At 38.9% G+C, this 54,134-nt stretch overlaps 2 protein-coding genes and 1 pseudogene across 5 annotated transcripts; 2 read left to right on the top strand and 1 right to left on the bottom strand.

The window, feature by feature from the left end:
- The first annotated feature begins 6,285 nt into the window (after nucleotides 1-6,285).
- LOC137292137 (uncharacterized) lies at nucleotides 6,286-13,247 on the top strand. 2 transcript variants are annotated; one of them, XM_067823688.1, is made up of 9 exons: nucleotides 6,286-6,971; nucleotides 7,390-7,722; nucleotides 8,129-8,218; nucleotides 9,882-9,995; nucleotides 10,179-10,224; nucleotides 10,547-10,593; nucleotides 11,341-11,445; nucleotides 12,198-12,314; nucleotides 12,476-13,247. In XM_067823688.1, the coding sequence occupies exons 1-9, from the start codon at nucleotides 6,920-6,922 to the stop codon at nucleotides 12,484-12,486; spliced, it is 915 nt and encodes a 304-aa protein (XP_067679789.1). In that variant the 5' UTR covers nucleotides 6,286-6,919; the 3' UTR covers nucleotides 12,487-13,247. The 2 variants fall into 2 exon arrangements, with proteins under 2 accessions (XP_067679789.1, XP_067679782.1); XM_067823681.1 differs by having other exon boundaries at nucleotides 6,489-6,967.
- Nucleotides 13,248-26,694: 13,447 nt separating this feature from the next.
- On the bottom strand, nucleotides 26,695-28,838 carry LOC137273063 (uncharacterized protein KIAA1958-like; annotated as a pseudogene).
- Nucleotides 28,839-32,585: 3,747 nt separating this feature from the next.
- LOC137292096 (uncharacterized) lies at nucleotides 32,586-41,572 on the top strand. 3 transcript variants are annotated; one of them, XM_067823649.1, is made up of 12 exons: nucleotides 32,586-33,606; nucleotides 34,092-34,415; nucleotides 34,785-34,880; nucleotides 37,232-37,384; nucleotides 38,352-38,465; nucleotides 38,655-38,700; nucleotides 39,037-39,083; nucleotides 39,338-39,424; nucleotides 39,793-39,873; nucleotides 40,103-40,207; nucleotides 40,480-40,605; nucleotides 40,798-41,452. In XM_067823649.1, exons 1-12 carry the CDS (start codon nucleotides 33,555-33,557, stop codon nucleotides 40,806-40,808), a joined length of 1,242 nt encoding a protein of 413 aa, XP_067679750.1. In that variant the 5' UTR covers nucleotides 32,586-33,554; the 3' UTR covers nucleotides 40,809-41,452. The 3 variants fall into 3 exon arrangements, with proteins under 3 accessions (XP_067679750.1, XP_067679744.1, XP_067679754.1); XM_067823643.1 differs by having other exon boundaries at nucleotides 32,766-33,606; nucleotides 39,793-39,879; nucleotides 40,798-41,572; XM_067823653.1 differs by lacking the exon at nucleotides 39,793-39,873 and having other exon boundaries at nucleotides 33,070-33,606; nucleotides 40,798-41,403.
- The last annotated feature ends 12,562 nt before the right edge of the window (nucleotides 41,573-54,134 follow it).

Raw genomic sequence — 54,134 nt, 5'->3', positions numbered from 1 at the left:
ACCTGCTACCCTGATGCACGCGATGACCCCAGTCTCACCCATTTACCTCTGCGGGTAGAAACTCGGGTTTAAGGCGTCACGACAGAGCACTTTACCCACTTGGCTACCCATCCGACAATCCTTGTCAAATAGTCATCTCTCAAGACAGACAAATACATTGCATGTTGAAATTATTTGTTCAGTCAACTGATATATAACATTTAGATACGTCACACAGAAACAGTTATTCAAACCATATACTTGTGAATCTGCTGCTCTCAACACAGACTTGACATGAGTTCCAGGATCTCTACTTTCGACTCTGTATGATACTGTGTCCATTGTCTAATGAATTTGGGAATTGGTGAAATTGAGCGAGTGAGTGAGTTAATATTTAACGTCACATCGGCAGTATCTTAGCCATATCGTGACGAGAACCATAAATATTATGCATAATAGTGAATGGTAAAAATTTCAAATAAAACAACTAGACTATCACAGATAGACATTTAAAACCAGTAATTAATTCTAAAACAGTTTAATAACAGAGGACGCTACAATATAAAACACGGTCTATAGATCTCCAACAACTGAAGGTAGATCACCATACTGAGGACCATGGGGACTTACGGTACCTTTGCTACCTGTATGGACCCTAGTTGGATTTACATCATCCCCTCAGCGATGGTAGGAACGTTTAGCCAAAGTTTTAAAAGAACAAAAATGCTACGTTTAAAATCAGGTAAGCAAAAATTAAACTGTGAACGTTTTTGGGATTTACATATCCTCTCAGGAGGACAATAATTTTACGATGTTTCAACCCCCTTTGAGGATACAGCCACTAACAATACCAGTTTCTAATTTGTACTACCAGTCGTTAAAATATATCTGCCTACAGCATATAGTAATCAAATTCAGTCATTAAATCAATTTCTTTTTAAAAAAAAAATTAAATGATAACTAACAGCAGTAAAAAGATCCTTAATAGTTTTGACATTGAAATATTTGTCCATTGTGAAGGAGAATTTCACACAGTCAATCACAAGGGACACACAACGGAGGATCTTGAACTTTTAACAGGTACGCACGTGTATATCTTGTGTGGCCAGTACGACATCGTCTCATGATGACCTCTTCAAATCTGGACTGACACCCCAAGTAGGTGTAACCAATATAGAGTTTTATTTCATGTAATTTATTGATAGCAGGTGTCCTACCTCTTTTGCATAAGAGCACGGATGTAAGATCTAATACTAGCTTAGTAATCGGAGTATGAAATAAGAAGTGGTGTCACAGATTTATTGAGTGCTGCCTTGGCAGCAATATCTGCCATTGTGTTACCAGAAATAACCAGCAAAAGACGATGTCGTACTGGTCAGTAGCAAGATCATTATATAATTCAATAATTTCTATTAAAAGTGGATTTTTTCAAGATAGGTTTTTAATAGCCTGAAGGCACGAAAGAGAATCTGCATAAATTATATATTGTTTATGTTTAGGATGTCTTTGAATATATTTGAGAGCCGTTTATATGGCGTTAGCTTCTCCAGTAAAAATAGAGCTGGTATTTGGTATTCTAGGAGATATTGCTCTGAATCCAATGACAGTGGCACAAGCCATAGCGCCACCGTCCTTGGACCCATCTGTAAATAAGGCTTTGTAAGTGTTATATTTACCTTTTAATTGATTATATTCTTGTTTATATTGTAAGTCATTAGTTTCTGATCTTTTAAATGACGTTAATGTTAGGTCAACCTGTGGCTTAACCAGTCGCCAAGGAAGAGAAAAAAGAAGTCGGGAAGGAGATACATTTTCCAGCTCAATGCCAGCAGCAGCAATAAACGGCTTTATTCTGAGCCCAAGAGATGGAACAAGAGAAGACGTTTTGCTATACAAATCCTCATACAGAGGATTGAAGACACAGTTATATGCAGGGTTAAATTCATTAGAGTATAGTTTTGTGATATATTGTAAAGATAATTTTATACGGCGTTGTGCAAGAGATGGTTCATCGGCCTCAACGTATAGACTGTCAACAGGAGATGTTCTAAAGGACCCAAGACAAAGTCTTAGACCTTGGTGGTGGAACAAATCTAATAGTTTCAAGTTGTTTTACAAGCTCCACCATAAACGGTGGAGCCATAATCAAGCTTTGAGCGGACAAGTGATCTATATAGGTGTAGGAGAGTAGCTTGATCTCCTCACCTTGAATTAGACACGACTTTCAATAGTGCCTTCAGGGACTGAGTTTTTAGGGATTTTATATGCGGAAGAAAAGTTAATTGTGAGTCGAAAATCAGACCTAAGAATATGGCCTCTTTGACAACTTTGATGGGAGTGCCATTTAAAAAGAGTTCTGGGTCTTTATGTGGTTTATATTTACGGCAGAAATGGATGCAGTTAGTTTTGGATATAGAAAATCTAAAGCCGTTTTGAAGACACCATTTATTTATCCATTTTGTTTAAGCACAATTGCATTTGCCGTTCAATGGTATGTATATTTTTACCACGACAAGAGATATTAAAATCATCCACAAAAAGTGACCCATCAATTGAGCCACTTAAAACCTTGGATAAACTGTTGATCTTGATGCTAAATAAAGTGACAGACAAAATACTGCCTTGAGGGACACCCTGCTCCTGACTTTAATGATCAGACAGGGTGGAACCAACTCGGACTTGGAATTGTCTGTCTTCTAAAAACTGACATTTGAATTGGGGTAAACGGCCCCTCAAACCAAAGTCATGAAGATCCTTAAGAATTCCATACTTCCAAGTCGTATCAAATGCCTTTTCAAGGTCGAAAAAAATTGACACAGCATGCTGTTTGTTTAACATGGAATTTGTAATAAAAGATTCTAAAGGTACCAAATGATCGATGGTGCTTCGATTTTTGCGGAAACCACATTGAATGTTAGTGATGAGGTTGTTGGTTTGCAGGTACCAAACTAAACGATTATTAATCATACGTTCCATAGTCTTACAAACACAACTATTCAGGAATATTGGATCAGTATGATCCCGACCAGGTTTAGGAACAGGAATGATAATAGCATTTCGCCATGATGAAGGAAAATGACCAGACGTCCATATATTATCACATATATTCAAAAATGTTTCTAAATACGATTCAGGTAAATGTTTAAGGAGCTGATAATTTATGTTATCAGCGCAAGTCGCAGTAACATGAGCTTGCTCAAGGGCAGTATGGAGCTCATGAATGGAAAAGATTTCATTGTAGTCCTCCCCATTGTCCGACTTAAAATTAATTTTCTTTTTTTCTTGTTGATCTTTAAATTTCTTAAAGCCTGGTAAATAATTTGACGAAGAGGAATGTTTTGCAAATGTTTCACCAATTTTATTTGCAATATCAGGTGTTTCAGTGAGAAAACTGTCACCTTCCTTGAGATGGTGAACACTACACTTTGATCCTTTACCTTTGATTTTCTGTACCATATTCCAAACCTTAGAAATTGGCGTTCGTGAGTTGATTTTAGAAACGTAGTTTTGCCATGACTGTCGCTTATGTTGCTTAAATGTGCGATGAGCCTTGGCATTAGAAATTTTAAATTGATTTGAATTGTGGACAGTTGGATGGCGACGGAAATGTTTTTCTGCCTTTTTTCTGTCCCTTCTAGCTTGTTTGCAATCAGTGTTTAACCACGGTTTACGAATGTGTGAAACTGTAGAGGATTTTGGAATGCATTCATCATCATTTAATTCATCAGAAAAGGTTTGAATAGGATCAGGGGCATATAGGAATAAACTAGGTTGCAACCTTTCAGTGCATAATGTTCGAAACAGAGACCAATCAGCTTTGTAAAGTTCCACTTTGAAGTGTCACTTGGATGTATAGTTGATAGAACAGTGGGGAAATGGTCGCTTCCAGAAAGGTCATCATGAACAGACCATACAAATTCATTTAATAAGTTGGAGTCTGTAAGGGAAAGATCTATTGAAGAATAACTTCCCGTTCCAGGATGCAGATAAGTATGTGAATTATCATTGAATATACATAAATCATTGTTGGAGATGAAATCCTCAAGTATCTTTCCTTTTGTATTTATAACTGACCCCCCCCCCCCCCCCCCTCTATTAAAATTGAGCCAGATTTAGCTTTGGTAACATTCTTTACTGTTCCAGCAATACCTTGGATTGCTTTCTCTAATAGAAAAGGCGAACAAGAAGTCAATTTCTTCTCACTAGATTCAGCAATAATGAATCGAGGCCAGGCATCACGGTCAGAATAACACAATCAGGTAATTGTGTCTTCCTCCTCATCAGAGTCATCTATATGAGAACGTTATTCTTTTTTGGGGTTTTGGTTAGCCATTGTTGTGTAGTTGTTTTTTCACCCTCCTGGCTCCCCACCCACCACGGAGTGTCATCAAGGACCATGCCTAATGCCTGTGGGCCTCCAACAGGCGGCACCAAGGATACCAAGAGGGTATACTCAAGCAGTAACATTACAGATAATGTACCACTAGACTGGCCCATGAGCCATCGCCTTCTCGGTATGAGACTCTAGGCAAAAGTCATAAAACATATATTCATGCAAACTTACATCAGAATCAAATGATGTTGTTTGAACAGAGGGCGCCAAGTCCACAATTTCAACAATTCCAAATATTTTTGTGCAGTTATATACAAATCCATGAACAGGGCTTGGCATGACCAGCCGATTGGTTGAACCGGGCCGGGCCGATTCAACCACCCGCCTTGGTGAAGTCAGGGTCAAAGTGATGTATTAGACAACAGGAACACGGTTGCAGGCCCCTGTTGCCCTCAACCACCAGGATCCCCTCCTTCACCGACACAGGGCCGCAACCCACGGCAAACGGGTTGGTGGACCAAATATTCCCCCCCCCCCCACACACACACACACACTACAGGGTTGTTGGCGAGCTCTTGGCGTTATCCAGCACCCACCACGAGGAGGTGGCTCGCCACGGGTGCCTTGTGAAATTGAGATCCCGATATAAAATAACACTCATCATATCAAATCACACAGTTTACACTAGAAAAGGCTCTGTAAATACCCCTTTGTATGTACTTTCATGCTTTCATGAGTGTTCCTTTAGCATAGGGATGTGTACTTTTAGTAATTATCTTTACAAGACATTTAATGTACAGGTGTACATTTATAATATAATTCATTCGACTTTGTAAAGTCGATAACACCTCCATTCCTCAAGGACTTAGACCTGGAGATTGATTAGATGACACCTCATGGCAACACCCATATATGATACAACCTTCCTATTTGGGATTTCTAATATGGGGTGTCCTTTCAACTGCATGCCTGTCTTACTTGACAACTTAATGAATGGGGAAGTCAAACTTGTATCATTTTTCTTACGTTGTGTGTGACAGGACTCTGATATTTGTGACATATTGCTGCAATGATAAATACGCGAGTGATATCCTATGTAAAATATATTTTAGCCTTCAGTAATCCGTGCTTGTCGTAAGACAGCGACTAACGGGATCAAGTGGTCAAACTCCCTGAATTAGTTAGCACGTGTCAATCTATCCCAATTGCTGTTAATCACTGGATTTTCTGGCCAAAGTCGATTATTTACAGACCATCGCCATGGAGTTGGAATATTGCTGTGAGCGTTGTTAAAGAACACAGAAACAAAATCCTACAAGCAAACCAACCATATACGAGCAGTCTTGTCTTGCACCAGTTAGTGATCAAGTCAGAAACACATGTTTCACTGACATTTTTCTGCACCACAGGATTGGTTGTTGTGGAGTATATAGCAGTAGATACAGTTTGCAGACTTTAACAGTAGCAGTAGACTAACTACATATGGCTTACCCGAGGCACTAGTACCACCGAGTAATTCAGAGTTACATTTTACATATTTAAGCGAGTGTAAATAAATGCGTCAGCGCGAATCGGGCCATTTGGTGAAGTACTTTACGTGTTCTTTTTTGTCTATCTGAATGTTGATAAGTCTTAATGTCTCATCATTACAATAGGTTATTGGGTAAGTGGGTGAGTTGAGTTTTACGCCACACTCAGCCATATTCCAGCTACATGGCGTCGGTCTGTAAATAATCGAGTCTAGACCAGACAATCCAGTGATCAACAACATGAGCATCGATCTGTTCAATTGGGAATCGATGACATGTGTCAACCAAGTCAGCGAGTCTGACCACCCGACCCCGTTACTCGCCTCTTACGACAAGCATTGTCGCCTTTTATGGCAAGCATGGGTTACTGAAGGCCTATTCTACCCTTGACCTTCATGGGTCCAATAGGTTATTTACATATGTAAATCATAACTGTTTGAACAGAACTGACAGAGACGATACATATCAGGTTCAAGTGGATTTGTCGGACGTAGGTTACATGTACGGCAAACATATCCTTGTCACTTCAGCTGATGTAATTACAGGTTTGTAAACAGGTATGCAGTGTATGCAGCGATACATGATGTGTATGGCCTTCAGCTGCTCGTGACTCGAGATATACCTGTACACAACAACTTCCTGGTTTGAGATACACTTCGGTTGCATCCCGTTGCGGGTAGGCTGTTACACCAAGCCCGATGTTGATAAGCCAACCGGGTGTTATAAAGGATTCCAAACTACACTGTATTGTGTTATTGCGACATACCCTGGTTTACCTTGTTTCACGGACCGGAATTTGTGATGAAAAGAAAACTGCACACGTAATACGTATGATGGATGAAGTGTGAGAAGAGTAAATTGGGACAGTAAGGAAGGATAAGAATATAAGAATATGGAAGAATAACTTTTCTATGGCTGTGAGAGCGACGCTTCAGTGTAGGTTCTAACACCGTTGTCAAGTAAGTGATAAACAGCACAAGGATAGAGGGGTGAGGACCGGACTTGCTTGGATAGATGGATGGATATAAAGAGACCTGTATTTCCAGTGTAATATTGATAACGCGCGTTGTGTGCAGTCATGATTTTTCCACTTCTGTCTTTGTTTCTCGGCGGCTGCTTAAAACAGGCAAGTGAGTATTCGTGTAATAAGGTAATCTGCTCGCGTCGCCTTAAAAAAACAAATTGCGATTGCATGACGATCATTTTCGTACAAAATGTGTGCAGGAGCTCCACTTTTGATGACAGTCCAGAATGTTCTGTCAGATATCGCCGATACACAATATCTCCTCGCTTCTGGATGTCAGTCTTTTGTATCAAATGGTGTTGATGATGATGTTGGATCCGCATTTTCGGAAAAGCATATTTACTTGTAGTTCTTGTAGGAGCAGGATAACTATCTATGTATCAACTTGTCTCACTGTAGATATATGTCATACCCATCGTTTATAATGGGTAGAGATGCATATCCCTCTACAGTGTGGAAAAGAATGAACAACGTATATGACTGGTGTTTAATTGCGAACGTGTTCGGTTTCTCTGTATTGTCAGGTTCCTTAGTCCTGACAAGTTCCCCCAAGACAGCGACAGAAGGAGAACACTTCACTCTGATCTGTAGCAGTAACACAACTGGTGGACAAGATAGACAGTGGAGCAGAAATGGTACCTCACCACTCCTCATCACAACACAAGGTTCCACAAGTTACACTGTATCCAACCCAGACATCTTCAACGGGTATCTGTCAGGACGTATCAATGTGAGCTGTGATGCCACACAACATAACGTGACTCTCAGGGTCAACTCCACCGTGGACAATGGTTCTGTGTGGCAGTGTGTGGATTATGGGGGCACCAGTAAGAGGAGCAGTAACAGGTTGACAATATGTAAGGCATTGAAAATAGCTGATTTTCAGTCATTTCCCTACAGTAGTCTAGTAGTTGACTAGCTAATGGCAATATGTGAATGTATAAGGTTGTACGAAATAGATTCGAATAGTTCACCGGTATAGTGGTACGGTTCAATAATAGTGGAATCTCTAAAACATACAATTGTAGTCTCAATTGTTGTCTCTATGGCGTTATAACATGTTTGTAATACAATGACAAGCACGGCCTTGATCGTAATTTTGACGTCTGTTGTCATTGTGTATGAATTCCAAATGTCATATTGCCTTTTCATATTCAGATAAAATGCTAGAACGTATTTCGAGTAAAATTATAGGAAAACAACAATATTTGTGATTATATCCAATGTAATTATATTGTCTTTGAAATGGACGTGTTGCTGCAGGTGTTACGGTAGATCAGACAACAGTAAACACAACAACCTGTGCGACTTCGGTCCCACCAACGAGAACCACAGATTCCACTGGACCCATAGGTAATAGACGAGTGTTTACGAAGTGACTAAGAGGTAAACTGTACTGACACCTAACTTCCTCGTAGGGAGCTCCGTCTTTGGTACCCGGTTATCCATGGTCCATTTCGATAATGTACTGATATACGTAGTCATAGTTTAATGTTAGATATCAGTTTTGCACTGTATCTTTCTGTAACCCTGTCCTCTGTCCACCTTTTCTGTATATTTCATTTGTGTATTATTAATGCAATTTTGAAATACTGACGACCAGATCTTTAATCTTAAGACACGCATGTGACACACAATTAAGTGACATGATAGTTCAGTGTACATGGTGATACTTTTGTTTAATTCAATGCGTCAGGTGCGGCTAGAGATGCTAGTAGTTATATAATTCATATTGAATTCTACCATGTAAGCATGTCTCGATAGGACATATTTTCTCTAAAATACATGCCCCTGACTTAAAAGACAAGCGCTACTTTTCAAAGTTCAATTTATCGAAGTTAAAGGTGTGGATAACTTAGATCTACGTTGTATTTCTGCTGCATATCATTATATACACGTATATTACTGTCCAAGTATTTTATGTTAAATGTCCCAATATCTTTTAAAATTTCAATAAAGCGGTCAAGTACGTTTGTACGTATAAGATATAAAGTAATATCATTTCTTTAAACAAACAAAGTCGTCAGTGTAACTAATTCTTCACCAGTAATTGTGACCAGTAGTTACATAAATGATACTTGTTTATGTGATTTCAGTCAGAATGTTAGGTCATTATGTACTTAAAACAAGCGTCAAAGTTACAGAAATATGTATTACAAGTTCTACCAACACGCCAATAAATACTTTTTGTGAATAATGGTGAGTTAAAGTCACTCAGAGGTGTATCATATTCAAGGAATGTTTACTTTTAAGACGGTGAAATATGACTGTTTGATGAGTAGACCAGTTTTTGTGCTTTCCATAAAGCAACATATATATATAGCTACACGTGTATAAAATATATATCGTAGTATTTTCAATACTTCTCTTGATATGTCAAAGATGAAAAACGGCTCAATACAAACTTAAGTCGAGCAAACATCAGGTCGAAAGTAACCTGTTTAACAGCTATAAAGCTGACATTGTATGCTGAATGATCAAACGCACTCGTTGATATTTAAAAGTAGCTAAAACTGGAAGACACCAGATATAGTAACTGTTATATTTGTGATAGGGGTGTGAAAGCTGTGTTCTGTGCTTAAAGTGGTGGGCAACAGGTTCAGCCTCGAAACGTGTTCATAACGTCTGTATTGTTCATAACTGGAGAAAAGGCTGTTTCACAACAGTTCTTTTTCCCATGATTCTTTTAGTCCTGTGAATTTTTTCCATGATTTGTTTTCTATCACCAATACGCTTGATAGCTTTCTACGTCTTCCAGAAGAAAGAACATATGTGCTCTACAGTATCGCCAAATCAAATACCTGCAGTACTAGTCATTTTGAATAATACTGTAAACGCACACAGAATGCTTCTCGTAAGCGAGCTGTTGAAATCCTTAGTGGTACGGATGCTTTGTACAGTTGGGACCTAAAGGTGCTACTGTAGTGGTTGGTGTCATGTCCTCCTTAACATTGGTGCCGTACCAATAAAACAATGGGACCACGAAACGTTATCTTCCTGTCTCTCATACGTCCAGGCCAGTTCGACATCATTGCCATCGCAGCTGGAGCCGCTGGTGGAGGTGTTGCTGTCATCGCTGTTGTCATCGTCGCAGCTGTTTGCATCAGAAAAAAACGTCGCTGTGTTGAAGGTAACACTTATAGTGACTGACTTACAACAACTCATTACGATCGGGACTCAGTTTCAGTGATTCATGATGAAGGTTTATCTAACTGTGTCATCGCTGAAAGGTTGTACTTCTACATGAAGTTGACAAACAGTCACATCTACATTATCGTCACAACTCACACCTACAATTTGCATTTTCTTCCAGATACTGTCAAGGATGAAAGTCGACCTGAAAGAAACCCTTCCAGAAGGTACGTCTGTGTCTGTAGCTCTCACAATAATAACCATTTCCAACCATCATCTCTCTAGCAATCACAGATATGTCCATAATTTGGGGAACGAAAATATTTCCACCGTGAACTTGAGCCACATTTACATATCAGATATATTGATTTGTCTTACACCACAGATGAAGCTAGATGTTTACAGGTGTTGACTAGTGCATGCACATTTCTGGGGTTGTGACCATCAGTGTATTCTCTTGTCTCATGACGAATACTTCCATGTGTATGGCCTACATTATTGCTTCGTATTTCTAATCTGACTATTTTAATGGTATTCTGTTGATATAAGTGCTGAGATGCTGATTGAAAGCCGCGTGACTGGGGAAGACGAAAACGGTAAGTTACGTGCAGCAATGAAATAGTTTCTCAACTAGCTTAATACACATCAACACACTGAAGTCGTATTACCAAACGTGACATTTACAAACCCTCAATATCTATAAATGTGACACATTTTTAATTAAATGTGCACAAACCTGGACACATTTCACGATGTTCGCGAAATGTTTAAATTGCAATTGACATATGCAATAGTCATTGTTCCTCTTAAAAGTAACTGTTTGGCTTGATATCACCTCTGTGTCGAAGTCCCAAATATTTCTCAGTTTTTACTCCGTACACTCCTTGAATTGTTGATTATGGGTGACGGTGGTTGCAGGATGCGAATACTTACAAAATTATTGATCACGTGGATATGTCAGTCATGCAGGACAATATTTTGTATGCCAAATATAGCACCGGCTGATTACAGTACTGAGGTTCCGAATCCTGTTGGTAACAATATATCGCTCCTACGAATCGTTTTTGAAAGAGCATTAGATTTACGTCAAACGAACTCGCACATGCCTGCATGACCTTTCCTAATGGTCTTCACGATTTAAAATTGTGTTTTCAAAGGCACTTTCAGTCTACTTTTTGCAAGATCTAACAGATAGGAAATGTGCATAAGTTGATATATATATCCGTTCTGTACTGGTATATAAATGTGCATAAGCTTCCACGGAACAATTATTATACCATACACAGAGGGATCTCCTCTGTATAGATGACTTTGTTTCAAGTAGATGTTGCTACTATTACCAGATGTCTACACCGAGGTGAAAAAGGTGAAGACGAATGCAGACCAACATGAACTTACTGACATGTATGCAAAACCACTCAAAGGACGAAAGGAAACACCAAATGGAAGTAAGTGTGCCAGAGGCTGTTGGAAGGGAAATTTAATAAAGTGGAGGAATATGACTAAAGCTTTCGTCAACTATTAAGTAAACAGTCAAATGGAAGAGCGTGTGCATGAATGGTTTGTGTAACTGCGTCCTCAACAATATTACAGCTATTTGGCGCCGGGCCGTAGATAATCGAGTCTGGGCAAGAAAGCGGTGTTATCAACCACATGAGCGTCCATGTACACAAGTAGGACACGAAGTCAGCGAGCCATCCCGTTAGTCTCCACTGACGACAAGCACAGTTTGCATAGGATCAGTTCTAACCCGAATCTTCAGGAAGAATCACATACAGATATACATTTGTCTTTTACTATGCAGATCAGACTAAACTCTGCAAATATGCTTGAGAGTGACGGAAGCACAAGTATGCTTCCTTGAATGGCTAACGAGCGGAACTAGTCAAAACCATTAGATTTATCCAGGCGCTGCTCTCAAATATCAGAAACGTGTATCTAAAACGTTACAACGTAATTCTGATCGCTTTGGGTTGATTTAGACATGTATCCAGTGCAGTTTTGTTTTCCTAGATCATACATGTACATGCCCCTGCCCTAATGGGGACGATATCGAATTTCTTTGAACTAATTAGTCCAAAGAATTTCGATCCGTACATCAACAATCGATGCAGTATTGTATCGGCGCAGCCATAATGTAAATAGGACGAAAAGTCATTCATAGTGTGTTAGTTTAATTAGTGTCGTATTTTCTGTTAAGATACGTATGCTCAAGTGAAGAAAGTGAAGAGCAGGGAAGGAACCGGTGAGAACATTGAAGACATGTACTCCAAACCACAGAAAGACAAACGGAATGTTTTACTGTCTAAAGAGAGAAGTGAGTAACATTGTCATAGTATGTTGTTGATATAAGTGTACGGAGACTAGCATTCAACACTCGGACTAAGACGTGAACGCATATTTATACAACAAATCAATCCGCATCATGTATTCTGTGATGACATGCAGCAATAATGCCCGTCAATTTTTTTTTTTCAGGTACTGATTGATATTCCAAGAAATAAGTCTTTTGAGACATGCGAAATTAACATCGGTGCTCATGCTCTCGCCATTGCCACAATGCCCTTAACCATGGCTTACTGATATTTTTTTAAATTGAAAAAAAAACATCCAAAATGATGCCGTGTATTATTGCTTGAACAACCTCATATCCAAGTAACAGCAATATTTTCTGAGACTAAGTTTAAAAAGAAATGCTTGATGCCTCTGTAGTTGCGCTATCAGAATTTGTGATCTTTCTTTTTCACATCGATCGGAATATGCAAGAGATTAACTTGAAACATCTATAATATATGATCCATCAAGATGCGCATGCCGACGGGAATAAAGTGAAGGGCAGGGAAGAAACAAATGAGAATACTGAAGACACGCATGTACGCCAAACTTCAGAAAGATTTGCCTTTGCAAGCGCACTATAAATATATAATGCTTTTTGTACCGAGGGATCGAAAACATACAATGAAAATAGCTATCTACAGGTATTATCACATGTTTCATTTTCACGTATTTGCTGCTCTTCTTTGAAATATAGGCTTTGTAACAAAATAGGCCCGCCCTGTCGATATTGCAGGAATGTTCCCTATCCTTTTATCACCGCTGGTGGTTTCCAATAAAATGTCTGTGTGTATACATCCATGAAGGTTATTCATTATAAGCATTTCTTCATGTGTAATACAGTGTGTTAATAGGGACGGGTTTGTAATACCAGAAGGATTATTTCACATAGTAAAATAAGTTTAAACTGTTACAATGTTTGTTCTGTGTTTAACGAATATCACAAAATTGCTAATCTGTTCAGTACAACATGAGCTTAGAGCGTTGCTCATGATATCAATCACTTCTTCTCTCGTCCAGAGTCTATGACTGACAGTCTGTTTGTAAACTGCTGGGCTATTTCTGAGTTTACAACAAACAAACTGAGATGTATCTACCACTTCATAATGCTTTCTAGGCTTCTAAAGTGCCAGACTAGTTATCCAGCGAACTTGAGGTATCGGGATCGGGACCACCTGTGAATGGGTGTATAAACCTTGGTGTCATCTTTGTGTGCAGACCCTTTCAGTGTTGCCTCAACCCCAGGTTTAAGGTGCACTTAAACGAACCCACGAACCCGTTGATATGACCTGATGGTGGCCTCATGAATACTAGAAAACACCCAGTAGCGTCTACAGCAACGTACAGTAGACTAAGTGTTCCAGTCTACCAACCACCCTAAGTATAGGAAAGCAGCAATAACTCGGTGCCAGCAGGAGTTTTTCATGATCCCCAGGGAGTTGAGAGAGATAATGCGATATGCCGTTTGAGTGAAATGCAGTGATGGAGGATGGAGCATGTGCTAGTTGCCTGGATATGCGGTATATAAATATTCTAGAACATATAATAATAATAAGAAGAAATAATCATCAATACTAGTAATTGTGTTCTGGTTGTCCCTTTCCCACCTGTTCTCTAAACGCACATTACATCATTTGTCATGAAACATGTATCACCATGATGATCTCCGATGTTGGAAAGCAACTCAACTGGCCGTAAAACAAAGAAGCATCAGAAAATACTCAAAAGCAGTAGAACATACCTTGCACTGCAGAAAAGGCTGGTTGATAGAGTCCTCTATACGTTACCATACAACATATCCATATCTAACCTGCCAAAGCTTGTGACATAATCTATTACGAAGGCCTGCTGATAACAATAATGACTTAGCACAGGCGACAAAACGTCTTTGTTATGTTTGTTCAGGTAATGCTAAAGAAATCATGCCCAACTATCAGGTTTTCCACATTACATTTAGCCGCGATGTCAAGCCGGTTGTACACATTTCTTCTTGGTCCATGAAAAGGACTACTTAAATTCACGATCTGCAACAGGATTTACTTCCTAGTCTCACATATTGAGTGAGTGAGTGAGTTAAAATTTATCGTTACAGTATTTCAGCCATATCGTGACGAGCACAATTAAGTACAAAAATAGAGATTAATTAATGGCACATAGTAAAAACCTGTCAAAGAAGGACAGTATAACTAACTAGAATATCACAGAAAAGTGAATCTAGTAATCTAAAACTGTTTAACTATAGACGACAATACAATATAGAAATGGACTATAGATTGCCAGCAACTGAAGGTAGATCACTACACTAGTGACCATGGTGGTCTCATATAGGCTACCGCGGCATCATTATTGGACGCTTGAGTTAATAGTTTGTTTTATCGCCACTTTGGTCAGTATTGTAGATATGGTACGGCGTGCCAGGTCGATATTGGAGGAATCGTGAAGAGGTCCATGTCTTATAGTACTGTCGGAAACAGTTCATACCAGGTGAGATGACTTTTCGTCGCCATACTGGCTGAGCGACCTAATTGCAATTATTAGTCTGATCTATTGTTTTCAACAGCTGTTTTCCAATAAGTAAGTCTTTTTCTAAGCCCGATATTCGAGTAGACACGCTTTTCTGAATATCCTCTTACATATCCCACTGAATGCCCAGTTAAGCCAAAGTTTAGTGATTTCGGGTTGTATGTTATCCCAACAGCGTAGATCGATGCTCATTCTGTCAGTCATTAGCCTTATGATGTCTGTGAAGGGAGTATACATCTGGATAAAAAAGAATGCATACTTTAGGCAGGCTGCCACCACGTAAATTGCAATAAAACTTAAATTGTAGTGCAAAATGACGTAAAGTAGAATAATTTAAGCTGCAGTAAAATGTAATAAATATTTACGTAAATGCTAATAACACTTTTTTATTATTTGGTAATATATCATATAAGCTACTTAGTTGGTTTTTCTTCTTAACTCAAGAAAGAAATGATAAATTTTACAACAAGGTCACACACTATTTGAGTTTAGTAACCTCGAGATAATTTGTAAGGTCACAGCAAATATCTCAGGGTTCTGCCAACATAAAGATACGTAGCGCAATAACTCACGAAATAATTAACAGATTTTGATCCAATGTTATATCAAGGTGTATTGGTGGGATCCTCCCTACACCAGCTGACTGGGGAACGTTTCAGGTTACAGCGAAAATTGTATTGTTTTGCACGTCTAAATATATTCCGCTGAAAAATATGTCGAGAAAATGAGTTGCAAGTATCGTCTAACGTCAGTCGACTTCAGTGATAGTTGAATAATTTTCAAGGTCACAGTGAGTTCGCTTGTGATATCCACCAAACTAAAGGATGGAATTTTTTCGTCTTTTTTGTATCAAGGCATCCGATTTCCATACCGTTGAGATAATTTGTAGGGTCACGGAGAGGATTACTGCGATATTCAGATAGGTGTGTTTCTGGCAATGAACTTTACATTTATTTTACGTATTTTCAAAATTCTGTTAGCTATTGCTTTCTTTAATTCTGTGATGATTCCACAAGTTGTGAAATTATTTGTGACACGTCTTAAAACTACCAAAGATTATATGTGTTTGTTTTGATGATTAAAATTAATTGTTTTTCATTATGGAGTTATTTGCACTGTTGACGCAAGGATATGTTTTACGAGCAATAGCTTTCAAGATTTTAATGTTATTTTCATTTTGAAGCTATTCATGCCTTATCCAAAAATAACATGATAATTCGTTTTTTCATGTTTTGAAATGTACGTTTAGTATTCTGTCTTCTTCATTTGGGAATTCGGTGTTCACATATTGCGTTGTCACAATTAGTTCAACTTGTTTCGTATTATTTTCTGCATCATATTACCACAAATCACAGTATTTAAATGAGAGGAAATTAATGTTAAATTTGCTAAGGATAACACGAATCGCTGGATATTCGTTGCCACAAAACAATCAGCCTGTCTATAGATTCTTTTGGTATTTGACCGATGCTTTTAAAATAATGTGTAGAAATGTAAAAGTCACGTCACATTTTCTGTAAGGTAGTCCATGTTTGTTGACCCTTATTTGTTATGGGTGTACTAAGGGAAACACAGGCAGTTGTGCCGGTAATACGATAAGACAAGGACACTGATATTTATCTTCTGAAAAGTCAGATGCAGTCATGAGAAGTATAGCCAAATAGTGTCTAATAAAAGTTACCAACGTCCCAATAGTGTCCATAGATTTTAGAATCTGATAATAATGCACAATGTCACACCATTTGTTTTATAAAAGACAAAATTTAATTCAACCACACTGAAAGGTTCTCGAACTGGAAGTACTAAGCTCATTAGAAAATCCATCGCCAGCCTTTTAGGGGTAGATAAAATGTTAAAAAAGTGGATCATAAATACACAGTCGCGTTTTAGTAGCTTTTATATTGTATGTTAGATATATCCGTTAGAACCATCACCACCACTTCCACACCCCCTGTGTCTTTAGATATATTAGATATAGCGGTTTGGACATCTAATACATAGTGGGGAGGAGATCGGAAACCCTCCTCAATCTCTACTCAGCAGTTTCACGCTCCAAACTGGACTATGGCTCCACTGTCTATGTTGGTCAATGCAGAAGCAACCTTAAAGTTGTTTATATTATCCACCATTAAGCCCTGAGTTTTGTCTTGGATCTTTCCGTACTTCCTCAATCATCAATCTATATATCAAGGATTGTGAGTCTTAAAATATCAAAATTTATTTTTCTCCGAATCAGTCAAACCTACTTATACCCGTATGTTTAATCCTCTTTATGAGAATACTAGAATTCGAATAAAACCGTTTCTTTCTGCTTGTAACATTTAGCATCTACTTTCAGCCTGTTCTATTCTCCTCCTTGGCAACTGGTGAGGTCACAAGTAGACTAAGAACTGACCACGTTAAAGAAATTTGAAACATGATCCATTAAGAAATAAATTTTAAACTTACAATGCCATTTTTACAGATGGATTCAAGGATGGCGTTGTTCCTTGTGCCACTGTCCAGTGATAAAGAACAATATGTTCTCGATTACCCGATAACAGCCCTTTCTTTACATCTGAAGCAAATATCATATTTACAGCCATAACAATATATTTATAAACACCTGAACATAAACAATACATATAATCTTTCCGACTCTGTTTCATGCGTTCACGCTTTAAAAATGTGTCTTCTTAACATCCACTTTCAATAAATAATATTGAATTAAATAATGATCTTGCTACTGACCAATACGACATCGTTTTCTCTTACTCAGTCATGTTGGAATTTCTGTGTAATATAGGGGTCGCTTTTGCTGCTAAGGCAGCACTTGACACATCTGTGACACCACTTCCAATTCCTTGCTCTGATTATAAACCTATCATCAACTGTTGTATCCATGGCCTGATGAGTTGTGGGACATCCAAATAAATTACGTCAACTAAAACTATCGGTTCCTATCACATGGGCAGTCCGTCCACATTTGAGGAAACATGTCCTTCTTGACTATTGATTTGTCCCTCGCAAGGGATAGGTAGATCAATATGAAAGTTTTTTTTCTTTTTCACTACTGTAAATTTTTATTCAGTTAGTGTCATATTTCAAAGAAATAGAAATGTTTCATAAATTCTGATATGTTTGGTAAATAGATAAGCATATTATAATTATTGTAGACCATAAACCGTGATTGTTCAGGACTGTATCCACAAAGGCAGTTAAAGCGCTATAAAATATTGTCCTCACACCCTACGAAAGTCCCCAAAAGTTCAAGTTAAATTTGAACTTACTACTTACCGTGTGGGCGTCATTTATGATTTATAGCTAGAATGCCCTAATTACTAACATCTGAAGGGATGGTGTAAACACAGCCAACGTCCATGCCGGAGGCAAATGCACTGTAAGTCCCCAGGGGCCCTAGGATGGTGATTTACCTTCGCATGTTGGCAAACTATGGCGTGTTTTTATATTGTATTGTCATTTATAGTTACAACAATTAAGATTTAATTACTAGTGTAAATTCATATCTGTGATAAGCTAGTTGCTTTACTGTTCTATGCAGACAAGTATGTTCTGTAAATTTGTATTTTTTATTCATTTATAAATATACAAATTTCTTAATTAGTCGCAATATGGCTGAAACACTGACGATGTGAAATTAAGTGTTACCTCACTCACTCCCGGTTAGTCCTTCAGGACGGCGAACAGACATTTACTTTAAACATTGTCCCAGTTTATGAAACTGTACGTACGTTTATGTAATCGTAAACGTCAGACATTAGGGGTATAAAACGTGGGTATTGTTTGTGTCGCTTTTCTTGTTGCTCACGAGGCTAAACAGAAATGCAGCGCCACAATAGTTCCGGGTAGAAATGCAGCATATTTTTCCTCGTCATGTCTGATGGCTAGGTTAACATGACACATACCAACACAATCGCTGTCTTATATCAAAAGGTCTCGGCCTACCTCTCAACATTTTATTACTTATGATTTGAGCTCGATTATGGGACTCGAAAACATCAGGTATACAATTTGTACTCGCTATTCTTGTGGTAATGAGGTTGAACGTTAATGGATCACCACAATAGGTCTGCATAGAAATGTAGTCTTTTTATCTGTAATGTCCAGCAGTTATCTAAGTCCAGGTCACTAAGCCCCAGCACTGACACACAGAACAAACTTCGGCCGTAGCCCAAAGTAATAACAGAATCTCTCAGCAGGAGTAAAATGTCACTCACAAAATCAGCATGAGTCCTTCAACCATCCAGAAGATCCTGTCGCCCTGGGACTAGCCACGGAATGTCCAGGTTATTGCCAACAAACAAGGTATGAGGACGTGGGTGACAAGCATCCAGACTGAGATTAGCAGTATAAATTTACTGTAAATAAACAAAGGGGAAGGGTTCAAAGTACGAGTTAGAACCTCGGAAAGTTATAAACATTTTGTTATATATAGTGTAACTGAAATATGACTACACTACAGTCCAAGATAGTAGATATTTATTTCGTTTAGATGAACTATTTTTTTTTAAATATATAGTTGATGTGACAATAAGTGTATGGTCATGTCATCCAGGAAAATGGCGAGTGACTACATGCCCCAGCCATTCCCTCTCAACTCTGATCGTTCATATACTGTAATTAATACATCTTTTCAAAATTTTGGTGGAATGAATACATAACTATGATGCTTAGTGTTTATACCATCGGAAGGGGTTGAAGTAGCGAAATATATTGTCTTCCCAAAATGGTACTTAAGATCACATCATTCAATGTTTGTTGAGCGTTGGCAGAATTGTAATCGTAGAATTTTTGAAGGTTAAATTTATGACGAAATTTTCAGAATTCGCCAACAGCTGAGGGATGATATAACATCCAGTTAAGGACAATGCAGGTAGCTAATGTACCGTGCATCCCTAGCATGGTGATTTACTTTCAATTCCTGACGATCTAAAGCCCGTTTTTCATTGTGTTTTTTTTCAAAATGATTAGCATTTTACACTCAACTCAAACAAATAATATGTGATAAACTAATCGCTATGCTGTCTTTCACTCTTATTTAAAGGTACGTAATAGTCTATAGACTTATATCTAGTACATACCATTTTTGTCGTCACGATATGGTAGTTTTATTGCTGATGTGACTCAAAATTTGAACTCTCCCGCTCACTTCCACATCTTGTTTTCTGAGGTTTGTGATGCATGTATTGCAGATTTTGCGGTTTGGGAGTACCAAAATGAGTGAGTGAGTGAGTTAATATTTATCGTCACATCGGCAATATCTCAGCCATATCGTGACGAGAACATTTAATACTGAAATGAAATATATATATCTATTATAAAACCTGTCAACGAGAGACAGTAAAACAACTAGAATATCACAGATGAGAATATAAAACTAGTAACTATACCTAAAACAATTGATCTATAGAGGACAATACAAGATAAAAATGGGCTATAGATTGCTAACAACTGAAAGTAGATCACCATACTAGGTACCATGGGGACTTACTGTACCTTTGCTACCTGCATGGACCCTAGCTGGATTTACATCATCCCCTCAGCCGTCAGCAATTTGGGAAACCTAGCCATGCAAATAAAAAGACACTTATGCTACGATTAAAAACATGAAAGTTTGAATTTACTTTGAATGTTTGTGGACCTACGTACCCTCTCAGGGGGACAATAGTTTTACAGTACTTCAACCCCCTTTGAGGATACAGCCACTAACAAGCACAGTTCTCAATTTAAACTTCCAATAATAAAATATTTATCTATTTACAATTCAGACAATAAATCTAATTCTTTTAAAAATGCAATGATTAAATGAGAGCTTGTGTTATTAAAAAGATCCTTCAGAGGTCGTGAATGAAAATACTGATCCCTTGTGATGGAATACTCGACACAGTCAAGCAGGATATGCTTGACTGTGATTCTTCCATCACAAGGGATACAAAACGGAGGATCCTCACCTTTAAGCACATATTTATGTGTATATCCTGTGTGGCCAATACGACATCGTCGCATGATGACCTCCTCAAATCTGGACTGACAACCCAAGTAGGTGTAACCAATATACGGTTTTATTTCATGTAATTTATTGATACCTACTTGAGTGTCCCACTTCTTCTGCATCAGATCACGGATATACGTTCTAATGCAAGCTTTGTAATCTGAATATGGAAGAAAAAGTGGTGTCACAGATTTGTTGAGAGCCGCCTTGGCAGCAAGATCGGCCATCACATTTCCAAAATACCTACGTGACTGGGTAACCAACAAAAGACGATGTCGTATTGGCCAGTAGCAAGAGTATTATACAATTCAATAATTTCAATTAAAAGCGGATGTTTACAAGAAATGTTTTTAATAGCCTGAAGACAAGAAAGAGAGTTGGAATATATCATATACTGCTTACGTTTAGGGTGTCTTTGAATATATTTAAGAGCTGTTAATATGGCGTTAGCTTCTGCTATAAAAATAGAACTATTATCTGGTAATCTAGAAGATATTGTTCTGGATCCAATGACAGTAGCACAAGCAACTGCACCACCGTCCTTGGAACCATCTGTAAATAAGGATTTGTAATTGTTATATTTATGTTTCAATTGATTATATTCTTGTTTATACTGTAATTCATTAGTTTCTGTTTTTTTAAATGTAGTTAATGTTAGGTCAACCTGTGGCCTAACCAACTGCCATGGTGGAGAGGAAAGAAGACGGGAAGGAGCTATATTGTTCAGCTCAATACCAGCAGCAGCAATAAACGGCTTTATTCTGAGCCCAAGAGGTGGAACAAAAGAAGACTTTTTGCTATACAAATCCTCATAAAGGGGATTGAAGACACAGTTATATGCAGGGTTAGATTCGTTAGAGTATAGTTTTATGATATATTGTAAAGATAATTTGATACGGCGTTGTGCAAGAGATGGTTCATCGGCCTCAACGTAAAGACTGTCAATAGGTGAAGTTCTGAAGGACCCAAGACAAAGTCTTAGACCTTGGTGATGGACAGGATCAAGAAGTTTAAGATTGCTTTTGCAGGCGCCACCATAGACGATGGAGCCATAATCAAGTTTAGAACGAACGAGTGATCGATATAAATGGAGAAGGGTGGCTTGATCCCCTCCCCATTTTGAATTTGAAACCATTTTCAACAAGTCAAGAGCTTTCAGGCATTTAGTTTTAAGTGATTTAATATGGTAAAAACGTTAAGTGTGAATCAAAGATTAGACCCAACAATTTGGCTTCCTTCACAACTTTAATGGGCGTCCCATCTAGAGACAGTTCAGGGTCTTTATGTGGTTTGTATTTACGACAAAAATGTATGCAGTTAGTTTTCGATTAATCCTGTTTAAACACAACTGCAATTGCCGTTCAATGGTATGCATATTTTTACCACGACAAGAAATATTAAAATCATCCACAAATAACGATCCATCAATTGAATCGTTTAAAACTTTAGATAAACTGTTGATCTTGATGCTAAAAAGAGTGACTGACAAAATACTGCCTTGTGGAACACCCTGATCCTAATTGTAATGATCAGACAGGGTAGAGCCCACGCGGACCTGGAATTGTCTGTTATTTAAAAACTTGGCTATAAATTCAGGCAAACGACCTCGCAACCCGAAGTCATGTAAATCTCGTAAAATGCCATATTTCCAAGTAGTGTCATATGCTTTTTCAAGATCAATAAAGATAGACACAGCGTGTTGTTTGTTAATCAGTGCGTTTTTCACAGATGATTCTAAACGCACTAAGTGATCGACAGTACTTCTGTTTTTCCGGAAACCACATTGTATATCTGTGATAAGGTTATTAGTTTCCAAGTACCAAACAAGTCGATTATTTATCATGCGTTCCATGGTCTTGCAAACACAGCTTGTTAATGAAATCGGACGATAATTAGACGGATCCGTATGATCACGTCCAGGTTTAGGTATTGCTACTACTATGGCGTCACGCCATGACGGAGGAAAGTTACCCGATGTCCAAATATCATCAAAAATATTTAGGAGAGTTTCTAGGCAGGATTCTGGTAAGTGCTTCAGGAGTTGATAATGTATGTTATCAGCTCCAGTAGCAGTGTCATGAGCCTGATCAAGAGCAGTATGGAGTTCATGAATAGAAAACGTTTCATTATAATCTTCCCCATTATCAGAATTGAAATTAATAGTTTTCTTTTCTTGTTATTTTTGATACTGCTGGAATTTAGGTAAATAATTAGAAGAGGAAGAGTGTTTAGCAAGGGTTTCGCCCAGTTTATTTGCGATATCTGATTTATCAGTAAGTAATTGATCTTCATGTTTAAGATGATGGACAGTAGATTTAGTACCTTTACCTTTGATTTTCTGGACCATGTTCCATACCTTGGACATGGGTGTCCAAGAATTTATTTTAGATACATAATTTTGCATACATAAGATTGGCGTTTGTTCTGTTTAAAAGTACGCCGTGCTTTAGCATTTAAAATTTTACATTTATTTAAATTATGCACCATAGGATGGCGACGGAAATAATGTTCTGCTTTTTTCCTTGCCTTCCTAGCTTGTTTGCACTCATCGTTGAACCATGGTTTTCTTATGTGTGGAACTACAGAGGACTTTGGTATACACTCATCAGCTATGGAATTCAGTTCATCCGAAAAGCATTTAATAGCATCGGGAGCGTCAATAAAACGTTCAGGTTTAAGTTTTTCAGCACACAGTGTTTCATATAAAGCCCAGTTAGCCTTTTTAAAATTTCGTCTTGATGATGGAGGAACATCGGATGGAGTAACAGCTTTTAACATAGTAGGAAAATGGTCACTTCCACAGAGGTCATCGTGGACTGACCATTCGAATTCATTTAGTAGTTCGGAAGTTGTCAGTGACAAGTCAAGAGCAGAATAGGTCCCTGTACCAGGATGTAAATATGTGTTGGAACCATCATTATAAATACATAAATCATTATCAGAACAAAAGTCCTCCAACAATTTCCCTTTAGTGTTTGTATTTACACTACCCCAGAGTGGGTTGTGCCCATTTAAATCTCCCATTATAATACAGGGCTTCGGGAGCTGATCATATAGAGCTTGAAGATCAGTTTTAGCAAACGTCGAAGACGGAGAAATATAAAGAGAGCATAGTGTAAACGCTACATGTAACGTAATTCTCACTGCAACAGCCTGTATATTAGTATCAAGTGAAACAGGGCTTTGAATAACGTTTTGTTTCACTAGAATGGATGATCCACCAGTGGCCCTATCACCCGGAGGTGCAAAACAATGATATGTATTAAACTGACGAAAATTAAATGTATCTGTTTGTTTTAAATATGTCTCTTGGAGACATATCGCTGAAGGTATAAAATCTTGGACTAATAGCTGTAATTCATGTAAATTAGTCCTTAATCCTCTGCAGTTCTACTGTACAATATTATTGGAATAAACTATCTTTTAGGGGGATTTATTGGGGATCTACCCCGCACTCTTTTGGAGGGCGACAAGCTATGTGCCCTAGAATGGACGTTTTCAGAAACGTCCATGTCTTCAAGAGACCCGTATTTATTGAACAATTGAATTTTGTTCTGTGACCCTTTTGGAGCTCTGCCACTTTGTTGTTTTGAAGCATCAGGTTTTGGCTTCGGTTTATTTTTCGCAGTTTGTTGACTATCAGCTGTGGATTGAGACTTTGAGTTTGACTGAGATGATGATTTGTGATCAGAAGAAGACTTTGAGGTACTAGGAAGTGATTCCTCAGTCTGTGATGATATAGCAGGGTACAAAAGCTGTGGAGAATCGCAATTTACCCAAGTCAAGGTAGTTTGGCAGCCTGTGGTTGATGTAGTGTTAGATTTAGATCCCGATGATGTTTTTGCTACTGTAGCATAAGTTTGTGGAAGATCAGATGTCTTTACCAGTTTTTTGGCCTCGGAAAAAGAGATATTTTGAGTAAATTTGATTTTATTGATTTCCATTTGCTCTTTCCAAATAGGACATTGCTTAGAAAATGAAGAATGGTCGCCTGAGCAATTGGTGCATTTTTTATAATCACTGTCACAATCTTCTGTTGTGTGTGTCTTCTCACCACAGTGAGCACACACAACAGACAATGTGCAAGTATTCACGCCATGTCCATATTTCTGGCATTTAAAACACCTGAGCGGGTTGGGGATGTAGGTATTAACTTGTATGTTACAATAGCCTGCCTTCACTGATTTAGGAGCATTTGGACATGAAAAAGTAAACAGATAGGTATTAGTTTGGAATGTTTCAGTGTTTTTTTGGGTTTAAAAGCGCTTCACATACAGCACACCTTGATCTTTCATTTCTGATCCTATGTCAATTTCGGACATGTCAGCAAACAATCGATCACGATCTCTGATGATACCTTTACTAGTATTCAAGGTCTAGATCTTGTGAGCAGAGACCGTGACGGGAATGCCCCCGAAAGATTTCATGTTCATCAGGTTCGTTGCTTGTTGCTTTTTCCCGCATTCGACTAGCAGGGCACCCGAACGCAAGCGTCTAATGTTTTTCACCTCTCCTGCAACACCTTGAATACCCTTGGATACAACAAAGGGGTTCAACTTTAACGGTGTCTTCTCAGGAGTCTCAATAACAACGAAACGCGGCCAATATTCAATCGATGCAGACGGTCTATGGTCAGTATCAACAGGGTCAATATCAAGTGGACGTTTTGTTTTTTTGGTTGGGGTTTCATACGCCATAGTTAGTTTAATATGGTTCATCATCCGAGCTCCCCACCCACCACGGAGTATCACAAGGACAATGCTAAAGCAAGCGGGCCTCCAGCTTGCAGCACCAAGGATACCCGGATGATATACTCCAGTAGAAGAATTACAAAGAATTAATCCACCAGATTGGCCCATGAGCCACCGCCTTCTGGGCATAAGACTCTAGGCAAAATTCAGAACTTCAAATACATTCCAAAACCAGAAAAGTCGATGAATAATTCAGCCAAGACCGAAATTAAAAGTCCAAATAAAATTTGTGCAATGACATATATATATAATTCATGCACAGGGCTTGGCATGACCAGCCGATTGGTTGAATCGGGCCAATTCAACCACCCGTCTAGGTGAAGTAAGGGCCAAAGTGGTGTGTTAGGCAAATGGAAAGTAGTTAAAAGCCCAAATGCCATCAACCACCAGGTTCCCGTCCTCCACCGACACGGGACGCAACCCACGGCCAACAGGTTGCCCAATTTAGTCGCCTCTTACGACAAGCAATGGGGTGCTGTGGACACATTCTATCCCGGGTCCACACGGGAGAAGAGCACTTAGCATTACCCAGCACCCACCACGAGGAGGTGGCTCTTCATGGGTGCCGGGAGTACCAAAATAAATAGTCAAGCAAATGGGGATCATGAAGCTGGAACATAGCAAATAAACTTGCTTGAATTTGACAGATATTAAAATATAACATAAAAATCTGCATTTGCGTCATATTCCAGGTGAGTCTGACGCCCCTTTGAACGCCCCTTCGTAGATATACCCGTCAGAACACACACACACCTCTCTCCCCCACCCCTCTTCCCCTCAACTCTGCATGCATTTAAGTGTGTTTTAAAACAAAGTTACGTGAACGTTCTTGATATTTGAATAGATGTAATCATTTTGCTAACTCTACAATAGTTTGAGTATAAATATCAAATCGTCCCATAGTTTTCCTAGAATGGTTACCCTCTCATAGTTCAAGAAGAGCGATGACCCTGCCATAATACAGCAGGATTTGCACAAAATTATGTTGTGACAAATTCCCGGACGACCTTACACCAGGAGATGTGTTTCGTGTTCTCAACTGTCTTAATAAATAACATTGGATTATGTCATGGCCGATATAACGTTTATTCACAACGTCACCACTCTTGTTGGAAGTGGTCAAAACTGGTGCAGCTGCTGTTTATGGTGCCATGGGTCTCAGTAGGCCTGCTGACTGTCGATAGAGCCGCGCATGTACTTTTACTGGATTTCCTCTGAATGACGCTATCTACGCTGGCTCCCATTTGCTGAGGTCCTCTGCAATAAAGGAATGAATTATAGGTTATGGAAATAGGTTCCTTGAGATTTTTCTTATGCGCACACTGAACGATATTCATTCTTTATATTTCGGAAAAGCAAACAATACAAACAACATTCAAATGTATCAGCTAGCCATGCCTTGTAACTTCGGATTGCCAGAGACTTGTGTCCTGTCCTCTCAGCTATCAGCTGCTCGTACAGGCCAGAATCATAGAGACGTGTTTCTGTAGTCGCCCTCAGTGAATGATTTGAATACAATGCACCAAATCCTGCCATTTTACACAGTCGTCCGACAGCGCCTCTCAAAGGGTGCAACCCAACCGGAATATCAGCATACCATGCATCTTCTCGAATAAATTTCAGGGGCCTCAAATAAAATGCGGTGCACTTTCCGTCTTTAGGTCTAAAAATAGGGTCAATTTTCAAATGTAATTACAGTAAACACACGTTTCCAAAGTCTGAAACATAGTATAGTTAAGGTGATTAATGATACTGTTCCTTGCATAGGTTTAATGATCTCATTTTAATTATGCCTTAGTGAGTGAGTCTACTTTTACGTCGCACTTAACAATATTCTAGCTTCAAGGTGGCGGTCTGTAAATAATCTAACAGTTGATCAGTAACATGAGCAATTGGAATTATTATACTATTATGTTATTCAAACAAGTCAGCGAGCCTGAACACTCGACCCGTTAGCCGCTTCTTACTGGTAAACAAGGATAAGATGGACTGGAGCAGAAAGGAGTTTATGAGAAGCAGGCGCTGTATACGGCAATGACTAAACCCATCTGGCTTGTAAAATTTAGAGCAGGAGAAACTGATTCTGCGCGTAGCTCATAAGACCCCGACGTCTATACAAACTATGGAGATATATCAGGAAACATATTTTCCTGCCAAATCCATTGATAGCTCACCTGAGTGTGTTTTTCACAAAGGTATCTCTCAGGACGCTCTAAATTCTGGAAGACGTAGACACATTTTCTTTCACACTTTCGATGTTTTAAACCACCTCTGTAGGTTTTGGATACATCCTCCATGTATCTGAGATGTTTTGACCCATCTACACCTACTGTTATTTCGAACTGTGACTTTGGATCCGTTCTGAGATACCTATGCTCATCGCCTGCTCTAAGAGCACAATTGAAGCCAATGACGTACATTATTGTATCTAATAGCTGTTGTGGACTGCGCTCCCCTAAGATCTCCTTCTCCCACAACACGTCCTCTTGGTCTACACTGATCACTTCAGCCTGTCTTTTCTCTATTCCAATTCCCTGTCTAGCCAGTGACTTCATTCTTGCATCTAACACAGACCTTAATCCCCGAAAGAACGGAGACTTGAAAAGGTTTAAATGCGTGCCATTTCTTCTGATGTAACACTGCAGAGAAGAGACAATTTCGTAAAGCGTATTTCCACGATATTCCTCACCCTTCTGATTTCTGACCTCAGCTATGAAAAACATCAAGGTTTTATTTAGTTCAAATTCCTTCTGAGCCAGTGACATAATGTCATGGTTTAAATCCATATCCTGTCTTCAGCCCCTCTTAGGCCGTTCTCTCATCCACTCTTGATACAAACGAAGTGCCCACTTACTCTTGCTTTCAGTACTAGATGAATATGCTGAGTCGCACAATCTCTTAATGTCAAAATCTGATGCTGGCTGGCCAAACCTTGCTGAAGTAAAATCTACGCTATGTTCTCGAGTTTCAGGTGCCGGAGGTTCTTTTAAAGACGTCACTTGTGGGGGAGGGTTACAGGGCTGGATTCAATTTCTTGGCTTGCTTTGCACAAATAAGTATCAGAACCAGAAGAAAAACCTTCAAGATCAGCCGGCTCACATTTTCCCACTTCAAAGTTTGGAAGTGCATTATAATCTCAATCAGAATTAAATAACATCTCAAAATCTGAATTAACGTCAACCTCAAAAGTGTCTGTGAAACTGTGTTGTGTAACAAACACGTCGATGTCGGAATCACTCATACCGCATAGGCCTACCGTGTCATGATGTACGTGAATATATAACCACCGCCCTCCCATAGTTGATCACGTTTATTTGCGTGTTTTAACGACACGTTTGGTCAAGGCCATGTACAGCTAGAACAGTCCTCCATGGCTCGTGAATATCACAAGAACATTGGTTTGAGTTATACGCTTGATCGAAGTTTACTTTAAGTAGGAGAAAGTCTTCAACCTCGCTATTATTTTCGCACGTGAAGCTTATCTCGGCCTAACGGCCTCGAACAAGCCTCACGTGCGAACATAACAGGGAGGTTTCGGACATTCTCCTATACAGTTTTACCAGTTAGAATCCTCAAACCATCGAGAGATATTTGCCCCAAATACATGATACAGAGGACAGTTTGATATTTTATATCGATTTTATATCTGGACGAATGTTTTTTTGTGATATATGTAGTTAAGATCACCCTTGATGTCAGGGTTATCATATTTTACAAAATGTATGTTTATCAACCTGTAGGTAGCCCAATTCAATTCAGTCCTGCCAACGCACCTGGACACTGGTGAGTGAGATAAAATATACCGTCACATGGACAATACTTTAGCCATACCGTGAAGAGTGCAAACAGTAATAATGTCATAAGTGAGTATAATTAGAGGGTAAAGGCCTGTTTACGAAGAATAGTAATTTTTCTAGTATCACAGATATCCATTTTAAACTAGCAATTCAATCTAAATATTTGAGCTGTATTCGCCAATGCAGCATAAAAACAGGCTACAAATTGCCAACAACCGAAGGTAGATCACCACACTAGGGACAATGTTACTACTTTCAAGCAAAATCTGTCAACTCTTTCTTGAGTTATCTCGGTAACAATTTTAGATTTTTCAGTTTTTATTACAATTTACGTCTTTGTTACTGTTTACATCAGGGGTTATTACTGTTTGCCGCAAGTGATACGATTTACGTTTTATTATTAATGTCATAACACAGGCTCTCTGAAGTCGAACTTGAAGCAATTAGCCGTCAGGTACAAAGGCAAAAGGAACGTTTTTCCCTACGTTTGAAACAAAATGCATTTGACAATGTGAGTTTTACATGGAATTGGCGATTTTCAAATGTTTGTTAAACCGCTGAGTCCATATATAGAAACTCAAACTAGTACACATTTAATGTGACGTGACCAGTATCTAATTACCTATGTCCACCATATGGGTCGTGTGAACTGTCATATAATGATGTTTTGAGCTTCCTCCGACTGGTTTTCCTCATTCTGACGAGCAAGTTACCCTTGAAGATCCGTGTAAGGATTTGTCGTCAGCAGCGTAGCACAAACTACACTCCTTGTTTAACTGAATAAATATTGAAATATTTCACTTCTCAACACTAGATCGGGATATCCTCCCGTGGTTGAGGAAAATATGATGAAGATGTAAACCTGCTACCCTGACGCACGCGATACCCCCCACAATCACCCATTTACCTCTGCGGGGTACAAACTGGGTTTTAAGGCGTGACGACAGAGCACTTTAACCACTTGCCTACTGCTCGACAATACTTGTCAAATATTCATTTCTCAAGACAGATAAATACATTACATGTTGAAATAATTTGTTCAGTCAACTGGTTTATAACGCCTTGGATACGTCACACAGAGAGTTATTCAAACCATATATTTGTGAATCTGCTTGCTCTCAACACAGACTTGACGGGAGTTCCCGGATCTCAACTTTCGACTCTGTATGATACTGTGTCCATTGTCTAATAAATCTGGGAATTGGTGAAATTGAAATTGAGAGCCCGACATCAAATAACACTCATCATATGAAATTACACTATTTACACTAGAATTGGCTCTGTAAGTACCCCTATGTATGTGCGTTCATGCTTTCATGAGTGTTCCTTTAGCACAGGGATGTGTACTTATTAATTATCGTTTCAAGACATGTAATGTACAGGTGTACAGTCATAATATGACAATGCGCATTCATTCATTTGTAAAGTCGATAACACCTCCATTCCTCACGCACTTAGAGCTAGAGGTATTCGTGATTAAGGTGATACCAACAGGCACACAGTGGGTCAGAGCTCACGCTTTGACTCGCCGCTGATAAGATGACCCAACAGAAACACCCATGTATAACACAATGATTCTAGTTAGGATTTCGAATATGGGGTGCCCTATCAACTCACTCCTGTCTTACTTCACAACTTATTGGCTGGGGCAGACAAACTTGCGTCACTGGTTTACTGCCCGTCATGACAGATTGGCATGATATCAGTCACTTGCACAGTGACTTATTGTATTTGTGGTCACAACCTAGTGCAAATGTTTTTTCGTAGATTTAGATGATTATACCCTATTTTCCTTGTACTGGTCTTTGCATTCGGAGTTTCCTGATTCCATTACAGAATTTGCTGAAATTATGGATAAGCATGTTTGTAACATATAATATGAACTTGTATTTCAGCCATGTCTTGGGCACAAGACAGAAGTCATCGGAACCGGAAAAGTCTAGCCGCTAGCTTCGGTGACCTCTAAACAAGTGATTCGGAATCACGTCTGAAAACACATATTACGTGAAATGTTCACAGAGTTGATATTCTCTCTCCATGTAACTCAGTTATTTGTTGTTGACTTAATAATGTTATGCCAATACGATAAACAACACGCCTACATTCAAAATAAGCAAAACGGTTTGAATACTGGCGTGATTTCTTGTAATCTTCAGCTGTGATTACAACATGGTACAACTTCCTTGTAAGGTGAGATGTCGGTGTCTCTTTGTTAAAGGTCCGGATACTCACTTGTTCGGAATGTCGGTTAGCCGCCTAATGTAAATAGATACGATACTCTTGGGAATTATAGTTACACAGATTATGGATTTACCCTCGACAGCGCGTTTGAATCTCCTTCTCTCAAATATACGTTGTTATAACCCCACTCGTCGTTTGGCAAAAGTGACTTACTTGAGTGACGGGCGTAGGCGGACATTATGTCGTCACTGATTTACAGTGACCCACGCAAACAATACATTTGATCACTCTTTGTTGTCGTGTTTCTCTCATTATACAGTATTTTATGGAATAAAGAAGTAATATCGATTGCAGAGATTACAAGCATGTGATGCACAAATATATCGACTCACAAGGTATCGAATTAAGTTTTTATTCTGGTTTTAGAGGCAGTGTTTGACTGTTGTGTGTGACAGGATTGATATTTGCGACACTACTTCAGTGATAAATACGCGGTTGATAGCCAACGTAAATTCCTACACTCACACCCATGAAGATAAGTATTACAGTAATCCGTGTTTGTCGTACGACAGTGACTAACGGGATCGAGTGGTCAAACTCGCTGAATTAGTTAGCACATGTCAGTCTATCCCAACTGCGTTGATCGATGGTCATGCTGTTGATCACTGGGTTTTCAGGTGCAAACTCGATTAGTTACAGACCACAGCCATGTAGCTGGAATATAGCTGAATGAGGTCCTAAGCGACACAGAAACAAAAATCTTACAAGCAAACCAACCACATACCAACAATCTTGAGTGAGTGGGTGAGTGGGTGAGTTTAGTTTTAACAATATTCCAGCAACATCATGGCGGGGCACACCAGAAAATGGACTTTGCACTATGTACCCATGTGGGGAATCGAACCCGGGTCTTTGGCGTGACTAGCGAACGCTTTAACCACTAGGCTACCCACCGCCCACCAGCGATTTTGTCTTGTAAGGGATCAAGTCAGAAACATAACACATGCTTCACTGTCATTTTTCTGCAGCACAGGAGTGGTTGTGGGGGAGTGTATAGCAGTAGATATAGTTAGCAGAGTTTAATAGCAGCAATAAGCTGACTACAGTTGACTACCACTAGTAACACTGAGAAGTTAAGAGTTACATTTATCAGATTTAATCGATTGTAAAAGAATACGTCACCGCGAATCGGATCATTTGGCTATGTACTTTACGTGTCTTGTTTTCTTTTCCATTGTTCATAAGTCTTAATGTCTCATCATTACTATAGGTTATTGACAGATATAAATATGTAAAATCATAACTGTTTATACAGAACTGACAGAGGTGATGGACATCGAGTTCAAGTGGATTTGTATGACTTGGATTACATGTGAGTCAAACATATCCTTGTCACTTCAGCTGATGCAGTTACAGGTATGTCAACATGAATGCAGTGCGTGCAGCGGTACCTGTGTATGACCTTCAGCTGCTTGTGACACGAGCTATAGCTGTACACAACAACTTCCTGGATTTAGCAAACACACTTGGGTTGTATCACGTTGCGGGTAGTCTGATACACAAAGCGTGATGTTGATAAGCGTCCCGGGTATTACAAGGGACTCCCAACTACCACTGGTGTCAATGCATGGAGTTATTGCGACTTTGTCGTAAACTCTGGTTTACCTTGTTCCCTGGAGAGAGATTTGTGGTGTCAGAGCGCTGTAAATGTAATAGTCATTATGGGTGAAGTGTGAGACGAGTAACTTCGAGATGCATGTAGAAGTTGAAACAGAAAGGAAGGATAAGGATATATGGAAGAACAACTTCTTCATCGCTGTGACCGCGACGTTTCGGTATATGTGCTAACACCATTGTCGAGCAAGTGATGAAGACAATAATGATAGAGGAGTGATCCCGGAGTACCGGACTTTCGTGGATAGATGGATGGATACAAACGAGACGAGTACTTCCATTGACAACTCGGTTTGTGTACAGCCATGATTTTTCTACTTCCGTTTGTGTTTCTCGGTGGTTGGTTAAATCAGGCAGGTGGGTATTTTGTGTAAAAATAGGCTTCTCATTTCATAATTACATGACTATGATACCATGACGATTATTTTCGTACAAAATATAAACAGTTGCTCGACTGGAGATAACAGCCCAGAATGCTCTGTCCGCGGAAGAGAGGAACATACGCCTATACAAAATATCTCCTTATAGATACTAGATGACTTTTTGAATAGAATGGTGCAATTTATATTGGATCCGATTTTAGGATCTATCTGTCTGTCAGTCTATCTATCTATCTACCTACCTACCTACCTACCTACCTACCTACCTACCTACCTACCTACCTACCTACCTACCTACCTACCTACCTACCTATCTATCTATCTATCTATTTGGTTGTCCAATAACTAATTAGTGTTACTAATGGGGAGATACCCATATCCCTCTACAGTGTGGAACAACGTATAAGCAACGTATATGGCTGGTGTTTTATTGTGAACATGTTCTGATTCATGTATTATCAGGTTCTTTAGTTCTTACAAGTTCCCCCATGACAGCGACAGACGGAGAAGTCTTCACCCTGACTTGTAGCAGTAATATAAGTGGGGGACAAGATAGACAGTGGAGCAGAAATGGAACATTACTCTTCACCACATCACAAGGTCCCCAAAGTATCAGTGTAGCCAACAATGACGTCTTCAACAGGTATTTGTCAGGACGTGTCAGTGTGAGTGGTGACGCCACACAACACAACGTGACTCTCAGGATCAACTCCACCATAGACAATGGATCCAGGTGGCAGTGTGTGGCTAATGCGATCACTCAGTGGAGCAACACGTTGACAATAAGTGAGACATTAACAGTAGCATTTCCCTACCATTGTCTAGTACCTGACTAACTGATGTCTGTAAGTGAATGACTAGGATTATACGCTACAGATACGAATAGTTCACCAGTATCACTGTACATGTCAATAATTAGTGGAAACTGTAAAGGGTCCAATGGTGTTCTTATATGCCGTTATAACATGTTTAGACCTTTCTTCGTAATTTTGACGTTTATTGTCATTGTGTATGAATTCTAATGAAGCAAATGTTATATTGCCTTTTCATATTAAAATAGTATGCAAAAGAAACGTATTTCAATCAAGCTTCATGATCATATCCATTATCTTTGAAATGAAAGTGTTGATGAAATAAGAGAACAACATGTTGCAGATGTTACGGCACATCAAACAACATTAACGACAAAAACCAATGCAGCTTTAGTCACAACAGCGACAGACACAGATATTGCTTCGACTGGATCAACAGGTAATAGATCAGAGTTTATGGAGTGACTAACAGATAAACTGAACAGAATCGTAACTTCCTCTTGTTGTGTTCCGTCTACTAATGTAAATAACTTTATTTTCCATATTGTATTTTACTCAACATGTCTCATTTCTAGGACGTATTTACTCTAAAATACATGCCCGGGCTTAAAAGACAAACGCTTCTTTTCAAGGTTCAATTTATCGAAGATAAAGGTACAGATTACTTAGATCTACATAGAATACACAGACTATATGTCTATCTACTATCTCCTCCCTGTAATTCTACACCCATTTGGTATGTCATCATATATACATATAGTATTGTCCCAGTATTTTGCAATGCTAAATGTCCCAGTATTCTGTTGAGCTAATTTCAACAAAGCTATTATGTACGTTTATAGGCATAAGATTTAAGTGATATCATTTCCGTAAATAAAGGCTTCTGTACATTTTAGGGCTTCCTGCCTTTAAGTCAGACATGAATTGACAATCAGTTGTACATACTGACAATGGAATTTTACAGTTACATTCACTAAAGTGTCTTGTAGTTGTTTTACTTTTGTTATGTAAAACAGGGACAAAGTCTTCAGTGTATTTAAATGTTCACCAGCTTTCTAAGGGTTGGTGTTCTAAATGTTTATCTGGTTCTGGATAGGTCATCATGCACTTTCAACAAGCGTGAAAGTTACATAAATATGCATTAACAATTACACCATGACTAAGGAAAATACTCGATTGTGAATACTCGTTTCTCAAAGTCACTCAGAGGTATATAAAAATAGTTTTCTCTGGAATTAATTACATGGTATGATTAGGTAAATGTTATTGTCTTTGTGCAGAGAGCGAATTTAATTTGAATTTGTTAGATAAACCATCCAAGATTGACAATGTTGCCAGCCGTAGGTAACGCGTAAGGCCGTGGCCAAACACGCGTTTTTTCTAAGTGACGAGACACGAAGAATGTTTGAAAACACGTGTTCATTAGCAGAATCCGAACACATAGACTTTAAAAGAAAACGACTCAATACCCAAATAATGAAGATCATGAAACAATATCATAATATTTGTAATTGTACCCATCCTTGTTGAAACCGGATGCACGTAAATAAAATATGCTAGAGATGGAAAACGACCATTGATACATTTTCTAAATTGAATCAAATTCCCATAAGATCAAAAAACTATACACAAGAATTTCAATCATATTCAACTTTTACTGTTAGGTATGGTCAACTGCAGCTGTCATTTGATGTTTGTGTTGTAGTTTTTTTCCCATTCCCATAGTTTTTTCAATTTAGCCGCCGGGTCTCTATTTTCACAAATCCGAAGTCAATGATTTTCGCGTTCGATGATGTACAAAGAATGTTCTGACTCGAGGAGATTCTATAAAATATCAGAGTGTCATAACAATAACATGATATTGTTCTGTGTATATGGTCACAAGGAGGATAATTTTGATGACTGAAGATGTCATGAATGAAATATATTTTTCTTTCGCAGTAACGGACGAAACCAGAGCTAAGAATGTAACGTAAATGGATTTCATAAAAATTAACGACTGCTTAAAAAGAAAATGCCATGTACTAATTAGGAGAGAGTAAGTCCTACGTAGGAGATAGTAAGTCCTAATTAGGAGATACTAAGTCCTAATTAGGAGATCGTAATTAGGAGATAGTAAGTCCTAATTAGGAGATATTAAGTCCTAATCAGAAGTTGGTAAGCACTAATTAGGAAATATGAAGTCCTGCTTAGGAAATAAAAAAAAATCAGGCTGTGGCACTAGGACGTTTCCGTAGAAATTATCATTTGTTTTTTATATGTTTTCTGATATATAATTTTATATAAAGTTTATGTAATTTTTAATTTGTCGTCCCGCGGATATTTGCCGATACAAATATACGAAATTATAGTCCGATAATCATGAAATATCGGTAATACGAATATTTATATCGGTTTCCACTAATTTGACATTTTTTTCGGTTCCTAATATGAAATGCATTCGGCTGTCAATCGGGTAAATCAGGTAAATTCAAGAACATTCACATTATTTATGTTCGTCTCGTAATGAACATTTGTGCGCTTGAAATTATCTGGATATTTTTAGATAATACTGTTTATTATTCTATCCAGCATTAATGAGACGACTATTCTTTCAGTTGTGCTTTATTTAATGAACACACCGACTGTTTGAAATCACCCACCCTCTTATCAACGCCTAAAATGAATTCAGCATCCTAAAGGTTAACAACGCAGTTGTGGTAGAATGGAGATAAATCCATCAAATTTAGAGCTACTGTAAATTTTGTCGTATACCTGAGAGTAGAGACACTGACATTACTTCTGCTTCAGATGTTAATGTGTCAAAGACGTCACCTTTCTCAACATCAACCACCACATCAACCACCACATTCACCACCACCACCAACAACAACAACAACACCCATGGAAGACCAATATCAACGTCTGGCCCCACAACCGCCACCACCTCCAACAGGTCAACAGGTAATTTACACAATATATTTTACCGTTTTATATCCTGCAAGGTGTAATTACAACACAAGTACATCGCCCGATATATCTCTGAACACGGCAATCACTAAGATGGGAATATCCTCCGATAGACGAATGCAACATTTGTTACTTGTGTTGGACACTGTAGGGTCTTTTTCATGCTGTTTGTCAAATACTACGTCTAATCGAGTGAACTCGAAGGCAAATATTCGCGAGTTGAGACGTAACGGTTGATGAAATAGTTTTAGCCTTCACGAGTCTAGATATAGGTCACATATGACAACAGCATGAAATACATTACATATTATATGAAGAAACAGACTGTGCATTATATAAATTGTAACGCCAAAATGTTCCTTTTCGCAAACGTGTCATCAGCTGTTCTGATCAACAGATATTATAAATGCCATCAACGCGTGTACACTAAAGTTCCTAGTTTAAAGCTTAACAATTATAATACTAACTTTAGAAACAATATTTGAAAAGCTAGTTTGTGAAAGCCGTTGGTTCAGTGGGAATGGCGCTTAAATACATGCAAATAAACAGCGCGGCAATCGCTGCAAAGATCATTTGTTTGCTCGCATCGTTGACTGGGTAAGAAGGTGTCAAGAAAGAAACCAAAGGATCACCAGAACGCTTGAGAGCTTTCGGCTTCTGTCCTATTACCCAGAAGACACACATGTAGAACATAGATGCTCTACAGTATCGCTAAATCAGATACCTGTTGTTGTGTATAAGTACATGCCTAGTAGTTCTAGTCATTTTGAATAATACTGTAAACGCACACAGAATACTTCTCGCAAAGGATTTGAAATCCCTAGCGGTACAGATGCTTTGTATAGTTGGGACCTTAATGTGCTAGTGTGCTGATTGGTGTCGTATCCAATGTAACATTGGTATCGTACCAATAAATCAGTGAGACCATGAAATGTCATCACCCAGTCTTTCATAATTCCAGGCCAGTCAGACACCATTGCCATCGCCGCTGGAGCCGCTGGTGGAGGTGTTGCTGTCATCGCTGCTGTCATCGTCGCAGCTGTTTGTATCAGGAAAAGACGTCGCTCTGTTGAAGGTAATACTTAGAGTGATTGACTTATAACAACTCATGACGATCGGGAGTCATTCTCAGTGATCCATGATGAAGGTTTATCTAAATGTGTAATCGCTTAAAGGTTGTACTCCTGCATGAAGTTGACAAACAGTCGCGTCGGGATTATCGTTTAAAAACCCAACTCACTTACTTCCACCAGCTTTCTTCCAGATACTGTCAGGGATAAAAGTCGACGTGACAGAAGCCCTTCCAGAAGGTACGTCTGTGTCTGTAGCTCTCATAATAATAGCCATTTCCAGCCATCATCTCTCTTGAAAGCACAGTGATGAGGCTTACTTGTCTTTAATTTGGGGAATTCCACTGTGAATAAGAGCCACGTTTATATATCAGATATATTGATTTGTCTCTTACACCACAGATGAAGCTACATTTGTTTTGACATAATTCATGTTTACGGGTGTTGATTATTGCATGCACATTTCTGGAGCTATTATCATCAGTGTATTCTTTGCTCTCATGTCTATCACCCCAATATGTGTATTGCTTCTTACTTCTAATCTGACTATTTTAATGTTATTGATGTTGATATAAGTGCCGAGATGCTGATTGAAGGCGGCGTAACTGGTGAAGACGAAAAAGGTAAGTTACTGAACACTTGTCCCAAGTGATGGACACATATGTGCAGCAATGAAATAGTTTGAACAGAGTATGCAATCCGAACTCAATACACATCAACATATTGAAAGTTACCACATGTGACATTTGCAGACCCTCAATATCTGTAAATGTGATAGCGAGAATGTCCCTTACAGTATTCCATAGCAAATGTGATACATTTTATTTCCAGAATAAATGTGAATAAATTACATGGCGACATTTCATGCATATTTCAGTCATGATGGACAACATCATATACACCAGTTCGTCTGAGGTAGTGCCGGCGGAATACAGTGCACAGGGTCATAATCAAGCAGATAAAGGTAACGAAACTGATTGCATCACCAAGGTGAACTGATTTATGACGTCATTAGTTTGCACAATACTGAATATGTGCTTCTGTCCACCCTTTACATGTCTTCGTGGTTGAAGGTTCTGTCTCAAAAGTTTATTCCCAGCATATTATTTGTAGAAAACGGTACGCCTCCCTTGGAAATTGAACACACCTTTGGCATATGCAATAGTCACTGTTCCTCTTAAAAGTAACTGATTGGCTTAATATTATCTTTGTGTCAAAGTCCCAATTATTTCTACGTTTTTACTCAGTACACACCTTGAATTGTTGATTATAGGTGATGGTGATTAGAGGATGCAAATACATATACAATTATTCATAACGTGCATATTTCAGTCATGCAGGACAATATTTTGTATACCAGTGCCTCGGATATAGCGCCGGCTGATTACCGTACTGGGGATCCGAATCCTTTTGGTAAAGGTAACAATATATTCCTGTTTACGGATTCCTGTTTCAGACGAATTCTTGTGCGAATCGTTTTTGGAAGAGCATTAGATTTACGTCAAACGAACTCGCACATGACTGCATGAATTTTCCTAATGGTCTAAGTTGTTTTATCAAAGGTACAATTGTTATACAATACTCAACATGAGCTCCTCTGCATGAATGATATTGTTTCAAGAAGATGTTCTACTATTACCAGATGTCTACACCGAAGTGAAGAAGGTGAAGACGAATGCAGACGAACATGAAGTTACTGACATGTATGCAAAACCACACAAAGGACGAAAGCAAACATCAAATGGAGGTAAGTGTTCCAGAGACTGTTGGAAGGAAAACTGAAAAAAGTGGAGGAATATGACTCATACTTTCATTAAAATTGAACAAAACAGTCAAATGAATGAGCGTGTACATGAAACCAAACGAAGGTTGATTTGAATGGTTTGTGTAACGCCGCGCTCAGCAATATTAGAGCTATCTGGCGTCGGTCCGTAGATAATCGAGTCTTGTCCTAATGTAAATAGGACGAAAAGCCATTCATAGTGCGTCAGTTTAATAAGTGTCGTATTTTCTGTGAAGATATGTATGCCCAAGTGAATAAAGTGAAGAGCAGGGAAGGAACAAGTGAGACAACTTGTGAGAACAACATTGAGGACATGTACACCAAACCACAGAAAGACAAACGGAATGTCAAGAGCAATGCAGGTATGCTCGTTGTGGTATATGTTGTCGGTCTAAAGAGAAAAGGGCGTAACATTGTCATAGTATGCTGTTGATATAAGTCTGTGGAGACTAGCATTCAACACTAGGACTAACACGGGAATGCATATTTATACAAGCCAATCCCCATCATGCATTCTGTGATGACATTCAGCAATAATGTCTGTCTTTTTTCAGATACTGATTGATGTTCCAAGAAAAAGGTCTTTCGAGACATCGGTGCTCATGCTCTCGCCATTGGCACAATGCCCTCAACAATTGCTTACTTATATATTTCAAATTAAATAATACATCCAGAATGATGCTGTGTAGTATTGCTTGGACAACCTCATATCAAGTAAGTGTAATATTTTCAGAGACCAAATTTATAAGAAATACTTGATGCCTTTGTAGACGGGCTATCAATATTTGTGATCTTTGTACCGTTTTTGCTCATCGATCGAAAAATGCAAGAGATTAACTTGAAACATCTATAATATATGATCCATCAAGATGTGTATGTCAACGGGAATAAAGCTAAGGGCGGGGAAGAAACAAATGAGAATACTGAAGACACGGATGTACGCCAGACTTCAGAAAGAGTTGCCTTTGTAAGCGCACTATGAGTATATAATCCTTTTTGTACCGTTTTTACTCAGGGATCGAAAACATATAATGAAAATAGCTATCTATCGATATTATCACATGACGTGTGTCATTTTTTAGTTATTTGTTGCTTTTCTTTGAATTATAAGCTTTGTAAGAAAATAAAGCCTGCCCTATGGATATGGCAGGATTGTTCCCTATTTTTTTTATCACCGCTGGTTGTTTTTCAATAAAATGTCTGCGTGTATACATGCATGAAAGTTATTCATTATCAGCATTTCTTCATGTGTAATACTCTGTGTCAATAGGGACGGGTTTGTAGTATCAGAAGGATTATTTCACATAGTAAAATAATTTTAAATTGTTACAATTTTTATTCTGTACTTAACGAATACCACCAACTTCAGTACCTCTTCAGTACAACATGAGCGTAGATCGTTGCTCATGATATCAATCACTCATTCTCTGGTCCAGAGTCTATGATTGACAGCCTGTTGGTAAACTGCTGAGCTATTGCTGAGTTTAAACAAACAAACTGAGACGTATCTACCACTTCATAATGCTTTATATGTGTCTAACGCGCCAGACTAGTTATCCAGCAAGCTCGACGTATCGGGATCGAGACCACCTGTGAATGGGTGTATAAACCTTGTGTGTATAAATCTTTGTGTGCAGACCCTTTCAGTGTTGTCTCAAGGTTTAAAGCGCACTTAAAAGAACCCGCGAACCCGTTGATATGACCCGATGGTGGCCTCATGAATACTACACAACACCCAGTAGCGGCTACAGGAATGTGCAGTAGACTAAGTGTCTTAGGCCACCAGCCCTCACAAGGATAGGAAAGCAGCAATAACTCGGTGCTCCAAGTGCCAGCAAGAGTTGTATGTTCCCCAGGGAGTTGAGACACATAATACGATATGCCGCTACAGTGACATGCAGTGATTGAGAATGGAGTATGTGCTAGTCGTGTGGACATGGTAACAAAATATTCTAGAAAATATTCTAGAACATTTAATAATAATAAGAAGAAATAATCATAATACTAGTAATTGTTTTCTGGTCGTGCCTTTCCCACCTGTTCTCTAAACGCACATTACATCATCTGTCATGAAACACGCATCACCATGATAATCTCAGATGCTGATGTTGGAAAGCAATTCAACCGGCCGTAAAATCTATTTTTTGAACAAAGAATCATCAACAAATACTCAAAAGCAGTAGAACATACTTTTGCACTGCAGAAAAGGCTGGTTGATAGGAGTCCTCTATACGTCACCTTACAACATATCTATATCGTACCTGCCAAAGCTTGTGACATAATCTATTACGACGGCCTACTGATAACAATAATGACTTAGCACAGGCGGCAGTACTTCCTTGTTACGTGTGTTCAGATAATGCTAAGGAAATAACGCCCAACTATCAGGTTTTCCACATTACATTTAGCCACGGTGTCAGTGTAGACATTTCTTCCTGGTCCATATAAAGACCTACTTAAACTCACGATCTGCAACAGGAGTTACTTCCTAGTCTCACATATTTAGTGAGTGAGTGAGTGAGTTAAATTTATCGTCACAGTATTTCAGCCATATCGTGACGAGCACGATTAATTACAAAAATACAGATTAAATTAATGGCACAGAGAAAAACCTGTCAAAGAAGGACAGTATAACTAAATGGAATATCACAGAGAAGAATGTAAATCTAGTAATCTAAACCAGTTTAACTATTGACTATAATACAGTATAAAAATGGACTATAGATTGCCAACAACTGAAGGTAGATCACCACTCTACTGACCATGGTGGTGTCACATTGGCTACTGCAGCATCATTATTGGCCGCTTGAGTTAATAGTTTGTTTTAACGTCGCTTCAGTCAGTATTGTAGATAAAGTACGGCGTGCCAGGTCGATATTGGAGGAATCGTGAAGGGGTCCATGTCTTATAGTACTGTCGGAAACATTTCATGCCGGGTGAGACGACTTTTCGTCGTCATACTGGCTGAGCAAACTAATTGCTATTATTAGTCTGATCTATTGTTTTTAGCTGCTATCTTCCCATAAGTAAGTCTTTTTCTAAGCCCGATATTCGAGTAAACACGCTTTCCTGAATATTCTCTTACATATACCACTGAATGCCCAGTTAAGCCAAAGTTTAGTGATTTCGATGTATCCTTTTTGCAGTTGTGCATATTTGATACAGAGTAACAGCCGAAAAACATTTTAGAAAGTCGCCCCTATTTGATCTCCAGTCTCATAATTAAGTGGAACCAGAACTCGACCTACCCGTGAAGGTCCCGGGGTAGAATAGGCCTTCAGCAACCCAGGCTTGCCATAAAAGGTGACTATGCTTGTGGCAAGAGGTGAGTAACGGGATAGGGTGGTCAGACTCGCCGACTTCGTTGACACATGCCATCGGTTCCCAACTGCGCAGATCGATGCTCACGTTGTTGGTCACTGGATTGACTGGTCCAGACTCGATTACTTATAGACCTCGGCCATATCGCTGGTATTGCTGAGTGCGGCGTAAAACTAAACTCACTCACTCACTCACTCAGACCTCGACCTGACGTTTATTGAAATGTAATTTTGTGACGGTCTTAAAACACCGGTGTTCATAGTTTCAGCTACTGGTTTCCTCAATTTCAACCACTGGTTTCCTCAGTTCATATTACCTCCAGGCTCCTGTTACATTGTACACAGTGTTTTGACCAAGGGCCATAAAATCTGCGTAACAGTAGAGACGTGCCCTGTCTATGACGAACCATCCTAGCGTAAGGTTGATTGATGACGGGATAGGGTGGTCAGACTCGCTGACTTCGTTGACACATGTCATCGGTTCCCAACTGCGCAGATCGATGCTCACGTTGTTGGTCACTGGATTGTCTGGTCCAGACTCGATTATTTACAGACCGTCGCCATATCGCTGGTATTGCTGAGAGCGGCGTAAAACTAAACTCACTCACTCACTCTTCAGTTCATATTACATCCAGGCTCCTGTTACACTGTAGACAGTGCTTTGACCAAGGGCCATAAAATCCGCGTACAGTAGAGGCGTTCCTTGTCTTTGACGAACCATCGTAGCGTAAGGTTGATTGGTTTAACCTAACTGCCACCAATATTCCACCTATATGGCGCTTGTCTGAAAACAATCGAGCCTCTAAGAGCAAGTCTAACCCAGGTCTTAACGGGTACCAAGAGCACAGTTCTGGCAGACACGCACATCCATGTAATGTAGTTGGTCAGTAGATGTTACAACCTCCCAGGTTGGTGGTCTTCGGGCAGTTCACTTTCAGCAAATGATCTGGTCCAGAGTTATGGATCTTTGCACATTTGTCGAGGAATCGCTTTTCTTTATTTCAGCAAAAGTATTGCAGAATACTCTTGGACATTTTTATCATAATTCTGAATGTTCAAATGTCTCGCACAAATGACACTTTTCCACAAGATATTTAGAAATAGACTAACAGTTTCATAGTAAAACACCGTTATCGGGTTTAACCGGGGTTCGAAGTAATCGCTATATGGTGGCTAAACTGGAACTAGAATGACATTTATCTTGACTATAGTACTTTCATATGAAAGCCATCTGTTATGTACCTGCAATATCCTACATCGTGAGTGAATGAGTTTAAGATTTTAAGTTACATCAGCAATATTTCATGACTATAAACACGTCATAATTTTACAATACATAAAGATAAATTATAAAAACCTGTCAGGAAAGGACAGTAAAACAATTAGTATATGACATGTTTTATTTAAAACTAGTAATTAACACTAAAATACTTTAACTTTAGATGACAATACAGGCTATATATTGCCAAATTGTATCACCACGCTAAGGACCCTACATGATCGTGGCACACGGAATGTTAACTACAGTTATAATATTTGCTATTGTCAGACAGGTGTTAACGTCCATGTACGGAAAGACAAGGCCAAATGACACAATGAAGAGGAAACCCAGACATCGGTGTGTGTACATGTATATATGTCTCATTCTCTTCACCAGAGAGGCCGGATGGATTAGTTCCAGGGGCCATGATGGCTGTAATATCACTAGTTCGGTTCTTGCGTGTGCGCACGTGCGTGCGTGCTTACGTGCGTGCGTGCGTGTACGTGAGTGCATCTCTGTGTGTTCACAATGGCATCAAACACAACCCGGTAGTAATATCACTGCCTTATGAGTTTGAAAGAAATGCCTTTCGAGATCGCATTGTAAATATTCAGCAACGTTGTCTTCCTGCTGCTTATCTATTCTGGCCCCAGACAATGGTAGAAAGTTATCTCCCTTAGTGTCAAATCCTTTGCCGAAATGAAATGGTGTTTAATAAGTTATGCTTTATACAGCGTCATGATAGTTCAGTGTGGACTGGATCATCACACTATCCTGCATATGCCGCCGCGGACAAATCATATCACTGGTGTCTTTACCTTAGTGTCTCAGGATCATGCAAATAAGTGGGAATCTACTGAGACCCAGTCATGCTTAGACATAGCTCGAAGTCTGGCTACAACGGATAATCACACATAATGTACATTATTATGTATTTCTAGAGATTTACTAGGCTCATTCTGGTGTGCGGATCAGGGAGGATGCAGTCAACCTTAAAATGGACCAGTTGTAGCAGAACCTACAAGTTCATGGAATTGCGGGCCATCTGAAATCGTTATCAGTTGTTTCGAGAATGACACCATGTCCCCTTGTGTTGGAATGGTCCAAAACAAACAGTGGAACAAATGATCTTAAATACAAAATCAGTAGAAAGAAAACGTTACAATCCTCAGTGAAAATAAAAAGTGTCTGAAGAATCTACCGATACACTGACGATGGGATGAATATGTGTCCGTCACAAACTTCGGTGGGAAAGTAGCAGTTTGTGCCGCCACTGTTTCACCATATCGCAGGTTTTGCACAATAACAAAACGTTGTCAGTAGGAATGGCTCAACAGAAATAAACGCTGTATGTGTATAAACAAATCTTGCTCGCTTCCATTGTCATTGATAATGTCATACTTTATGTGAGCGACTTTAGTCAGCTTTTCGTCAGCTGGTAACTTTACTGTACAGCGTGCAGACCTGGTGTGTCTGTGGTTTAATGTTCACAGGAGGTATAATCTACCAAATCCAGAACTTTCTGTTAATGTCACGAGCATAGTCATAGACAGATTAATTTATCATCCAAAACTGTTCCACAGGAGATATCGCTCGTGTGTGAGTGAGCGAGTGAGTGAATGAGTGACTTAATATTTAACGTCACATCGGCAATATTGCAGCCATATCGTGACGAGAACGATTATAAAACAACAAACGAATAAATAGCACATACATTGTAAAACCCTGTCAACGAAGGACAGTAAAACTAAGTAGAATATCACAGAGTAGAATGTAAAACTAGTGAACAGACCAAAAACAATGTACCTATAGAGGACAGTACAATATAAAAATGAGCTATTGGTTGCCAACAACTGAAGGTAGATCACCATACTAAGGACCATGGGGACTTACTGTACATTTGCCACCCTGCATGGACCCTAGTTGGATTTACATCATCCCTTCAGCTGTTAGCAATTTAGACAAATCTAGCCATAAAGTAAAAACACACTAATTCTACGATTAAAAAGCTGGATATACGATTATAAAGCTGTTTTGGGACTTAAGTACCCTCTCAGGGGGGCAATTACTTTACGGTACTTTACAACAACTTTTGAGGTTACAGCCACTAACGATTTGAGTAACTAATTTAAACTTCCAAATTTAAAATCTATTTACAGGCACCCGTGGCGAGCCACCTCCTCGTGGCCGGTGCTGGGTAACGCCAAAAGCTCGCCAAAACCCCCTTTGTGGACCCGTGGGGATATTTGGTCCACCAGCCCGTTTGCTGTGGGTTGTGTCCCTGTGTCGGTGGAGGACGGGAGTCTGGGGGTTGAGAGCACTGCGGGCCTGTGATCGCGTTCCCTTTGCTCAACACACCCTTTTGACCCTTTTTCACCTGGACGGGAGGTTGCATGGGCCCTGTGCATAGATTATAAATATATGTATCATTGCACAAGTATGGTTTGGAATTAATTTTGATTGAGTTTGGTTTGGCTCTTTGTCTAAAACATGTTTGATGTTGAATTATGTTGTTTTGAACTTTGCCTAGAGTCTTATGCCAGAAGGTGGTGGCTCATGGGCCAAACTGGTGGAGTAATTATTTATAATTCTTCTACCGTAGTATATCATCCGGGCATCCTTTGTGCTGTAAGCTGGAGGCCCGCTTGCTTCAGCATTGTCCCTGTGATACTCCGTTTTGGGTGGGGAGCGCGGATGATGAAATCTACCTAACTAACCATGGCTTACGAAACTGGTCCAGAGCTCAGTACAAACAGAAAGCTATGCTTCCATTGCCATGCCAAACCCAGAAGCAGCATCTACAATAATGAAATTATCTGCAAGCTGTCAGACAAACTTGACTTGGGTGAACACGGATTCCCCTCAAACTTTGCACCTGTCATATCTACTCAAACTGCAGAATCACTTCCTGGTACATCTCAGATTCAATCAGCAACATCCCCTGATCATGACATATCTTCTCAGCCATCAACAAGGTCTCAACCCAGTAAAACAAAAACTAAAATGCCAAATTCTTTGAAAAAGCTAAGCGGCAGAGCCCCAAAAGGTTCAGAGAATAAAATCCAAATTTTCAACAAATATGGATCACTCGAAGACATGGACGTGTCTGAAAACGTTCGTTCTTGGGCACACGGCCTGTCGCCCACCAAAAAAGTGCGGGGTTATCAGAATAATATTATTCAGTGGAACTGCAGAGGACTAAGGACTAATTTTAATGAATTGCAGCTTTTAATCCAGGATTTTACACCGTCAGCAATCTGTCTACAGGGAACATATATAAAACACACTGATACTCTTGACCTCCGTCATTTCGATGCATATCATTATTTTTCACCTCTAGGTAATAGGGCAAGTGGAGGATCATCAATCTTGGTACGGCAAAATGTTATACATAGTTCAATAGCGCTTAAAACAAAACTCCAAGCAGTAGCTGTGCGACTTACATTACAAGTTGCGTTTACGCTTTGTTCATTGTATAATCCACCTTCATCCACTGTCCACTTAACTGATCTACAAGCTCTTTACAATGAACTTCCTATACCCTGTATAATCATGGGCGATTTAAATGGCCACAACCCACTCTGGGGTGGTACTACTACGAACACCAAAGGTAAATTACTTAAGGATTTTCTTTCAAATAATGATCTCTGTATTTACAATGACGGGTCACATATATATTTACATCCTGGCACAGGAACATATTCAGCTCTTGATTTATCAGTTACTGACTCTAATATTATAAATGAATTTGAATGGTTGGTTCACAATGTGTGGGAGCAACCATTTCTCTACAATACTAAAACCTGTGAACCCATCTGATGTACCTCCATCATCACGATGGAATTTTAAAAAGGCCAACTGGACACTATATGAATCTCTCTGTAATGGCAAACTTAATCCTGAACGTTTTAATACTGTTCCTGATGCTATTAAATGTTTTCAGATGTACACAATGACATTGCTGACGAGTGTATCCCAAAGTCTTCTGTCACACATAAGAAAACCATGGTTCACTGATGAATGCAAACAGGCTAGGAAGGCAAGGAAAAAAACAGAACATTGTTTCCGTCGCCATCCTATGGTGCATAATTTAAATAAATTTAAAATTTTAAATGCTAAAACGCGGCGTACCTTTAAACAGAACAAACGCCAATCTTGGAAAAATTATGTATCTAAAATAAGGTATGGAACATGGTCCAAAAAATTAAGAGTAAAGGCACTAAATCTTAACACCAACATCTTAAACATGGAGAGCAATTACTTACCGATGAGTCAGATATAAACTGGGTGAAATTCTGGCTAGACACTCTTCCTCTTCTAATTACGTGCCTAAATTCCAACAATATCAAACACAAGAAAAGAAAACTATTAAATTTATTTCAGACAATGGGGAAGATTATAATGAACTATTTTCTATTCATGAACTCCACACTGCTCTTGATCAAGCTCAAGAGCTGATAACATACATAATCAGCTCCTGAAGCATTTACCAGAATCCTGCCTCGACACTCTTCTAAATATTTTTTATGATATTTGGACATCGGGTAACTTGGTATTAGTACTACTATGGCATGAACTGGGCGAAACCCTCGCTAAACACTCTTCGTCTTCTAATTACTTACCTAAATTCCAGCAATATCAAAAACAACAAGAAAAGAAAACTATTAATTTCAACTCAGATAATGGGGAAGATTACAATGAAACTTTTTCTATTTATGAGCTCCATACTGCTCTTGATCAAGCTCATGATATTCCTACAGGAGCTGATAACATACATTATCAACTCCTGAAGCACTTACCAGAATCCTGTTTAGAGACGCTCTTGTATATATTTGATGATATTTGGACTTCAGGTAAATTTCCTTCTTCATGGCGTGATGCAATAGTAGTACCAATACCTAAACCTGGACGTGATCATACCGATCCGTCCAATTATCGTCCGATCTCATTAACTAGCTGTGTTTGCAAGACCATGGAACGCATGATAAATAATCGACTTGTTTGGTACTCGGAAACAAATAACCTCATAACCGATATACAATGTGGTTTCCGTAAAAACAGAAGTACTGTCGATCACTTAGTGCGTTTGGAATCATTTGTGAAAAGCACGCTGATTAATAAACAACACGCTGTGTCTATCTTTTTTTATCTTGAGATGGCATATGACACAACCTGGAAATATAGCATTTTGAGAGCGTTACATGATTTCGGTTTGCGGAGTCGTTTGCCTGAATTCATAGCCAATTTTTTAAATAACAGACAATTTCAAGTCCGCATGGGTTCTACCCTGTCTGATCATTACAATCAAGATCAGGGTGTTCCACATGGCAGTATCACACAATCACACTTTTTAGTATAAAGATAAATAGTTTATCAAAAATTTTAACGATTCAATTGATGGATCGTTATTTGTGGATGATTTTAATATGTCTTGTCGTGGTAAAAAGATGCATACTATTGAACGGCAACTGCAGCTGTGTTTAAACAAAATATATAAATGGTGTCTTGAAAATGGCTTCAAATTTTCTAAATCAAATACCAGTTGTATACACTTCTGCCGTAAATATAAAACTCATAAAGACCCAGAACTATTTTTAAGTGGCACCCCTATCAAAGCTGTCAAGGAGGCTAAGTTCTTGGGCCTTATTTTTTATTCACATGTGACCTTTTTGCCCCATATTAAATCCCTAAAAGCCAAATGCTTGACGGCACTCGATTTATTAAAGGTTGTTTCTAATTCAAAGAGGGGAGGGGATCAGACTACCCTCCTTGATCACCTGTATAGATTTCTCGTCCGCTCAAAACTTGATTATGGTTCCATCGTATATGGTGGAGCCTGCAAAAGCAACCTGAAACTTCTTGATTCTGTCCATCGCCAAGATTTAAGACTTTGTCTTGGGTCCTTCAGAACTTCACCTATTGACAGTCTCTACGTTGAGGCCGATAAACCATCTCTTACACAACGTTGTATTAAATTATCCTTACAATACATGACTAAATTACACTCTAATCACTCTAACCCTGCATATAACAGTGTGTTCAATCCACTTTATGAGGATTTGTACGATAAGAAGTCTTCTCTTGTTCCACCTCTAGGGCACAGAATTAAACCCTTTCTTATAATGCTAAAAAGTTCTTCATAGTTTGTGAATTAAAATACTGATCCCTTGTAATGGAATACTCAACACAGTCAAGCAAGATATGGTTGACTGTGGTCCCTTCATCACAATGGATGCAGAACGGAGGATCCACACCTTTCAAAAGGTATTCATGAGCATATCTCGTATGGCCAATATGACATCGCCGCAAAATGACTTCCTGATATCTGGACTTACAACCGAAGTGAGTGTAACCAATATAAGGTTTTATTGTATGTAATTTATTTACACCCACTTGGGTGTCCCACCTCTTTTGCATCAGATCACGGTTGTACGATCTATCTGTAGCTTTATAATCAGAGTATTGAATAAGAAGTGCATTCACAGATTTGTTGAGTGCTGCCTTGGCAGCAAGACCGGCCATTGTGTTGCCAGAAACGCCTACGTGGCTTGGTAACCAACAAAAGACGATGTCGTATTGGCCAGTAGTAAGATTATTATACAATTCAATTATTTCTATTAAAAGTGGATGTTTACATGACAGGTTTTTAATTGCCCTGAGGTAAGAAAGAGAATCGGAATAGATAGTATACAGTTTATGTCTAGAATGTCTTTCAATATTATTTAAGAGCCGTTAAGATAGCGTTTGTTTCTGCTGTGAAAATAGAACTATTATCCGATAAAATGAAATATAATTGTTCTGGGTCCAATGACGGGGCACAGGCCACTGCGCCACCACCCTTGGACCCTTCTGTAAATAAAGATTTGGATGTATTATAGTTACTCTTTAATTGATTATGTTCTTATTTATATTGTAATTCATTTGTTTCTGATTTTTAAACCTCGTCAGTGTTAGGTCAACTTCGGGTCTAACTAACTGCCAAGGAGGAGACCAAAGTAGACGGGAAGGAGATATATTGGATAGCTCAATGCCGCCAGCAGATAGAAAAGGTTTCACACTAAGTCCCAGAGGCGGAACAAGAGAAGACTTTTTATTGTATAGATCCTCATAAAGAGGATTAAAAACACTTAAATGCAGGGTTGGCCTCATTAGAATATAGTTAACTTATCATTTTGTTTCGAAAAGGTTTCTTGAAAACGAAATGCTGATGGTTTAAAGTCCTGTGCTGGTAATTGTACTTCATTAAAATTAGTCCTGAGTACTCTACAATTCCACTGGATTAAGGAGTTAATGTTCATTTTATAGGAGGTGGTGGTACTGGGGAACGATTTTCCCCTTCCGAGGCGAACTGCTTCTATTTCGCGCACAGGGATGAGTGAGTGAGTTAAGATTTAACGTCACATCGGCAATGTTGCAGTCATATCGTGACGAGAACATACGTGACATAATATATATATATTTACAATATATATACAATATGATATACAATATGAAAATATATACAATATGAAAACAGGCTATAGATCGCCAACAACAGAGGGTAGATCACCATACTAGGGACCATGGGGACTTACAATACCTCTGCTTCCTGCATGGTCCCCAGCTGGATTTACACCATCCCCTCAGCTGCTAGCGATTGTATGCAAGATTAAAATGACACCTATTCTACGGCTAAAAAAGTGGAAGAATACATCTGACTTCAACAGTTTTTTGGACTTACGTACCCTCTCAGGAGGACAATATTTTTACGGTACTTCAACCCCCTCCGAGGATACAGCCACTAACAATCGTAGTTCCTAATTCAACTTCCAATCTTAAAATATTTATCTATTTACAAGTCATGTAATAAATCTAATTCTTTTAAAAACGCAATGATTAAATGATTACTAACGTTACTAAAAAGATCCTCCATAGTTCCCGATTTTAAATTGTTATCCCTTGTGATGGAATATTCAACACAGGCAAGCAAAACCTGCTTGACTGTGATTCTTTCATCACAAGGGATACAGAACGGAGGATCTTCACCTTTAAGCAAATATTCATGCGTATATCTTGTGTGGCCAATGCGACATCGTCGCATGATGGCCTTTTCAAATCTGGACTGACAACCCAAGTAGGTGTAACCAATGTAGGGTTGTATTTCATGTAATTTGTTGATACCGACTTGAGTGTCCCACCTTGTCTGCATCAGATCACGAATGTAAGACCTAATGGTAGCTTTATAATCAGTGTGTGGAATATTATCAGCTCCTGTTGCTGTATCATGAGCTTGGTCAAGGGCAGTGTGGAGCTCATGTAATGAAAATAATTCATTATAGTCTTCGCCATTGTCTGATTTAAAGTTGAATTTCTTCTCCTGTTGTTTCTGATACTGTTGAAATTCAGGTATGTAATTTGACGAAGATGAATGTTTGGCGAGAGTGTCACCAAGCTTATTGGCAATGTGATATGTATCGGTTAATAAATTGTCACCTTCCTTCAGATGGTGAACAGTCGATTTTGAACCTTTGCCGTTTATTCTTTGAATCATGTTCCATACCTTTGAAATAGGTGTTCGTGAATTTATCTTCGAAACATAGTTTCTCCAAGACTGACGTTTATACTGTTTAAATGTGCGTCGGGCTTTAGCATTTAAAATTTTTACTTTGTCTAAATTATGGACCGTTGGATGTTTACGAAAAAACTTCAGCTTTCTTCCTATTTTTTCTGTCCTGTTTACAATCATTATTGAACCACGGTTTGCGAATGTGGGGATTTGCAGAGGACTTTGGTATTGTTTGATCAGCTATAGCAGTGAGCTGATCAGGAAATAGCTTATTCGGGTCTTCGGTATTTTCAAATCGGTCAGGTGTTAGGTTTGAAGCACACAATACCTCATACAGTTGCCAGTTCGCTTTTTTAAAATTCCACCTAGATGATGATTTATGATCAGTTGGGCTGATGGTTTTCAGAATGGTGGGAAAGTGATCACTGCCACAAAGGTCGTCATGGACCGACCATTCAAAATTCATTTAATAAGGTGGCATCTGTAAGAGAGGTCAAGCGCGGAATACATTCCAGTAGCAGGATGTAAATAAGTGTGAGACTCATCATTATATATGCATAAATTATTGTTGTTAATGAATTCCTCAATTATCTTCCCTTTACTGTTTGTCTTTACGCTTCCCCATATAGGATTGTGACCATTCCGGTGTCCCATGATAATGCATGTTTAGGGAGCTGATCATATAACTGTTGAAGATCAGATTGCCTTAGTTAGGTAGCGGGAGGGATATACAATGAACACAAAGAAAATACAATATGCAGAGTT

This window comes from Haliotis asinina, chromosome 1, assembly GCF_037392515.1.
Source record: "Haliotis asinina isolate JCU_RB_2024 chromosome 1, JCU_Hal_asi_v2, whole genome shotgun sequence".
Classification (NCBI taxonomy): domain Eukaryota; kingdom Metazoa; phylum Mollusca; class Gastropoda; order Lepetellida; family Haliotidae; genus Haliotis; species Haliotis asinina.
Note: the sequence above shows the minus strand (reverse complement) of the source record. Positions and strands in the feature narration are given on the sequence as shown.

Excerpts from the sequence above, each read along its gene's own strand:
- LOC137292096 (XM_067823643.1), top strand. The coding sequence starts at position 33,555 with ATGATTTTTCTACTTCCGTTTGTGTTTCTCGGTGGTTGGTTAAATCAG. Across the intron at positions 34,881-37,231 it reads TGCTTCGACTGGATCAACAG|ATGTTAATGTGTCAAAGACG; the intron begins GTAATAGATCAG and ends CTTCTGCTTCAG. Across the intron at positions 40,208-40,479 it reads AAAGCAAACATCAAATGGAG|ATATGTATGCCCAAGTGAAT; the intron begins GTAAGTGTTCCA and ends TTTTCTGTGAAG.
- LOC137292137 (XM_067823681.1), top strand. The coding sequence starts at position 6,856 with ATGGATGGATATAAAGAGACCTGTATTTCCAGTGTAATATTGATAACG. Across the intron at positions 7,723-8,128 it reads CAGTAACAGGTTGACAATAT|GTGTTACGGTAGATCAGACA; the intron begins GTAAGGCATTGA and ends GTGTTGCTGCAG. Across the intron at positions 11,446-12,197 it reads AAAGGAAACACCAAATGGAA|ATACGTATGCTCAAGTGAAG; the intron begins GTAAGTGTGCCA and ends TTTTCTGTTAAG.